Here is a 72,089-nt window from a genome sequence, read left to right on the forward strand (position 1 = left end):
TTGCCATGCATCAGTTAATGGACATTTGGGTTCACTTTTTGGCTCTTATAAATAATGCTTGAACATTCATGTACAAGTTTTGAGTGGACATATATTTTCATTTCTCTTGGGTATATACGTAGAAGTGGGTTTCACCTACTATTACCCTGAGAAACTAACATAAGAGCAATAAGAAAAAAACTACTGAATCTTCCCACCTCAAAAATCAACCAACCTGTTTGCATTCATCTTGTTACCATGGAAGAATTGGTCCCAGACTCATCAAAGGTGGTCCTTTCCAGCACACACCAGGGTTCCAAGCAGTTTCCTACTCAAGGACTTTGTTTCTTCCAGCATCATTGTCTCTCTTATGTCACCACTTTTTCCTTCTCTACTGGACCGTCCCCATCAGCACACAACCATGCTGGAATATCTCACAAATTAAGAACAGTTCTCTAGACCCTACATTCGCTTCTAGACACACCCCTGTTTCTATGCTCCCATTTATACGAAAATCACTCAGGAGTGATCTGCTACTACCTCTGCTTCCTTACCTTTTTCCCACTAGCATTATTTGAGTTGAGCTATCTTGCCCTAAGACTCTCATCTTATTCCTTTCACTCTAGTTACATTGATCTATTTTCTGCTCCTTGAATGCATCAAGCTAATTCTCACCGCAAGGCCTTTGCACCTACTCTCCACTCTGCCTGGAGTGCTCTTCATATGACTTGTGTCATTACTTTGTCTCTGCTCAGAGGTCACCTCCACAGTGATATCTTTCCTGGTCGGTCTCTCCAGAATAGCGCCCTAGAATCACCACTCTCCCTCTAAGTGCTTACATGGCTTTATTTTTTTTTTCTTATAGTGTTCTCTAAATCCTTGACATTATCTGTTTACTTGTTTATTAGTTTATCAGCGCGTCGCTTTCCCTAGAAGTTCACGAAAGCAAAGCCTTTATCTAGTTCATCACGATGTTCCCAGTGCTTAGAAGAGTACCTCACATATAATAGATACTCAGTAAAGTTATTTGTTGAAGAATGAATATGTGGCTGTGTTATTCACAGCAGAGCCTGTTGCTACCCACTATATTTTTGTTCGACTGGGACGACTACAGGACATGGTGAAATCAGAACTCCAGGAAAAACCAACAGTTCTAGGGTCTGTCACTAACTGTGATCACGGGTGAGACACACTCCTGGTACGAGCCTCTGTTTTTCCATTTGTCGAATGAAAATGTCAATTTAGATACTCTCTGCTCCCTTCCAGCTTGGATGTCAATGGACAAAATTGAATTGAGCCACTCTAACGGCATTTCAGAATCAGCAGGAGAGGTTCAAAGGAAGGGATTCAGCAATGCCCTTCAAATGACCCCACATCGTCCTAGCTGTCTTGACACCTGTGGAGGCAGCTCTCATTAATGGGAACAGCGCCTTGGGTGGGCACCCTGAGTCAGGGTGGCATTGAACTCAGTGGTACCAAGGGAGAATTATAATGACTCCAGCCCTTCTAGATGTAAAGAGTCACACATACCCAGCTTTTCCTGCTGGCTTATCCTATTAGTCTTGAAGATCACGAACTGATTCACGTTGCTGCCAAGAAAGCTTTTGCCCTATAAATATGACTCAGGAATGCAGGTCAATCAGCTATGTGTCACATCTTCAGAAAAAAAAAATACAGTGCTTGGTTAGAGTTTAAATTCTGCAACTGCATTCCACATGTCACTTAAATTTATTTGCTATGATATCACCACCAGACTGCTATTAAAATGGGAAGGGATCGTCCGTCAGCCTTATAGGGATCACCTTCAAGAAAAGCCACAGAAAAATGTCCTGGTTCTCCTCATTAAAAACTAAGTCCTGAGCTTTTCCCTGTTCCTGCTGACTTTTCAAGTCCTACTGCTTGTCAAGGGAGTCTTTCAAAAGGATGGACTCCAGAAGGGCTAGCGCTTGCATATGTAGAGAACTCTTCTGTTTGCAATGCACAAGTTCACTCATTATCTTCTGGCCCTAACTTTTGATGTGGGGTATCCCTGAGCCCTGAGGAAATGTCTGACTTTGAGTTTCAGTTTTGTGTCTTCTTTACTGTGCGGCCTTGGGAAAATCACTTCCCTACCCTGGGCTTCAGTTTCCCCATCTATAATATAAAAATAGTCACTGAGTTCCAATTAGGCATCCTCAGACTCCAAGAGATATTTGAAGGTTGAAATAGAGATTCAAGTGCTGTTTCCATATTTCAAGATACCACCTACATTTGCCCATGATCAGGCCACACAAGTTAATAAAAATGTCAAGCTTCTTTGCTTTGGGATGGAACAATATCAACTCAGGTGGTAGTTTAGATTCTCACACATGGTTTAGAAGCTCTTATTGGCTGCAAGTGATATTACAGGATATCCTGGATATGATTTTATTGCCTACATGTGTCTGATTAATAGAATGGAGAGAAAGAATTAACTGCTTTAGACCTGCAGGCTTACAGTAAACATCTGCCAAAGGAAAAGGTGGGTGAAGAAAGAATGTGGTGTTTCATTGTTGGTGCTGAAAATGAGGCGCCCCCCCATCTCCACTCCCTAGGTGATCTCTGAGATTCCCTTTCTAGCTCTAAATTCTATGATTCCAACATTCGTATTCATTTGAGGATGCATTTTTATCCCTTAGGGAAACATACTGGAGAGGATATTGCTGTCTGTTTGCTTTTTAAAATAGCCCCTTTTACAAGAAAGTTACCCCTAGGCACAAGCATAAAGAGAAGGCAGTTCATTACAGTCTGTACCACAGACACAGCAATGTCGAGGTCCTGAAGACAAATCGGTATGCCACCAGTTTAAAGAGATATGTCTCATATCATGCCCACAAGTTCAACAGTCATTGTGCTGAGCAAAGACAAAAGACAGATTCTACCAGAAGCCACACTCTGCCTTCAAGGATGTATGGATGAAACTACGAAACATGTTGACAATAGGGCCCTAACCTCAGAGACTGAGTAATGTGATCTTTGGCCAGTCATTGACTTTCCCTGGACCTCAGTTTCCCCGTCTGCAGTATGTGGGAGGTGTATTACAGCGGATGCTGTGTGTATCCCACCAGATCCCCTCTGCTTCTGCAGAGTCTCCATTTCCCCCCTGAGTGCTGGCTGCTAACAGCTCATAGTTGCCCCCTCTCTGGAGAACTGCCTTCAGCCGAAAGAAGCCACTTCTTTTGGAAGGTTGTATCACAAGCCCCTCACTCCCTGGAGTGGGGCAGCCAATAACACACTGACACTACGGCGTAAAAGTCCAGCCTTTGCTTCAAGCTGGGACCAGCTCTGTGGTACAATTCGCATCCCTGAGCTCCCCGTGGACCAGATGGAAGTTAGACGTCAGTGGAGGACACATCCTTGCCTTGCTCCCTCCCTTGACCTGTTCCTCTTCCCTCAATCCCTTTCTCCTAAGACATCTACTTCATTATACTGTGTGTCCCGGAAGCCCTGTCTCAGGCTCTGCTTCCAGGAGACCAGAAGTAAGGCACTAATGCTTAAAAAAAATCCTTACACGTGGCTGATTCTTCAAATATTCTAGACGAGGGCTTTCTGGAGCTGGCTGGACTTCCCCAGAAGCATTTTGTCACCATCCTTTCTCAACAGGAGATTTTATTCCTTGGCCATAATTCTCTCCTCTTGAAATCCTGCAGTTCAGTCTAACCAGCCAGTTAAAATCACTATGGCCTCTACCCCCTCAGGCTCCTCTGTATTTGCTTCCTGTGTTTATCCCATTAATCTTCCGGGTCAACACTCCAGCAGGTACAACTTGCTCCCTGACTCTCCAAAACCTGTTTCTCTAGGGATGCGCTCATCCCTGGTGAAGTGGAGAGAATGTCGCCCCTGTCAGCACACGGCCAGGCCGGGTCTGTGTGTCCTGCTCCTGCTTCAACCTCGGTTTCATCCTCTTTATAAAACAAAGGGCGTGTGTCAAATCAATATTTGTGAAAGTGTGCTACAAGGATCACATGCCTGCAAATCCTCTGAAAGGCTGTGGTGTAAGATGACTTTTGCCTAATTTCAGTTCGCTTATTCCGGAGGGAGGCTTTTATGGCTACAGAAAACCCATTTTGAGACAATTCACTTGATTCTCCGTGACCTTAGGGCCCAATCACAGAAGATCCTGAATGTGAGGCTAAGGAATTTGGACTTCATTCTTTTTTTTTTTTTTAATGTTTAATTTCATCACTTTTTAAATTATTTTATTTATTTATTTATTTATTTATTTATGGCTGTGTTGGGTCTTCGTTTCCGTGCGAGGGCTTTCTCTAGTTGCGGCGAGCGGGGGCCACTCTTCATCGCGGTGCGCGGGCCTCTCACTATCGCGGCCTCTCTTGTTGCGGAGCACAGGCTCCAGACGCGCAGGCTCAGCAGCTGTGGCTCACGGGCCCAGCTGCTCCGCGGCACGTGGGATCTTCCCAGACCAGGGCTCGAACCCGTGTCCCCTGCATCGGCAGGCAGACTCTCAACCACTGCGCCACCAGGGAAGCCCTGGACTTCGTTCTTTAGGTCACCTTTCCCCACACTGTATTCCCTGGAACACCTTTTCCACAAAAGAAAGAGGAAGAAGGTTTCCAAACGAGCTTGGAAACAGGGAGTCACTGTCCCTTTCTGGGAGTTTCACAGGAACATTTGTACTGGAAGGGCTCTGAGAGGTCCAGATGCGTGGACACTCGCTTTGTGTTGCTCTGCCCAGAATTCCCAATATAATTTGGGCACAGAACCTTTGTTCCAAGAAACACCATCCTGCGGGAACTATGGGGCCCTGGAACACCGTTTTGGAAACTGCTCTGTGGGGAGACACATTCGAAGGTTTCCAGCCTGGTAGGACACACTGAGATGTGTGTTTTAAAATGATCCACTGAAAGCTGTTGCAAAGAAGCTGGAGAAGCTGAGGCTGCAGGCTGGGAGACCAGTGATGGAGTTGTAATGGTCCATGCGACGGATACTGGGACCTGAGCCAGGACGGGGTGGCAGAGGAAGCCGGGAGGAAGAGGCAGATGCAGAGACGCAGAGAGGTAGCAGGATCAAACCCTGGGAGCCCGGTGCTTTGCCCCTCACTGCCTGTGGGGTTTCCAGTTCTCCGTGAGGGGCTTCGTTCTGACTGCCCTTTTTTGGCTCAGCTCTGCTTGCCCCTGCGCTGCCATGCAGCAGCGTCAAGCCTGCCCTGAGGGTCTGTTCTCTGCGGGGACGATGAGAGCCATGAATCCTGACCTCTGGCTCTGCCCTGACACTAGCATCCCGGGGCCACTGTCCTGTGTCATTGGCCTCTGATCCCTCATCTCGTCTCCTCGCCTTAACGCTCTGTCTGCCTGCAGACCTGACCAAGACAGTCTCTGGGCTCAGGATCCAGCCTGATGCCCTGACTCCCCATCAGCCATGCAGACATCCAGCTGCCTGCTGGATTAGCTTCTGAGTGTTCAGCTTCTAGTCTACCAAGTACCACCCTCTCTTAAGGAATCCTGCCAGCAACACTTGAAGGAGATCATCCTTTTTCCATTTTATGGATTAGAAGGGGCAGTTAACACACCTCAAGGTCCCACGGCCAGTGAGTAAGGGGACCAGTACTTACACCCCACTTTAGTTCCAGGTCCTGCGCTCTCTTACAACAATTCCAAGGTGCAATTAAGTCCATCAATCTCTCTGCCTTCCTCTGTCTCTTTATCTGTCTGTCTGTCTCTGTTTCTCTTTTTCATCCCAAAGAGCTGCGCAATCTCCTGGGTCTCCCTTTACATCCTTGATGGAGCCATAGGTATTCGAAGAGACCCACACTCCTCTCAGAGTCTGTCTTGGGGAGGCTTTCAGAATGCTTGACTCTCTTAAGCCAAAGTCCCGAGACTCCTGCCAAGTGAAATTAAGTAAATGCTGAGTGTTTCAAAACATTCAAAAATTGCTCCTCTTCCCAAGATTTTAATAACTCCCCGGGATGGGAAGGAGCTGCTGCACCCCATGTAGATGTATGCAGGGTGATTACTGGGCAGGCCTGGCTCTGTCCCAGGGTCTGGCCTCAGCAGGGATCGCTGCTTTTCAGCCAGGCGACAAATGCTCCCTGGGCCTACTGCAGGCTTGCACAGCACACCCAGGAGAAAGGAGGGGCAGAGAACCAAACTCCCAATACAGGTGCAACTTTCCACTGCTTGAGGTGTGCACATTGGACTCCACCAAGAATGCAAGGCCATTCACCAAAAACATTGACGGAATCTGTTTGAAGAATGCTCTGAGGTTACCAAGAACAGGATGAGGAGGGAGCAGGGGAACCTTGGAGGTCGCAGCAGAAGAAATGGAGAGCCAGTGTGTGAGTAGGGAAGGCTGAGGGGTGCTGTGTGTCTGGTGCAGGGCGTGGGAGGCGGAGAGCCTGAAACTGCCAGAGTGGAGAATGGATGGTGTGTGATGACCGCGTGCTGTATCACCTGCTGACCACTTTTTAAATATCAAAACCCAGGCTAGCTTGACCATCACTTCTGGTCTCATCCACTGCTGCCTGGGTGTAGGAAACCACAGAAAAGCAGTTCTCCCAAGCAAATCTGAGCCACGTATTTGGGGATCCCTTAGCGAGTGCAGGAGAGTGTGCTGGAGTGGGTACCTGGCTATAGATGTGACTGTGACCACATAGGCAGTTCACGGTAGAGCCAGAATCCCTACCTGGGTCTCCTGACTCCCAATTACATGTTCTTTTCAGGGTACCATGCCATCTGCTATTCTTAGGTCTTGGAAGCTGGCTAAGTCTCCCAAGCCCCGCTAGTTCTTCTTCAGTTTTGCAAAATAGCAGAGTTTCTAGGAGGTAAATGAAATCCCCGTGGTTACGGATCGTGCATTCCTACACCAGGACACTGTACCAGCCAGGCCCCCACCTATCGTCATCATCACTTACTCGCTCTCACCTGCAATTGGGGATCGTGATGATGTTGCCTTCCTCTAGCCCCTTTCAAAATACTGCTGCCCCATCGTTTCGGTCATGGAAATGCCTAGTTTAATGGCCAGTGGAAGCGGTAGGTCTGTACCCTTTGGGAGTCAGATGAATTGGAGAAACCCCCTGGTTAGTGGCCTTAACTTTCAGCTGGGTCACCGTATGTCCAGCATTGAAAGCCAACACCAAGTGGTTTCAACAGACACTTACTGAGCATCTATTATGTGCCAGATGTTGCCCTTGAGATAAAGGGATGAGGACCTCCCAGACATGGAAGACTACTAAATGCAATGTGATAAAGTCAAAAATAAACATAAGTTCCAAGTGTTAAGAGAACCCAGAGGAAAGCAAAAATGACTGCGTGGGGCTGACAGGCTGTGACAGGGATCTGGTCGAGAAATGCTGGCGGCCTGAGCTGTCCGTGGTGCTGTAAATGGAGAGAAGCAGAAAATTTGAAAGCCATGAAGGTGGACTGGATAGGCCTTGAAGATGTGCTAACTGTGGAGGTAAAAAGGGTGGCTGGTCGACGGGGGCAGGTCCATTCCCTGGGAGAGGAAACCCAGCGGGGGAAGACTGGGGACAGCAGAGGGCTTTATGCCACTATCCCATCAGGCACATTTTATTAGAATAACGTGTGCACCACTATTTGAAATGACCTACTCCCTTCTCAGTCTGTCAAAGCCCCACCCTTTCGGAGTCCGGCTCAAACCTCACCTTCTCTGGGAAGCTTTCCTTAAGCACAGTGGGACCGTCCTTCCTTGCTTGGGGTCCTCCCGGTGCTCTGCTTCCCCATCAGCAGCAGCATGTGGTCTTGCCTGCCTGGGGACAGGGCAAGCCGCATGCAGGGCTGTCTTCTCCCTGGGGCCTGTTTTTCTCCCCCTCGTGCCCCTCCCAGTGCCCAATGCTGCATGCAGCCCATAATAGAATGAATAAATGAGTGTTACATTAAACCAAATTGCAGGGCTTCTGCTTAGCTAGGGCAAGGAGTAGCAGCAATTTCTAGAGCCCTCACCTGAAGCTTCTAGAAGGAACCAACCTGCAAGATACAACAGACAGGCAGTAACTCCTTTCTCTCATGCACAAACTAAACCAAGCTTGGGGGAGGGAGCCTGGCTCCATGTCCGCCTCTCCACCGTCTGCCTCCAAGGTCTTCACTCTGTGAACAGGGCTGGCCTCTAAGAGGAGGTGACAGGCGGCTGACTCAGGCCACCCATGTGCACAGTCTCAAACCTACTTCTGCGGCAGGCGGGATTTGCAGTCTGGATTCAGGCCTCAGGGAGCAGCCCTGGGGCCGATCTGGAGCAGTGAGGCTCGTCTTCCTGCATCCTCACCTTGGTTTTCCCCGCCCTGTCAATGAGACCGTGCCTCCCTGTCTCTGAACACCCATCCGCCCCCATCAGCTCCCTCTTTCCAGTGTCTGCAGAGCCCACACCCCTTGTTCATCACCCTCATGTCTGCAGCCATCATCAGCTTTGAACTCTGCTTCTCACATAGTGTTACCGGCCATGCCAATCAGCAAGAAAACTCAGAGCATCCGTTATGAAGCCAAGCCCGGGGCCAGGCACCCCACAAGAGTGGGAGGCCATATGGCACCCATCAGGACTGCTGTGCCCATCATGGGGTCTGGCCCGTAGGAGGTGCTCAGCGTATACTTGTTGAATGAATGCTGGGTGCCTGAATGACAGTACCTGTCCTGAGGCAGCCCAGGATCTGGCAGAAGAGGTGCTAGACAGGGGGCGCTAATTTGGGATCTGTGGTGAGACCACATGATCCACAAATTCTGCTACATATGAGCTGGGTGACTCTGGTTTCCCTGTGCCTCGGTTTGCTCATCTGTGAAATCCAGATAGTTATGATACCAGCTTCATAGTGTTGAAAGGATTAAACGAGATGACAGAGGAAAAGTGTATAGCATAGTGGCTGGCACAGAGCAAGTGCTCAAGAGACTCACTGAGAGTCAACGTATAAGGGAATGAATGAATGGAGGAATGAATGATGTCTAATGCGGGACGGAGTGCTACAGGAACACGGAGGATGTGGGGAGCTCAGTGGAGGGGAGGTGTTTGGCGAGTGGGCAGAGCACTCCAGGTTGAGGGCACAGTCCAAGCAGAGGCAGTGAGATGGGACCATGCAGGACCACGTGGGGAACAGGTGGCTTGCGCTGGACCAGGAAGGAGAACAGTGGGAGACGATGCTGGAAGGAAAGTTTGGGGCCTTAACTGCCAGGCTGGGAGCCTGGCAAAGGAGAACTTAGCCATGAGAGAGGGGAAATAATGCCCAGAGCAGGAAGCAGATGTTGCCCAGAGGGCTACAGAGGGAGCCAGACACCAACTCTACCTCCCTTCTGTTTTATCCAGGCCTTGTGCAAGCAAAGGCACTCTGATGAAGATGCACTAGGGACGGGGAGAAAGCCTTCAAGGCCTTTACTGTTGGCACATCAACAAGCATTACTAGATTTACTGGCTCCTAGAACATCTGTAAAACAGAGGATTTCAATGTCCATCTCATCCAACGCTCCTATTCTATAGATGAGGAACAGGAGGCCCAGAGAAGAGAATAGCTCTTGGACCACTGTCCCCTGGGACCTGGATATTTCCCTTCACCTGATCTCAGTATCAGCAATTTAAACCCATTTTATCAGCCATTCCAACACCAATGATAAAGAACAGGTATTTCATCCTTGCTAGGCAAGGTGAAGTTACCTACCCAGGGTGCTGTAACTAATGACTGGTGGAGGCTGTCTTCAAGACAGCATGTCATGAGACATTCATTCACTCATTGAGTCACTCATTCATTCATTCGTTCACCAAGTGTTGATTATGCATCTTCTCTGTGCTGCACACTGTTCTGGGTACCAGCAACTGCAGGTTTGGCATCAGACTGCAGGCTGGTTCTGGCCCAGCCTCTCCCATCTGTGTGTCCTTGGGAAAATCACATCGTTGCTCTGAGCCTCACCTTTCCCATCTGTAAAGTGAGGACCCAGTGCAGAATTCTTGGAACTGCATTCACTATTAAACAAATCACGTGTCTGAGGTGCCCACCCCATGGGAAGAGGCCCTGATGCCAGGTGCCAGCCCAGTACCTGCTACAACACGCCTCACTCATATACATTTTTTTGCTGTCCACCTGAGCTCTGAGGGAGATCCCATGTTCCGGGGACTTAATTGTTTCCATCTGATAAATACCATGGGCCATAAAAGCTGACAGTGGCAACTGGCAGTCTGACATTTTGAGATGTCGCATCGCCTTTTGGAAGCATTTTTCCCTGCTCTGCGAGATGGGAAGCCCAGCCCACGCTGTGGGCAGAGAGGAGTGAGCTGTGACAGCAGAGGGAATGCAGCGACTGCTAAAGTGCTGTCACTTTCCATCCACTGCTGTGTTCAAGTATCAGAGCGTTTGGTTGAAAATGCCAAACAACCTCTTCCACAATTCATCAAAGGCCGTGGTGGTTTGGGGAATAATTAGAAGAGATGCTGAAAGCAATTGCAAATATATTCATGCGATGATGGAACTGGGACTCCTGCAGGTCACGCTTTCTCCTTTCCTTCCACCTCATCATGTGTTGGAGCGCTTAGGGCCCAACTTCAAGGCGCTTAACCCACTGGGGCCACAGTTTCTTTACCTGGGAATAAGAAATCTATCTGGGCTTATTATGATGGTTCAATGATGGGGTAAGTTTTAAGTTTTTGTGTTGGAAGAATCCTTGAAGTCATGGTTAGACCCACCTGGGGAGCTATTTTAAAAATACCTTTGCCTGGTACCTCTGAATAGTTTTATTTAGTTGGTCTGTACTGGGGCCTGAGCGCTGGGCTTTCTGAAAACTTTCCAGGTGATTGAAATCTGCAGCCAGTGTTGAGAATCCTGACATTGAATCTGCCTACTCATACTTTTTAAGCACGGCAGTGACATAATCGTATTTATGCCTTGAAGGGATTTCTCTGGGGTCAGTGTGGAGACTGGGTGGTAGGCAGGTACAAGGCTGGATTCAGGGAGACTGACTGGAACCTTCCTGCTGTACATATGGGCCATGCACCAGCAGCACCGGCCCCTCTCAGGATATGTCCTGCACTACTGGTGAGTGAGCGCCTGCATTTTAACAAGACCCCAAGTGATGTCTGCATGCGTTACATCGTGCGCAGGGCTGGATCAGAGGAATATGCGCTGCGAGGGTCCAGGCTGCGGACGATGATGATCGCACCCCGGGCAGGAGAGTGGGTGTCATAATAGGAGGAACCACATAGGAGTGGAATTGAGAGGGTATGATTGTGGAGCTTCCTGCGGGGATTTAGAGAGACGAGTTGAGAACAAGCATACATTTCTTATTTGGACCCTAGCGGGGAGGATGGGATCTCTGTCTGCAGGTCTGTGGGGAAAGGCTGACGAGTTTTGTTCTTTAATTCAACTGTTTTTGCACAGCACCTTACACCGATAATTGTCTTGTATCTTTCAGGCATTATGTCGTAAGTAGCATCTACTAAATGTCCTCACTCTGGTATAGTCAGACAATGAGCTTTTCGTTACAAGTTTTCACATTTGGAAACAGGCTTGGGGGAGTTAAGTGCTGGCCTCTGGTCACACACCTTGGAATTGGCAGAATGAAGCCTGAGCGTGGATCTTCTGACTTCAAATCCTGTGTTCTTTTCCAAGCCTGCTCCAAGCATGTTGTTTGTTTTGTTCTGTTGTGCCCCTTGGTCTTTGTTGTGATTGTTCGTATACTGCATACGTGTCCACCTACGTCAACATGATTGGGTCTCATTAATCATGCGTCCTTTCAAAGACAACAAGCCATATTGACTCCTGGTGTTGAATTTCAGCTGAAAGAAACATTGCTATCCAAGAGCCCTGTCATTGGTTCTGAAAAGATACATAATTTTTTTTTTTACTTTATTTATTTTTATTTTTATTTTTTTTAACATCTTTATTGGAGTATCATTGCTTTACATTCCTGTGTTAGTTTCTGCTATATAACAAAGTGAATAAGCTATATGTATACATATATCCACATAGCCCCTCCCTCTTGCATCTCCCTCCCTATCCCACCCCTCTAGGTGGTCACAAAGCACCGAGCTGATCTCCCTGTGCTATGCGGCTGCTTCCCACTAGCTAGCTATGTTACATAATTTTTAAATGCTGTTAATAATAATAAAATTATAATTAAAATAGTACAAACAGTTAAGCTAAGGCATCAATTCTGTGTTCTGCAAGCCTGGTGAAAGGGGACAGTAGGATCCTGGAGAAAGGACCCCTGGGTCCTAATCCTATCTCTGCCACCCACCACTGTGCTACTTGGGAGAACCATTTCTCTTCTGGTGAAGTGGTAGTACCCCAGCTCTAAATCCATGTGTGTTTCTGTTAGAAGTTGGTTGTAAATTACTTTCTTATTTTTTACACACATTTATTAAATAAAACATAGTATAAAAAATCATGTATTGGAGATAAAACCTGTACCTAAAGTAAGTGGGTATGCCATGAGCCAAAATACAATACTAAGTGCTCACGAAGAGGCCAATTTATTTGGAGATACTGAAGAAGCCATGAAGAATGCATTGGGCTCCAATGGGCAAAAGTAGGGCTGGGCCAGGGGAAGAGGTAACTTCACTTACTCATTCATTGATCAGTACTAAGTACCATCCTGTGCTGGGGACACAAAGGTAAATAAAACATCAACTTTGGCCTTCAAAGAGTTCCTATTCTGTTGCAAGAGATAGAACTGTTAGAAGATAAGCGCTATCATGGAAATATGATCAAGTCTGATGAAGGTGGCAGATGAAAGAAGAGCCACATCTCTTTGAGGGGTGGAGAAAATGAACACAGAAAAGGTCAAATTTGAATTGACATTTGAGAATGAGTTGGAGGTTGCCAAATGAAGGAGGGAAAGTATTATAAGCAGAGGGAACAGCATGAACAAAGGCATAGAGGTATTAAAGGGTCAGATCTGGGAAACAAATGATGAGAGGTTCAATGAGATTAGGACACAGAGGACATGATGGGAATTAAGGAGAGATGCTGATGGACAGGCAGGAAGCTACTCTATTTTGAAGAGTCTTGTATGCTCTGGAAGGGGTTTGCCAAGGGCATGAGATGACTAGATCCATGACCTTAAGAGGTCACTCCAGCAAAAGGATAGAGGGAGGATTATACCAAGGTGAGAAAACTATAAGAAAACCTGGCTGAGAGGCTGAAGAAAGAGTCCATGAGAGAAATTAAGACAGCTGAACCAGTGCCCCTGGCATGAAGAGGCAAAAATGGGGTGATTGACCTTTCGGAACCATAGACAGCTTCTTTTATTCCAGTCTCCTTTTGCCAGAATATTTTATATTTTATTCAATTGTTTTAAAAATAGCTACCATTTATGGAGTGCCAGGAAACTTGCATATATTATTCCTTTTGATCCCAAATAACAATTCTAAAAGGCAGCAGTTATTGGCCCTTTTATTGCTGGTGAAAAAAAAAAAAAAAGCATCTCACTGAGGAATCATGCAGTATCACACAACTGACAAGCAACACAGCCAGAATTTTATCCTGCTATTGACCATCACATTAGGCTACTACCACCAAATATCCTCCAATTCTGAAGTGTTAATCAGTTTTCCCACTTTCATTAATTAAAAGTATATAGGAAGGTAGAGTGTTGGTTCCCCCAAGCTGGGGGTGGGGTAAATGGGGAGATTTTGTTCAAGGATATAAACTTCCAGTTACAAGATGAATAAGTTCTGGGGATCTAATATACAGCATGGTGATTATAATTAACAGTACTGTATTATATACTTGAAAGTTGCTAAGAGAGTAGATTTTAAATGTTATCACCACAAAAAGAAATGATAGTTATGTGACATGATGGTAATTATATGATGTTAACTGATGATATGTTGGTAATCATATAAATGTATCAAACCAACATGTTTTATACAATGTTATATGCCAATTCTACCTCAATAAAGCTGGACAAAGAATATGGCATATAGGGCTTCCCTGGTGGCGGAGTGGTTGAGAGTCTGCCTGCTAATGCAGGGGACACGGGTTCAAGCCCTGGTCTGGGAAGATCCCACATGCTGCGGAGCAACTGGGCCCGTGAGCCACAACTGCTGAGCCTGCGCGTCTGGAGCCTGTGCCCCGCAACGGGAGGGGCCGCGATAGTGAGAGGCCCGTGCACCGCGATGAAGGGTGGCCCCCGCTTGCCGCAACTAGAGAAAGCCCTCGCACGAAACGAAGACCCAACACAGCTAAAAATAAATAAATAAATAAATAAATAAATAAATAAAGTAGCTATTAATTTAAAAAAAAAGAATATGGTATATAATATCTACAATGGGATTTAAGATTGTTTGTTAATAAATGGATTATTTCTGAGGAAAAAAATTAAGTTATTACCAAAAAAAGTATATAGGAATTCTAATTGGCCACGCAGAACTGCCACGCTGCACTGTTTATATTTATAGCCTCAACCAAAGTGAGTTGGCATTCCTTCTTAGCTGGGTTGCTTTATTGTGAGTAACTACCGGGATATCTATGTGTTTTTTGAAATATTGGGATAGATTTGAACACCATTAAATCCTCCTTCAAGGGCCCCTAGGCATCTAGGGTCCTTGGATTGAGAACCAGGACATTGGAAGGCAAAGAAGACGTAGCATGGAACTCTGGCACTCTTATTAAGGTTTATAAATTGGTCTTCTCTGGAAAGCTGAAAAATAGTCAGCCCTATCACCCCCTTTTCCCATCTTGGGTACATTTCCTTCCATTTCCCCAAAGTCAAGCCTGTGATTATTTTCAATTCCAATATGAGCTTGCCCCTGCGTGTGGAATGAAAATGGGTTGGATGTCAAATAAATGCCTGATAAAGTTCCTGCCTCATAAACCAGGGGAATGTTCAGAGAACTTTCAACACAAATGAGAATTCTATTATGGTATGTTTGGGGACATCATTTGTTTCTTTGGTCAGAGTTCAGGCCCTTACCACTTCTCCCCGGGATTTTGCAGCCATTTCCAAGTTGTCTCCCTTCAGTCTGTCCTGTACACAGCATCAGATTAATATTCAGCAGAGCAACTCTATTAGAGTTACTTCCCTGCTTCAAGACCCTCAATGGCTCCCCATCTAGTTTACAGTCCTTTGCTGAGTATTGAGGGCCCTTCACAATTTAGCTATAGCCTGTCATTCTAACCTCATACCCTGCTGTGTCTCTCCACAAGCATTATGGTCCAGCCACATGAGTCTGATTGCTATTCCACAAATCTATTGCCCAGGAAGTGCAAATTGCCTTAGCCTCACCTTCTCATCAAGACAATCCCATAAGGCAAGTGATGGACAAGGCAATAGCTTCCTGGACCATTGCTCAGGGTATTTCATTGCTGTAATGTCCTTTGCCCATATAGGCACTTATAATAGTTACCTGTTGCATCACAAATTAACACGAAGTTAGCAGCTTAATACATCACACATTTACTATCTCAGTTTCTGTGGATCAGGAATCAGCACAGCCTAGCTGGGACCTTTGTTTAGGATCTCTCACAAGACTGTCATTGAGGTGTTAGACCTGACTGGGGTCTAATCTGAAGGCTCAGCTGAGGAAGGGTCCACTTCCAAGCTCATCTATATGCTTGCTGACAGGATTCAGTTCCTTTAGGGTTGTTGGGCTCAGGGCCTCAGTTACTAGGTGCCGATTGGCCAGAGGTTGCCTCCAGTTCTTTGCCACATGGATCTCCCCAAAATGGCAACATGTTTCATCAAAATCATCAGTAAAGGGAGTCAGCAAAACAGAAGTCAGAAACTTTTGTAATCTGATCATGGAAGTGACTTCCCCTCCACACTGTGGTTTTCTATTCATTAGAAGCAAATTACTTAAGGGAAGGCGATTACACAAGGCTGTGGTTGTCAGAAGGTGGGGTCATTGGGAGTTATCTTAAGAAGCTGCCTAGGGCTTCCCTGGTGGCTCAGTGGTTGAGAATCTGCCTGCCAATGCAGAGGACACGGGTTCGAGCCCTGGTCCAGGAAGATACCACATGCCGTGGAGCGACTAGGCCCGTGAGCCACAATTGCTGAGCCTGCACGTCTGGAGCCTGTGCTCCGCAACAAGAGAGGCCGCGATAGTGAGAGGCCCGTGCACTGCGATGAAGAGTGGCCCCCACTTGCCGCAACTAGAGAAAGCCCTCGTACAGAAACGAAGACCCAACACAGCCATAAATAAATAAATAAATAAATAAATAAATAAATAAATAAATAAATAAATAAATAAATAAAATTTAAAAAATAAAAAAAAAAGAAGCTGCCTACCTGTTGAAGTTCTACCAACTCTTTAAAACTTGAGCCAAATCCTACCTCTCAGAGATCTTTCCATATGTCTTATTAGAATAATTCTCTCTCGCTCTGTAAGATCAGCTCCCACTTTGCTTTATTTTTCCTTCTAGAGGAACACTTGCCTTAACACCTGCATCAGAGACATTTAGAGATGTCTGTCTTTTCCACAGTCTTAGGGCCCCTGGAGCCCAGGAACCATGTCTTTTCTCTGTCTTTGCATTTTACACAGCTTAACAGAACAGAGGAGATGCTCAGGAAATGTTTGTTGAAGGGAATTGGCCAACTCTTCTGCTCCTTTAGAATTAGCTTTTAGCCTTCTATAGCAAACATAGAAAGTAATCCACCAAGAGGACATTGATCTTGGGTGGCAAGGGAATATATGCTTTTCTCAGATTTTACAAAATCCAGCATTTGACATGTTAAGAAGTAGGAACCTATCATGACCTGGAGCAGAGAGAAGCAAGTTTCTCTGCAAACATTCATGTTGACAATACATAAAACTCAACAAGTTAATAATAATAACAGTCATAAATACCATTTGCCATGACAAGAATTCTATGTTTACCTGCCTTGTACTACTTAAACACCACAATAGTCCTACCTTGTTGGTGCATTTATTATCTTCATTCTATAGGTGAGAAAGGTGAGAAGTAAAGAGATAAGTAACCTGCCCAAGATTACAGAGTCTGTTTACAAAGGCTATGCTCTTAACCACTCTCCTATGTGCCTCCTATAAATAAAGAATTTCCTTTTTCCGATTACTACTTGAGAGTTGCCTTGGGTGTGTTCTAAAGCATAGTTTCAGGGACAGCTCATTGGTCCACATGCCAAGAGAGCTGGACTTTTGTTTCAGTTATGCCCCAAACTTGCAGCACAATCTTGGAAAAGCCACTTACCTTCTCAGGGTCCCAATTTTCTCTTCTGAAAACGGAGGCAACCTAGGTAATACCTAAGGTACAATACAACTCTAAAGTATATAAGATTTCATATAAACCATCATTGATATTTTAAATTGTATTGCTAAAATACGTATTAAAATTAGACCATTGCTACTTTTGTCAAAAATCCTCTTTTTAAGAAATTTTTTACAAAGGGAGAACCATTTAAAGTTACATTTCAAAACATCACCATGGCATAGAGAATAAGCTTCAGTTATGTCATTTGGGACACTTTTTTTAATGAAACCTGTTCTAAAAAATCTTATCAATAAGTTATAATAGACAGTGTTCCCTATGCCAGATGCGGAGCTTCCATTACAGACCATTTAGAAAGATTAAACAACATTCTCTCCAGGGGGACTTGGTTCCCAGAGCATCTAGGATATCACATTAAGCATCTGAAATACTCATTTTCAGTTCCTAACAGTGGATTAATGAATCTACGAAGAACACACATTAACAACGACATATGCTGAGGGATAATGACCTAATCCATATTCTCATCTGTCTCTTTCTGCCTGTAAATAAAGAGAAAAGGAAGGTGAGAGTGAAGTAGCTTCCCACCCCAGCAGTCTTATCTTCTTAATTGTGTGTGTGGGGGGGGTGCGGGGGGGGGAGTGTGATGGATTGAACACTGTCTTGGGGGCAAGTACATGGATCTAAGTCCTGACTGCCACTCACCTTGTACAAATCACCCGACCCTCTCTAGCACTCCGTTTCTTTGTTTTCAAAATAAGCCAGACCATCGATTTTCAAAATGTATTTCACAGAGCTCTAGGCATGTCTTACTCAGTGCCTGTGGGAATGCTATTGGGTGATAACTTGATGAAAGCATTTCTCAGCATTAAATGTTTTTGTTAAAAAACCACTGGGCTGGTTGATCTCTCGAGTCTTTTCCAGTTACTTAGGTCTTGGAGGTGCTAGAAAAAAATCTATTAATTTTTTAAAATTCTTAAATTTAAAACTTTGCAAAATTCTGAAATATGTATATCCTTTTCTAGCTAAAATAATGTAGGAATTGGTACCATCTTGTCAGATTGAGCCTCACTGGGGCCTCCTAAGTGTCAATGTCAGAATTTTCTGGTATAAATATCATCAGATTCCCAGAGCCGGAAGAAACTAGGAGAGATTCATTTAAAAAGGAAACTGAGGCTCAGAGCTCATGCAACCAGGAGTGGTACAGGCGTCAAGTTTTCAGGCTCCCAGCCCACGATGCTTTCTGCTATGCCAGGCTTCTTGCCCTGCTCTTCATCCTATGACGTCTCTGCTTTGTAGTATAATTACTTGTGGGCATCATAACATCCTTCCTAAACTGTTAGATCCTGAAGGGTCAGGACTCTTCTGCCACAACAACCCACAGTTTATGTTTCATCTGCCATCTTCTGACAGAGCTGCAGACATTCATCATCAGGAAAAGAAAAAGAAGACCTTGTGAAGATAAATCAGTTCCTATCATGAGAAATGCAATAAACTGGAACCCATCTCCACAAATTATGGAACACAGGTACCGAGGTGTCATCTTCTGCAGGAAACAATGATTCGCCCAAGCTTTCCTGACTAGAGATTTAAATTGGGCTGTCCATCAATTTGATGTCAACCAGCTTCTCCTATTCTGAGCCCCACATGCAGAAATAGAATCAAAACGTCTTCCCTCCAAGGGTGAGCAGGGCTAGGTTTTGTCACTTGGGTGTTGCCTTGTAATTCAGCCAGTTGACAAACATGTAGCAAGTACCTACTGTGTGTCAGGCACCATGTTAGGGTGCAGGGTGTATGGCAATGAGGAAGGCATGGACCTCCCCTGCATTCATTATCCATTGTCCTCATAACAAATTACCACGAACTTAGCAGCTTAAAACAGCATACATTTATTATCTCACAATTTCTTTAGGTCAGAAGTCCAGCACTGGGCTAAAATCAAATGTCAGCAGGACCACATTCTTATGGAGGCTCTGGGGAAGAATTCGCTTTTGCACTTATTCAGGTCATTGGCAAAATTTCATTCCTTGTGTTTGTAGGACTGAGGTCCCCATTTCCTTGTTGACCATAAACAGGGGGCCTTCTTTGCTCCTAGAGGCTTCTCTGGGCTTTGCATGTGGCCTCCTATATCTCAGAATCAGCAATAGCCTATCAAATCCTTCTCATACTTGGACTCTCTCTGACTTCCCCTTCTGCTGCATCTCTCTGACTCCAGCCAAAGAAAATTCTCTGCTTTTAAGGGCTCATATGAATAGGTTGAGACCACACAGATAATTCAGGATAATCTATTTTGAAATCCCTAACCTCAATTATATCTGCAGAATCCCTTCACAGCAATACCTAGATGTGTGTTTGATTAAACAATCAGGAGAAGGGGATCTTGAAGAATGTGATGGTTAATTTTATGTGTTGATTTGACTGGGCCACAGGGTGTCCAGATATTTGGTCACACATGATTCGGGGTTTGTGTGTGAGAGTGTTTCTGGATGAGACTATCATTTGAATTAGTAGACTGAGTCAAGCAGATTGCTCTCCCCAGTGTGGGTGGGCCTCATCTAATCAGTTGAAGCCCTGAGTAGAACAAAATGGCTGTCCCTGCCATGAATAAGAGGAGTCCTCCTGCCTGCCTGCCTTTGAGATGGGACTTTTTTTTTTTTTCCTGCTTTCAGACTTGAATTGAAATATTGGCTCTTCCTGGATCTCAAGCCTGTTGACATTCTGACTGGAATACACCATTGCTTCTCCTGGATTTCTGGTTTGCAGACTGTTGGCCTTGGGACTTGTCATTTCCCATAATCATGTGAGCCAATTCCTTATAATAAATTTCTTTCTCTATATATACATTGTGCTGATTCTGTTTCTCTGGAGAACCCCGACAAATACAGGGAAACATCTCTGAACACACCCCTTCAAAGAGCTCACTGTGGCAGAACTCCAGCAGGGGTTGCAACTCAAATGCCTTCAGGGTCAGCGCAAGGAATTATGGGACAGGAAGTAATGCAATAGGGCAGTGGTGGGGTCTGTGGCAAAAGAACCTCAGAGAAAGGAAGGTTGGAGAATGCTTTCACCGGAAAGAGACTTGCATTGAGCCTTGATGGTTAAATATAAGTTGTCCAGGCCAAGCAGGAAGAAAGGCACTATCGACAGAGAGAACAGCGTAAGCAAAGACACAGAGTCCTGATCGTGGCCAAGACTGCTGTGTGGTGGGCAGGCGCCTAGGGGGCCAGGCGTGTAGCTCGAGGGGTAGGTGGGAGTCAGCCTCGGGAGGACTGCTGTCAGGATAATATCTGTGCTGCCCTCATACTCCCTGAGGCACAAGGCAGGCCTGGGCTCAGAGCTTCAAACCAGTCAGAGATTCATTTCACTTTCTATAAAGGGATTTCACTGTGAGGGATTGGAGGAACGAGGCCAGCATAGCCATGAAGACCTTGCCTCCTCTTGTTCCCAGCAGGCAGGGCTGACCTGCACACAGGGGCCTGGGCTGGAGGGGCTGGGCCCCTGGGGGCCTCGGCACTTCCTTCTCCCACCTTATTCATTCTCACCGCCAGCACCCCTCATCATTAATGATTTAATTCTCTTGATTGAATACCCGACCCCTAGGCAGGTCATTCCCCAGCTTAAGCCTAGGAAAGCCTGCAGCCCACCCAGGTGCTAGGAGGCAGCTCCTATGGGGGAAAGGACCCAGGCAGCGTCTGTGAGTCGGGTCCATCTCCATCCTTGACCAGCTATCTTCCTGGGATCCCAGCCCCGCCCTAGTCCCAATTCCCATCTCCTGAGGAGTCATGGCCTTGGGCTGGTTACCTCCCAGGACCTGTCCAGGCTCCTGAGTTCTGGGGTGACTCTAAGTGCAAGTCCAGGCTTCCACAGGTCTTTAGGCAGAAAGAGAAGAAATCCTATAGAGGCAGCAAAAGCAGAGTGAGAAATTGCAGGAAAAGGACTGGATTTCACTTTTGCCTAAGGTCGGGGTTTGGAGGAGTTGGTAAATAGGAGTCTTTTTTTTTTTTCCACACCAAGTTCAGAACACATTACAGAGAAAAGACACAGGAGCCAGACAGGGGAGCCTCAAACCTCGGCTAAGAAAAGTGAGGCTGAGGCAAGGGGCTCAGTTGTGAGACGTCGGGATCATTGTACCTCTGAGTTAGACTACTTTGCCGTCTCAGCAACTGGCTCTCAGAGAGGCCCCGGAAAGCGCTGGGCCCAGCATGCGCGGTTCCCTCTCCCAGGCACCGACTCAGGCAAAGGCTGCCCCCCTTCCCTGAGGAGGTGTGAATGAGTGAGGGGGAGAGACCAAGAGTCTCACCTTCGTGGAAGTCCCTTCACAGGGAAACACAAGGAGTGGGGAAAAAATGTTCCCCCCAAGAGCTGGTGAGAATAATGATGGTAACAATTAATACCATACATTGACTGCTTAATGTGCCAGGCTCTGAAAGTGTTATTATCTTGACTCCTCAAGACAATCTCATAAGATAGATGATGGAGAAACTGAGAAAATGTTATGGGGCCAAAGGTCACATGCCTGGTCACCCACGGCAGGTGGTCTGACTGCAAAGTTCTCCTTCCAAACCACCTTGTCTAGGGCGGCTCCCTCTTTACAGCTGTGGGACCCGAGGCAAAGCTCAGGACCATTCGGGTCTTGGGTCCCTTGTCTGTAGAAAGAGAGTCACAGGAATACTGGTCACACCGGGTTGTGGTGCAAAGTGTGCACCAGAAACTCCTGTATTTTATAGTTAATCAGGGTGGAGAGAGGGACGATGCAGTGGAAACAGCAGGGCTGCAGGGTCAACCAAGAGGCTCCGAGTCCTCACACTTCAAAAGAAATAACGATATCGACATCACGTAGCTCCACATCTGAGCACAGGACTACTGTGATTGTAATCTTATAATATTATAATGGTTACAGCTATCGTGCAAAATGTCTAATAGCTGTTATTTTGTTCTCATTGCTGTTATCATAGCTTTGAAGTCTCCTGCCCTCCTTCCCCTTTTAGGCTCTGAACTGCTTGAGAGAAGATGCTCTGTCTCTTCCCTCTGTATCCCCAGAACTATGACAACGCCTGGCGTAAAATAGTCAATTGGTGAATATTAGGTGAACTGAAATCGGCTTCATTTCCTTCCTGACCACGCAGCACGGGTGAGGTCTTTGCACTCTTGTTCTCCTAGCATCCTGAGTTTCCACTTAGAAGAGCACTCACCACCCTTGTAATAGGTTGTTGAAGTGCTTTCCCTATCACACTGGTGGAGGTCTATGTCTTTCTTATTCACCATTTACCTCCACTCTTGGCAGAGTGCGGGGAATCAGAAAATGAATGTGACCCTATGCAATTCCAGAAATGACCGACAGAGGGCGCGCTGCTCTATAGCTCGTAAAGATAATGAGATTTCTGTCTTGTAAAGATTTACACGTACTGAGTGGCTTATGTTATCAGACATGTGGCTTTAAGTAATGCCCTATTTAACTGTATCATTTGAAGCTGCCCACGCCCCACCTCTGAGCTCCCAGCATGGCTGGGGCAGTAAGACAGCCTTGTGAGGACTAAAAAGCCATTTATGCATTTTGAAGATATTGGAGCAACCCCAGTCTGGCATATGCAGTGGCCTAACTTTATCAGTGGAGTCTTCACATTTTTTTTTTTTAAATATTTATTTGGTTGCACCAGGTCTTATTTATTTATTTATTTTTATATTTATTTTTGGCTGTGTTGGGTCTTCGTTTCTGTGCGAGGGCTTTCTCCAGTCGTGGCAAGCGGGGGCCACTCATCATCGCGGTGCGCGGGCCTCTTCACTATCGCGGCCTCTCTTGTTGCGGAGCACAGGCTCCAGACGCGCAGGCTCAGTAGCTGTGGCTCACGGGCCCAGTTGCTCCGCGGCATGTGGGATCTTCCCAGACCAGGGCTCGAACCCGTGTCCCCTGCATTAGCAGGCAGATTCTCAACCACTGCGCCACCAGGGAAGCCCCGGAGTCTTCACATTTTTGAATCAGGCGTTCGAGGTGGTGGGATTCACACTGGCATGGAAATCCTGCTATTGTGCTCCCTTATACAAGACCTTGGGTAAGAGGCTTTATTAATTCATTCTTTCATTCATCCGTTCATTCATTCCACTTATGGAACAAACTTTTTCTGAGTGTTAATTATGCCCCAAGCACAAGGATATTAGAGTTGAAAAACCAAACCCTTGACCTTAGGGAGCTCAGAGTTGAAAGGGGAAGATAGACATGAAACAGACATGTCAAATCCCAGCACCACCTAGGGACCGTGTGGGATGCTACAGGAACGCGGAGAACGAGCATCTGCTTCCTCCAGGGTGTTGGCCAGGGGCGGGGCGGGGGGGTGGGCAGGGGTCAGAAAACCCTTCCAGGAAGAGGTGTCCTTCAAGCTTAGCCGAGAAGGCGAGTGGACAGGCGCAGTGATGGAGTTGCTGGCGGGAGGACCAGCAAGAGCAAACACGAGGAGGCTTGGAGGCACCTATCCTGCTTGGAAAAGTTTAGTAAGTACACTTATAGTGAAGAAGCCCCCTGCAGGGCCCAGGTAACGCAGGGCCTTTGGTACCAACAGGGGAGGTGTCACTATATCCCAATGGCAAGGGGGAACTTCTGAAGGACTTTAAGCAGGTGTGTCATGAATTCAGCTTAGAATTGTTTTTTTTTAAACTTTGTTCTCATAGAATTTTTTTTTTAATTAATTAATTTATTTATTTATGGCTGCATTGGGTCTTCGTTTCTGTGCGAGGGCTTTCTCCAGTTGCGGCGAGCGGGGGCCACTCTTCGTCGCAGTGCGCGGGCCTCTCATTGTCGCGGCCTCTCGTTGCGGAGCACAGGCTCCAGACACGCAGACTCAGTAGTCGTGGCTCATGGGCCCAGCTGCTCCGCAGCATGTGGGATCTTCCCAGACCAGGGCTCGAACCCGTGTCCCCTGCATTGGCAGGCAGACTCTCAACCACTGCGCCACCAGGGAAGCCCCTCAACTTAGAATTTGAGAGATCATTCTTGACTACGTGGAAAGGAGACTGGGGGGAGGGGAAGGGCAAGGGTGGCATCGGGGGACCTCTCTCACCTGAAATGTCGGAGTCTGGAAGAAGATGGTCTTGAAGGTAACTTTGGACGCTGAAATCCTCTTTTTCTACAGAGATAGACATAGTTGAGTCCTTTAGAGTGAACAGAGGTTATCGGAAACATATCACAACCGGGGGAAAGAAAAGCTTCCACAAGCCAGCGTCTAAAAATACCATTATTTCACCGGGCCTACCTGTCCCACACTTACTCAGCGAGTCTGACAGGGTGTCAAGGAGCTGGTGTCAGTTCCTGTCTGCAGCTCCAGTTAAGAAGAGGCTGGAGGAGGTAAGTAAGAAAGGAAGATGTCACTCACCTTGCTTGATGGGCATCCTGCTGGGACGACTCTATCCCAGCAAAGTGTCCGAAGGCAGGAGGAATTAGAGTCAGATGCCTGACTGGAGTCAGCCCAGATTTTCCTGAGAGGGAGTGGCTTTGACTGCCTCCAGAAAACAGTCCCAGTATGGCCTTTTTGGAACCTGCCTGCCATTTTTTTTTTTTTTTGGCCACGCCGCACGGCTTGCAGGATCTTAGTTCCCCTACCAGGGATCAAACCAGGGCCCCCCTGGCAGTGAAAGCCTGGAATCTTAACCACTGGACCACCAGTGAATTCCCCCTGCCTGCCCTTAGAATGCCAAGGGCTCAGGAAGCAACATTCTCTATCATTCATCCCAGGTGCCCCATATTCGGGAGGGCTCAGTTCTGCTCACGAGACAGGGTGGCAGTGAAGGGGACATCTGTGAGAAGGGGGCATGGTCCTTAATTTGCAAGGTCACCAGATGCAGACGGCAGGAAGGCTGTTCCAGGGAGAGGAAATAGCATCAGTAGTACCCCCAAGCTGGGAACCATAGTGACCTAATGCATTCGTTCTGGAACAGGGTTCGAGTGTTGCGTTTTCAGTCACTGGGGCTCCTCTAATGTCGGAGGAGACGGAGTGTGCAAGAGGTCTTGATGGCACAGTGATGAGGCTGGTAGGACCCTATACACCAGGGATCTCCTAGTCCTTGCATACATTAAATATTGGAAACATTCACCTCGAAAACCACCTGGTTCGGCAATTGTAACAAATGTACGTGCCTCTGGTTTTAACTAACAATTGAATGCCTTCTGGGGTGGCCACTGGACCGACCACATAGCTGAGGACGGATGAGTCCAAGCGCATGTCCAGCTCTTGGAGTCTGGGCTAGTCCTAGGACTGGTGCTGCTGTCCATAGTGGGAGAGGTCATGGGTTGCAGGGCGCAGCAGGAAGCTTAGGGAAACTCTCTACTTTCTGCTCAATTTTCCTGTGAACCTAAAACTGCTCTAAAAAATAAAGTCTATGTTTTCAATGAAAAAAACCCCAAAAAGCAAAAAACCACCTGGGCCTGGCAGAGGTGTGTGTGTGTGTTTGTGTGTATTTTAAAAACTTACCACAGAGTATATGCAATATGATTCTATGATTCTATGTGTGTACATTTGAAAAACATACAAGATAAATTGTTTTGATATTTATCTTGAAATTGTGAAAGTGTAAAAATATGGGCAGGAGGGCTCTAGGCTAACTTCAATACAGAGATAACTTCTGGGAGGAGGGAGGTGAAAGTTTGGTACTATCTGCAGTATTTTTCTTCAAAGAAAATACGCTGTGACATTGTCTTTACTTTTTTATAGGTGTTTTAAGTATTTCATAATTTAGTATTAAAATATGAAAACAGAAATCATTGTCAGCAGGAATGAAATGAGAGCTCTCTGCTGGAGTTCATTCAGCCTCTGGCCCAGCAGGGCTCCGCCCCCTGCCCCACCCCCTAGCTGGGGCATCCAGCCCCACCCCTACTCCCAGGGGCCCCAGTGGAGACAGCCTTTCTCCCACTCTCTTTCTCCCAGAGTAGGCGGCATCTTAGAATTGAGCCACTTTCTGCAGACCCCTGACCTATCACCACCATGGGCCTTTCTGAGTCTGATCGGTGATGCAGAGATGGGGTCTGATGCCTGCATTGGCACTGGGTTCAATCCCTCTGCCACCTCCTGCTCCATCCTGGCACAGGCCCTAAAAGTGACCTTCTGCTTTGGATACTGTTCTGAGAGTAGATGGGCTAGAAGTTGCCCCTCATGGGGTGTTTCTGATGCATGGGTACAGGATCAACCCCCTTGGGTGTAGGTAAGCCCTCCAAACCTCTCCCTTCCCTCCCTTCTTGGCCACCATCCCACCTGTAAACCCCTCCACCTCCCTATATTGCTCCCTGACCCAAATTTCCTCTGCTCTCCTTACCTCCCCATTCCTCTCCCCCATGCTCTCTGGAACCCCCTCCTGTGGAACAGAATTTCCATCTACCCTGAACCTCTCAGCCCACCCTCTGCATCCCACCCTGAGGCCAGGCTCTCCCCCAGGTACCACTTCCCTGACAGGCCCCTCCAATGAACGCTGCTTGTTCTCACGTCACGATAAGAGACGGGCTGAGCATCCTTCTCAGTCCCCGCAGCCCTCTCTAGACCAACTTCACATACAAACCTTTTTAAGAATCACATCCTCAGGCTCCATGGTTCCATGGCCTTTCCCTCCTGCTAACCATCTCCCAAGCTCCTGGATATTCTTTTATTAATGGAGAACTTGGGCACCTGAATTCCACCACAAATGACTTTGACTAACAGATTTCAAACTAGAGGGGCCACAGGCTGAATCAGCCTGTACACATTTATATGTTTGTTTTAAAGAAGGAATGTGTGATACTCAATTTTGCATCCACAACAAATACCATAAACTGGGTGGTTTAAAGAACAGGTATTTATCTTCTCACAGTTCTGGAGGCTGGAAGTCCCAGACCAAGGTACCAACATGGTCAGCTCCTGGTGAGGGCTCTCTTCCTGGTTTGCAGATGGCTGCCTTCTTGCTGTGTGCTCACATGGCCTTTTCTCTGTGTGCACATGGAGAAAAGTGAGGGAAGGGGGAAAATGGGGAGAGAAAGAACTCTCTGGTGTCTCTTCTTACCAGGACACTACTCCTATCGGATTAGAGCCCCACTCATGTGATTTTAATTACTTCCTCAGTGCCCCATCTCAAATACAACCACACTGGAGGTTAGGGCTTGGACATATGAATTTGGGGGGACACAAACATTCAGCTCCTAACAGAAGGTGAAGGCCTTGAAGCTTGCATGCACTCTCATTTGCTACAGTCTCCACCTCTCCCTATGTCTTCTCCCTTCCTGCTGCAATCATCTGTCTATGCATCATGCATGCCGATCTGCACGGTCTTCACTCCTGTCCATCTCGGCATCCCAGTTCAGCTACATCCTGAACTATGTTGTCACCCAGAACCCTCGAACCCCTGAATCCCCTAGGACCCAGCAATTCCACATCCCTCTGGTCCCAGCCTCCCAACTTTCTATCCTGCTGAACTGCATCCATTGGATAAAGCCCAGAACCCTGCTTCTAAGTCCCAGGTCTTGGGATGGCTTCCTAACCAGGAGCCTCAACCTGGCTCTGTTCTCCACACCTGAGTAAGGCCAACAAACCTGGCCAAACCCCAAAGGAGACGAGCCCTGGAACTGGAGTCAGGAAACTGGGGGTCAGGAGCAAATCACAGCCTTTGGGGGGCCTCAACTTTCCCATTTGTAAATGGGAAAATACCAGTTCCTCCTTCCCAAGGTTTTTGTGGAAATTAAACTGGAGATCTGTGGAAGCACTTTATAAGCAGCAAGCACTGGGCACAGGGAGGCAGCTGTCACTTGGGAAGCATATGTCCCCCTAGTGGATGCTGGAGAGTCACCGTCTCCTTATACCGATGTGTTAGTCAGGGTTTTGCAGAGTAGAACCAATTCGATGTGTAGTTCAGTCTGAAAGCCGGCAGGCTCCTGGCTCAAGAAGAGCCAACTATTTAGTTCTAGTCTGAAGGCAGGAGAAGACAGAGTCCCAGCTCAAGCAGTCAGGAAGGAGGAGTTTCCTCTTACTCAGCCTTTTTATTCTTCTCAGGTCCTCAGCGGATTAGCTGACCCCCACCCACATTGGAGAGGGAAATCTGCTTTACTCAGTCTACAGATACAAATGCTAATCTCATCCAGAAACACCCTCACAGACACACCCAGAATCATGTGTGACCAAATATCTGGGCATTCTGTGGCCTAGTCAAGTTGACATGTAAAATTAACCATCACAACAGAGGACATAGAATTCCCAAGGTCAGTAATTTCTTCTCCTTTTGTACACATAGATGAGAATCCTGGTCATTTAAACAGTCCCACAGGTGCTTTGTCATCAATTGCCTTAGACTTTATTACGTTCAAGGATGATGAACTAACGGGGCCAAGACAGTAAAGTAAGGGTGCTTTGTAAAAGCGGAAAGTTGCCATAGGCATGTCTAGTGGTGTTGTACCAAACTGTATAACGAGTTCAGATTGGCTCAGACAAACGTTTACTTTCTGAGAACCAATCGCTAGCAAGACCTGCCCACTAGAAGCCCAGCTGGAGAGAGATAAAGGTCTTGGCATCCCTAAAGCATCCTGGTTCCATGCGCAACATGAGTCTGCCTGAGAGCAGGTTGACGGTATGACCTTGGGGCTCTCCCTGGGTCTCAGTGTCCTCATCTGAAAAAGAAGGCTCAAAACAAGGTAAGGACATGTCGTATCATCATAAACTGAAGGTCCAAGAAACTGCAGTCAAGTCCCTGACATCTCTGAGCCTCAGTTTCTTCGTGGGTGAATGACATGAGTCCTCATTGCCGTCATGGTTTGTTGTATTCATATGGTAGTGTCACGAAGACACTGGGCACGTGTGGCAGGTGCCCAAAGGAACTTTACAAGTGCCACTTATTCGTGAGTTTGAACACTCATTAAACATGGATTGCCTGAGGGTTTTCTATGAGCAGGGGCCGTGCTAGGGGCTGGAGAAGCAACAGCAAATAGAGAAGCTAAGTAAAATTTCTACACATGGCATGTGGGCAAGGAGGGGGAAAAGCAAGTAAGAAAAATATTTGCAGCAAAGAGTTACTGTCTTTATTCTGTAAAGAACTGATACCCATTAGTAAGAAAACCATTGAGCTTTCTGTAGTAAAACGAGTAAAAGACACAATTTCCAAAAGAAAAAAGGACACAGTCAGTAGGGAGGCCTATGAGAAGATGCTCTTCTTTGTAGTAACAAAGAAAATGGAAGCTGAGATGAGGATGAGCTCCTGTCTGCATCCAGCAATGCGGCTAGTGTAGGACAATTCCAAGCTGACAAGCAATAGAGCCAAAAGCTTTCTGCTCCTTTGTCTGTAACTTGGCGGGGGTGGGGTGGGGCATCATCTGGTGAGACAACTTGTCTTCTTAAAAAGACTTCTGATAAACACATAATATACAGAGGGCTTTGTGTTATAGGCAAGAGAGCAACTTAATATTTCCCTAGAGCTCCAGGGCTAAACTAAGAGAGATGCAAGGACTTGTCAAGGTCATTCATGTATTCCCTTACCCATTCTACAACTATTTATTGAGTATCTGCTATGTACAAGGCACAGAACTACAGGATCTGCTGGTACAGCTGTGAAAACATGGACACGGTCTCCCAGCCAGCTCGCCCCCCGCTACCCCCTCAATCCATCTATGATGTTGTACTGAGAAGAACTTCAAGCAGCTTTTCGGGGCGTTAGGGTCTCCCCTCCAACATGTGAAAGAGGCAGAGTGCATCTGACCCTGCAGAGAGCCTGGAGCCTCTGGTAATTAGAGTCTCTCAATAATTTAGGGTGACACGACACCTTGGGGATACTCACTAAGGAGGAGGTAGTTGCCATGGCAGGATCTGGAGGCCAATGACCTGGATTCGGGACTTGACTTGGCTCTTTTCTGGCTGTGAGCTCCTGAGTGAGTCACTAACCCCGTGGCTGTGACCACCAGCCCTACCCATGGAGCGAGTGGCAGAGGGTTCAAGGTACCCCTGGTGTGAAAGCATTTGGCAAACTGTGATGTGTCCAATAAATAGGAGGGATGTTCCTTACTCAGGACACCAAGCGGCTGTTTATTTCGATTAATGCCGCAGAATCTGACCCCTCCTGCCAGGGCTGCAGCATCCCAGGTGAGGGATGGGTTTCCCTTCTCAGTCTCGTGTTTGCTTACAGGAAGGCTGTTCCACGTGGTCATGACTCCACGTTCCGTTCAGCAGTTATAGAACTCTAATGATTTGATGGCTAATCCTGTTCTGATTCACATATCGGTTAATTAGGATTTTTACCCCGTAACAGATGGCTGTCTTCATTAAATCATGATCCATTTGCTCTGACTGGAAGCAGCTGGTTTGGGGTGGGGGTGATGGCAATTTATTTCCTGCGTGTCAAAACTGAGCCATGAGGAAGGGAATTCAGATGGAAATAATGCAATTTGTTTCATTTCGTGTTATCTGTAAAATGAGGGATTTCCGCTCCCCGCCCCCCCCCCCCCCGCCCCCTTGAGCCTTTTAGAGGTCCCCGCTATGATCTTTACAAACCTTAAGCAGTCAGGGAGGCTGGAGGCAGGGTCATCTCCTGGGAAACTGATGGAGGGAGCAGGCACTGTTGATGCTGTCTGGGCCTCCAGGGCCTGGGGGTACAGCGGCAGCAGCCAGATAGCACCAAGGTAGACCAGTTTTGTCACATTGAGAGGCAAACCCATTGCTCTTGAAAAGGAAGTCGTTTTGTTTTTATTTTTTCATTTCTTTTATTTTACAGACAGGAGAGTAACCCTCAGCGAGGAAGGTCACTTGCCCCAACACAAGTGGTCTTGGTCAGGGTCAGGTCCACAGACTGGATCCTCACTAGACATCATGGGGTCCCTGGACCAGTATCATTGGCATCACCTCGGAGCTTGTGAGAGATGCGGAGTCTACACCCCACTGACCTGCTGAACCAGAACTGGCACTTTATTAAGACCCTCAAGTGATGTGCGTGCTCGTGAAGGGGACGGCAGTGACTTGGGCGTGACTACCTTGGTAGTTTTCATTTGTGGAGCACATACCGGGGACCAGGAGCTTTACAGCTGTTGCAAGACGCTTCATGTGTTTTATCTCATTTAATATTCACAAGTGTTGAATGCAAAGGAGGTACTTTATTCCCATTTTGCTGATGGAGAAATCAAGGCCCTGAGAGGTGAGTTTATTTGCCCAAAGCCACACAGATAGTAGATAAGATTTCAAGCTAGCTTTGTCTAATGGCTAAGTCTGGGCTTACGACTGTTATAGCCAACTTTATCTCGAATGCCAGTGACTTTTTTTTTAATTAATTTTTATTGGAGTATAGTTGATTTACAATCTTGTGTTAGTTTCTGCTGTACAGCAAAGTGAATCAGTTATATATATACATATTTCCATTCTTTTTTAGATTCTATTCCCATATAGATCATTACAGAGTACTGAGTAGAGTTTCCTGTGCTATACAGTAGGTTTTTATTAGTTATCTATTTTATATACAGTAGTGTGTATAGGTTAATCCCAATCTCCCAATTTATCCCTTTCGCTCCCCCTCTTCCCCCTTGGTAACCATAAGTTTGTTTTCTACACCTGTGACTTTATTTCTGTTCTGTAAGTAGGTTCATTTGTACCATTTTTTTAGATTCCACATATAAGCGATATCATGTGATATTTGTCTTTCTCTGTCTGACTTACTTCACTCAGTATGACAAGCTCCAGGTCCATCCATGTCACTGCAAATGGCATGATTTCATTCTTTTTTATGGCTGAGTAATATTCCATTGTATATATGTACCACATCTTCTTTATCCATTCCTCTGTCAATGGACATTTAGGTTGCTTCCATGTCCTGGATATTGTAAATGCCAATGACTTTTTAACCACAGGCAGAACCAAAGATGTCTTCAGTATCTTTCAAAACGTATTACATTCATCCCTGCCCTCTGAAATTAAGTAGCTGAAAATTAATGTTACCTTTCAAAATTATAAACTTCATAATGAATATCTATTATTTTAGAATACAAGGAGATCCTAAGAAAGTGTGCAGAACTGTTTGTCCCTTTACTGAATGAACATAGTCTGCTCAATTTTTAAATAAACTTTTAATTTTACAATAGTTTTAAATTTATAGGAAAATTGCAATGATAGTACAGGAGTTCCCATATACCGTGTATGCAGTTTCCCCTATTATTATCTTACATTAGTGTGGTATATTTGTCACAATTAATGAACCAAACTTTGTTCAGATGTCTTTAGCTTTTAACGATCTTCTTTTTCTGTCCCAAGATCTCATCCAGGACACCACAACACATTTAGCTGTCATGTCTCCTTAGACTCCTGTTGGCTGTGATGGTTTCTCGGATTCTCCTTGTTTTTGATGACTTTGCCAGTTTTGAGGAGTCAGGTATTTTGTAAAATGTCCCTCAGCTGGAATTTGTCTGATGTTTTCCTCATGATTAGGCTGGGCTTATGGGTTTTAGGGAGAAGATCCCAGAGATCATGACATCATAACCGGGGCGGGTACACACTACCAACATGACTTATCACTGTTGATGTTGACCTTGATCACCTGGCCAAGGGGTCATGTTTGTTAGATTTCTCCACTGCAAAATTATTCATTCCCCATCTGCACATTTCCATACTGTACCCTTTAGAAGGAAGTTTAGGGGAGGAAAATCTCTACCCATCTTAGCTTCATTGGCTGAGGCCCTGCAAATTAGACTTACAAAAGACAGATTAACAAGAGAAAAACAAAGAAGTTTATTAACATGTGCATCGTGCATACAAGTGGGAGTACTCAGCGATGAATAACTCAAAGGGGTGATTAGAACATGGGCTTTAAAGCATTTTAACAAAACAATGAATTTTGTAGAGAAGTGACAGGACAGAGGAAAAGGATTTTGAGTTTCTAGGGAGGGCAAATGGTGGCAACGCAAATATATGGGGGAACTAATGGAAGATAAGGGCTAGTTAATATAGTTTGTTAATGTAGATTTCCCTGGTGCTATCTTGGGGCTGAGACTAGAGTTGTCTCCTACGATTAACTCTGTCCTTCCTGGTAGAGAGGGGAATGGAGACATCTTTACAAATTTATGCACTGCTTTTCTACAAATAGAGAGAGGTCAGAGAGCTTTTCCTGTATCTGCTTATTCTCAATTGCCTTCAGCTCAGAATAATCCTTATGCCAAAATGGTACATTTTGGGGTGGCATATTCTGCCATCCTTCAGAAGTCATTGTGAGCTGTCCACTCTTGAGGAGTGGGGAGTGGTGCTCTACCTTCTTGAGGATGGAAGATCTATTGATACATAAAATATTCAAATTCTTCTGTAGGCAAGATTTACCTTTTCTCCCTCATTTATTTAGTCAATCATGTGTTTATATCACCATGGACTCACGGATATTTATTTCATGCTTTGGGTGATAAATCCACTACTACTTTATTTATCTTGATGCTCCAGCTGTGGTCATCGGGAGCTTTTTCAGTTGGCTGCTGTATCCCTTTGGCATACTCCCATCACTGTGGATTTTCTTTTTTAGCACTTCCTTACTTTCTGACACTCCAAGATGCTCCAGGTTCACACCTTGTCTATTCCCTTCCCCAGAATCAGCCATTTCCCCAAGGACCACATTATGTTTGCGTTTGTGTTTACACATGCCATCTAGTCTGATCTTCCCAACAGCTCTGTGACATGGGGAGCGTTATCCTTCTTCACAGATATGGATCAGAAAGGAGAAGCTGTTTGCCACGAGAATGAAGTTTGGGGCCAGTATCTGAGTTAACATCTGCCTGCTCCAAAGCCTTCGCCACCTATACTGACCTGTTATATTACAAAATGGAGCAATCATCTCTCTCAATTTGGGGGATCCATGAGGTTCCAAGGAAAGGAAGAATGGAGAAAGAGAGCTGAGCGGAGTCACTGAGAGGTAAGAAGGAGCTGGGGGTCCTGCTTTAATGAGATGTCTACGTCTACAGAATAGACACACAGCCCCCCTCTTCTTCAGCCCACCACTCAGCCCACCTTGTAGCTACTTTTAGATACCCTTACCCCTGGGGCTTCCCTGGTGGCGCGGTGGTTGAGAATCCGCCTGCCGACGCAGGGGACACGGGTTCGAGCCCTGGTCTGGGAAGATCCCACATGCCGCGGAGCAACTGGGCCCGTGAGCCACGACTGCTGAGCCTGCGCGTCTGGAGCCTGTACTCCGCAACAAGAGAGGCCGCGATAGTGAGAGGCCCGCGCACCGCGATGAAGGGTGGCCCCCGCTTGCTGCAACTAGAGAAAGCCCTCGCGCAGAAACGAAGACCCAACATAGCAATCAATCAATCAATCAATAAATCTTAAAAAAAAAAAAAGATATCCCCACCCCTTAGGTCTCCTTCCACGGAATCCTAGAATTCCGGTTCTAGAAGACACTCAGCAATCACATCATCAACTCTTCTCCTTTTACAGATGATACAATTGAAGGTCAGAGAAGGCAAGAGGCTTGTTCAAGGGTGAATAGCAGCTACTTGCCAGAATTGGCGCTGGGATCCAGGTTCCCTGATTCCTAAATCACTGCCCCCAAGGGGCCTTCATCGTAGTAAGCTGGTTTCACCTGGGAGCCAGGAACCTGGGCGTTGCCATGAGGAATGGCATCACTCAGCCTTAGGTCCGTCTCTTTTTGTGTCCTGGGCCTGCAGAGTATACCCTTGAAGATGGGGAGGGGTATTAACTTCCACCCTTTACCCACCTAAGGACTCTCCCTCAGCCCTACAGTTAGGCTTTAGCAAAAGACTCTTTTCTCGAAACTCACTCTGGGTCCTTCTCCTGCATTGCTCTTTTACACATCCTCAAAACCCAGCCAGAGCAGCAGGGACTTAGCTATGGAGACTGGAGTTCTCAATTATTGTTGGATCAGAATCCCTAGTTCATCAGGCCTGACACCCAGTGTTCGCTGGAGACAGAACCCACAGAATGATGGATAGTAACTGATTAATCTCCAGCCTGATGGCAGTAGAGCCGTCCACCTTGCCGTTAAGAGAGCCATGTTTGGCAAGGGACATGCAGGCAAACAGAGATGAATATTTTTATGATCCAACTCTGAGTGAATTCATCTGAGGGCCTGTTTAGCTTCAGGGCAAGCAGGAAGAGATTAAATAAGTTAATGGATGCGATAGCACTTTCTAAACTGTAAACTGGTTGTGAAAGCACTTTCTAACTGTAAAGTGTTACGTAAATCCTGAGAGAATGTTGGTGGAGAGTGGGTAGCAGCATTCCAGAGCTGAATACAGCAATGTCTGCTCCAGTATCTCCAGCTACTTCATGAATTTCGGTTTATAAATTTTGTAATCAAGTGAATCTTTTTTCTCCCCTTTCAAATAACTTTCCTTTGCAGCAGACTGTGCCTCCCTTCCTTTATGGCTTCAGCTTAAAAGTGCATGCAGACTGCAAGGGAAATTTTCAATGGCTCCCTCCCTTAATAAAACATCTAATTCTATATGAAATCAGTGAAACGTAGTAAATCCTACAGAACAACAAACGATTCCTTGAAGATTTATAAAAGGCAAAAATGGCTCTATAAAGAATTTGATAGTTTTCTAACTAATAATTATTACTAGTGATTACATGGCTATTTACCTTGGTTAAAACCCATAAAATTATACACTTAAAACTGGTAAATTTTGTAGTATGTAAATTACACCTCAATAAAGCTGATTTTTTAAAGGCATAAACACCCAGGAACAGTTTGGTATTTTTCAAATAGTATTAGTTAAATTTCACCTAATATATTCCTAGGCATAGAATGTTTCTTTCCACATTATTTTAAAATTTGTCTTCAGGACAAACTTCTCAAGCTGAGATAGAGTTCTGAAACTTTGGACAAGCTTCCCATCAAAAACTCCTCTCTAGGCTTCCCTGGTGGCGCAGTGGTTGAGAATCTGCCTGCCAATGCAGGGGACACGGGTTCGAGCCCTGGTCTGGGAAGATCCCACATGCCGCGGAGCAACTCGGCCCGTGAGCCACAACTACTGAGCCTGCGCGTCTGGAGCCTGTGCTCTGCAACAAGAGAGGCCGCGACAGTGAGAGGCCCGCGCACCGCGATGAAGAGTGGCCCCCGCCTGCCGCAACTAGAGAAAGCCCTTGCACAGAAACGAAGACCCTACACAGCCAGATAAATAAACAAATAAATAATAATTTTTAAAAAAAAACAAAAAACTCCTCTGTAAGAATTTTCTCATATTTTGTAGCTTTGTATTTCAAATTAAAAAGCCATTGTTTTCTATAATTACTTCCTCCTAATTACAGGAAAGCTCTTGTTTAACTTCCTAACACATTTAATCAGGTAGAAATTTTTACCTGACTCTCTGCCGCATTCTTTACTAGGTAGATGCTCAGAGAGGAAATTTAAAGATTGTTTTCAACGGCACTGAGGGAAAGTGTGTCCCCTTCACCAGCTGTATTCTAGCCTAAGATCCTAAGGATTCATAACTTTTTAGTCAGGCATGATAAACTTTTTCTTTGCAACAATCTAGCACTGACAGTGTGTCTAGCATTTTCAGTGATTCGTACTGTTATGTGGGAACACTTGTTTCTCTTACTCTTGGTATTTCCACTGTTAAGGAAGGAACATGATTAATGTACCTCCCAATGTTTCCTGGTTCCTTCCATGTGGAGGAACTTTGTAAGTGGTCTCTTTCTGCCCCTTTCCTCAATCCTGCTGGGAGGCTGAAATGACTTATCCAAACGGCAACTATGAAGAAATCAACCAGGCAAACTCAAGTTAATTCCTCCAGCCTTCACCTTGAGAGCGAGCCTCCCTGCTGAAGCATGCACTCTCTGCTCCTCCATGTCCTAAGACTAACCTGGGCAAAACCCCCCCCAACAGATGGACCCAGTGCCCTGTCCCACCCCAGCTGCTAGGACAGGGTTGTTAAGTCAGTCTAATACTAAGGTTTAATTTTAGTAAGCTCACTTACCCAAGGATAAAAGCCATGCCCCCCAATCTTGATGTTCCATCCACTTTCTTATCTGAACAGGGAAGGGGGTGTCATTAACGAACTACCCTCAAAGACCCCAGCACTTATAAGAGAAAGCAATGGACATGCACTGAATTCTCAGTCCAACCACCTAACTAGATTGTGACTATGGACCTGCTGCTTGAACTTTCTGAGCTCCATCTGTAAAACACAGAGGAAAACAGTACCAGCATCACCGCATCATCACAGTGTCAAATGAGATAATGAAAAGGAAAGAGGTTGGTAAACTGTGATGACCTCTGTAATTATGAGCTATGCCTAAAACTGTTTGCTCTAGACTAAATATTTGTGTCCCTCACAAAGTTCATATGTTTGTGAGGTTCATATGTTCAAAGTTCATACCTAATCCCTAATGTGATGGTATTAGGAGGTGGGGCCTCTGGGAGATGATTATGTCATGCAGGTGGAGCCCTCATGAATGGGATTAGTGCCCTTATAAAAGAGCATCCAGGGAGCTCCCTTGTCCCTTCTGCCACATGAGGATACAGCAAGAAGACAGTGAGTGGGTCCTCACCAGACACCGAATCTGCCAGCATCTTGATCTCAGGTGTCCCAGTCTCCAGACCTGTGAGAAGTAAATTTCTGTTGTTTAGAAGTCACTCAGTCTATGGTATTCTGTTATAGCAGCCCAGATGGGGTAAAACAACATTGTAACCAATCTTTAGTAAACGGATCCAAATGTACACATGCATGCAGAGATCTAAGCTATTTACATGACACCTGTTCTCTTAGCATCTCATAGATCATCAACCAGTTTGTAGTCTTGGCTCTGGAACTAGCCCTGACAAGACTGTGTAGCAGGTGAAATCACCGTTTATTGGATGTCACATGAATATAGTGAGGTGGCTGAGAGCATAGACTCTGGTGCCAAGCAGAACTAGTTGGACTCCTAGCTCCACTACCCACTAGCTGGGTGTCTGTGGGTTAATTTTTTTTACCCCTTTGTCTGCAAAATGAGAATGATAATAAATGAGGGTAATATTGGACCTGCTTTGTAGGGCTATCATGAGGAATAAATGAAGTAAGGCATGGGATAAATTCAATTTGAGTTCTGGTACATCATAAGCATTCATTACGTGTTAACAGACATTAGGATGTCTACCCACCATCTCCACATGGCACCCATGATATTCACAACCCCCAGGCTAGTCAGGATTCTCGCTAAAACTCCTCGTCTGAGCCTAGCCTCCTTCTCAGCCCTGTAGCCCACTCATCTCAGCACCACTCATGCTCTCAATTCCCCCACTCAAGCAGCCAGCTCATGCCCTGTTTGCCCCAAGCTCCTTGCAGGTGATCAGGAACTATGCTCGTTTGTTCATGCATTCATTCATTCAACAAGTGCGTACCTAGCACCTCCTCCATGCCAAACCCTGGGCTGGCAGTTGGGGCCATGAAGACACATCAGTCTCCTTCTCCCACCCTTGCTGAGCTCCTCTGAATGGGTAACAGACACAAATGGCTCCACTCCACAGCTGGCTGTGAAGGAGCAACCTGGAGGGAGAGGCGGTGCTTTGGGAGCACAGGATACGATTCCTTCCAAGCAGGTCATGTTCAACTAGAACTTTGAAGGCAGGAGATGCGGAGGAAGAGCCTCCTGAGCTAAAGAAAGGGTGAGGAAAGGAACCAAGGTGGTCAAAGGCATGGAGGCAGGAAGCTACAAGGACTGTGAGAGGAAAGGTTCTGTGATCCAGAACCCAGGCCCACCAGGAAGAACTCTGTAATCAGAGATGAGGCTGCTAATTCCAGGCTAAGGGCTGCTAGATGCTTGAGCAAAGGCTTGACGTAATCAGGGCTGCTCCGCAGGATGATGAATAGAGCACGTTGGGAGGATGGGTTGTGACTGGGTGGGAAGGCCCAGATGCCGTCTGAAGACCACTGGACAGTGATGGTCTTCAGTCACTTGTTCACTCATTCGTCCGAGAAACGGTCATTGTGTTCCCGATGACAGGCAACAGCTGTGCGTCTTTGAACGGGACGGGACCCCTGAGCCTTCCTGGGCCTCCAGGAACCTTCTTTCGTCCATGAAGGAAAGATGTCAACATTCAGGGACTGGGGTTGTGCTGTCTGAAGCCAGGTCTTGGGCACAGGTTGCTTTCTGGAGTCTCCTGCAGCCTCAGGACTCTGCTCTACCCAACCAGCAGTATTGGACTTGAGGACTTAAAAATATTTCATCAGCCTTTCCCAAGCTCCACTAGAGTCTCATCTCTCTGACTGCAAAGGAAGATATTTCCATATCATCGGGGCACACATGGTGGGTGCTTGCTCAGAAACTGGTGTCCCATGAATGTCAATATCCTCTGAAAGGAAATCCTCTCCAGACAGATGAGGAATCACGGATGCAAAGAGGGGATTTTAATCCATTGAGCCTTGACATCATGCACAGATACGATGACTGGGAACTTTAATGGCCTTCACTTAACCCTCCAAAAACCCTAGGAAGAAGGTATTTGTATTCTCAAGTTCCCAAGGACCAATCTGAGGACCAGGGAGACAAAACAAGACATTTGCCTCAAATCACAAAACAAAGACACAGCAGAGCTGGGACCTAACTCAGCTGGGGCTGGCTCCACATCCCACGTTCTTTCTGCTGTAGCACTGTTTGGAATCACACTGGCCGAGAATCTCCCCTGTCCTGCACATCTCATCCTCTGGGACTTGGGGTGGCCCCTGCATATCTCAGGATCCCTGGTATGATGGCTCACCCCAGCTCAAGGAGAACAGTACGGCTGTGGCAACATGATCCAGGGAGGAAATACCACTTTAATGCAACTCGTCCATCATCCACTCCAACAGGAAAAACAAGTTATTAAACATGCCCCGTGCGGCCTTTCAAATCCTGGCAGAGAGCAACAATGAAAACTTCTCATTGCAGGAGTCACCCTGGAGACAAATGAAAGGAAACTGAATGTAAAATGGGGGGGAGAGAGGATTTCTGTGGGGATCTGGGTAACTTCAGGGTTGTTCAGAGAGATGAGCATTTTACAGATGGTTTGCCAGCAGTCTTTGGATAGAAACTCTCAAAAACAAGCCCAGAAGACTTCTCTGGTGGTGCAGTGGTTAAGAATCCGCCTGCCAATGCAGGGACACGGGTTCGAGCCCTGGTCCGGGAAGATCCCACATGCCGCGGAGCAACTAACCCCGTGCGCCATAACGACTGAGCCTGTGTCTGGAGCCCGTGTGCCACAACCACTGAGCCTTCATGCCACAACTACTGAAGCCCACGCGCCTAGAGCCTGTGCTCCGCAACAAGAGGAGCCACCACACCGAGAAGCACGTGCACCGCAACGAAGAGTAGCCCCCGTTCGCCGCAACTAGAGAAATCCCATGCGCAGCAACGAAGACCCAACGCAGCCAAAAAAATAAAATAAATAAATTTATTTACAAAAAGCCTAGAAAATGTGTGGTCAGTGAAAAACAGCATTTATCAATATGAATATAAGTTGTGCACACACATTCATTTATAACAATGCTTTCTAACTTAAACAATAAAAGATGTTCATTAAAGAAAAAAATGAAAGTAACAGAAGCAGGAAGGGAGGATAAATCGTCTTTGGTTCTACTCTTTTGCTTCCTTCCCTCGCCCAGTAAACAGGTTCTCTCAGAAACAGAGTCACGGGTAACATCTGATTCACTTCATTCTACTTCTCTTTTCACCTGTTCAAAGCTATGATTTGGAGAGAAGAGGAAGTATTTATCTAACATCTACAATGTGCCAGGCAAGTGCTTACTGCATTGCTCTTGTTGCCTTATTTAATCCTTATAATGATACTGTGAGGTCAGTATCATTATCCCTGTTTTATGGAGGAGGAAACAGAAACTCAGAGAGGTTCAAAAATTTACCCAAGTCATACAGCTTCTAAGTGGTGTAGACAGATTCCCACTGGGCTCCAACAAGACTCCAAAGTCCCTTTTACGCCTGGTACCTTGGTGGAAACACATGGAATAAGATTAAGACTTGGCCCTTATTCTCCAATTGCTCACAGTTGAACAGGAATGGTTAGATACACGTGGGAATGATCTGAAGCCCAGACAAAATACAAATGGTAACAAAATGCAAATGGTAAGAAGAGGTTTAATTTAAGTCCTTTGAGAATTCACAGAAGGAGCGTGGTATTTTCAGTTGGAGGAAGGCAACGGGGGATCAGATTAATGGAAGGGGTGACATTTGACCTGATTCTTGAGAACAGGGTGGGATTTTAAAAGCCATACCGGTCGGGGGGAAGGAATGAAGGGCATTCTAGGCAGAGGTAACAGCCTGAAGAAAGAAAAGAGGTAGAACACTCAACAGCCACGAACAGGGGTTAGATTCATTTGGCTGGAACTTAAGGATATATGAGTGGAAAACACAGAAAATGAAGCTGGAAATGAGTTTAGAGACAGATATTGAAGGGCCTTGAATGCTTGACTAAGAATCCGAATTTCTGTTATTGAACAGGGGAGTGACATGCTCTGACTAATAGTTTAAGAAAATCTCTCTAGCAGTAGAAGGCTGCAATCATCACAGAGAAAAGGGTGTTGATAACGGTGATGGGGAGAATAAGAGGAGGAAAGTACTGGAATATGAGATGCGTTAGAGATGAGATTTCTGACCTGAGTTACAGATGGTGGAGCCATCAGCTGGGAGAGGGAACTCGGGGAGAGAAGCCTACTTGGAGGAAAAATACGACATCAACCTTTGTCCATTTGAGTTTGAGGTGCCTGTGAGGCATTTAAGTGGAATGTCGAGTAGATGATGGCTGTGTGTGTCCAGCAGTAGAGACACTGGTCTAGCCGGTCTTAGCATATCCCATCGTAGACCCAGTGGGGGCTTTGGAGATGACCCAGTCTCTTCATCCCTACAGCAAGCTGCATTGATTAGGTCTGCTAAAAATTCATGGTCTTTCCTAGATCAGGCCACCCATGTCATTGTCAAAACCTTTTACTTGTCCTTTTTCAGCTTCCTCTCCCACTTCATTTCCTCTCTCCTTGCTCCATAAATTCTCCCCTCTTTTATCCTGCTTCTTTAACCTCCTCTTCTCAACTGCCTTCATGCTCAGATCTCTTTCACTTCAGCTGTCCTCCGATCTCTCATCTGTTGTTCTCTTCCCAACCTGTCAAGAGTTATCTTTAATGCCATTCACTGTCTTCCCTTCACTTCTTAGCCCATTAAAACTGGCTTTTACCTCCACCATCCTCCCGGAACTGCTCTTAGCAAGGTCAACAGTGAGCTTCTGAGAACCAATGGGACGTGTTCCTTCCATGCCTCGTCTCACTATGCTTGTCTCTGAGATTTGACTCTGCTGATCCCTGGATTTGTTTGACTCTCCTTATTCCCAAGGCTTCCACAGCATTGCAGCTTCTGGTTTATCGCATCCCACTTTCATTCTTTCCTGGGATTCATCACAGGCTCCTTCTCTTTCCTTCCTTTACATGTTATTTCTTAACATTCTATTCTCAGCCTGTGACTCTTTTAATTTTATACACACCCTTGCTTGGGGGCTCTTGTTCAGTGCCATTGTTCAAATGACCAACTAAATATTAACAACTCCAAAGACTGTATCATCATGCAAAACTCCTCAACGAAATACTAGCAAACAATCCAACAACACATTAAAAGGATCATACACCATGATCAAGGGGATTTATCCCAGGGATGCAAGGATTCTTCAATAGACACAAATCAATCAATGTGATAAACCATATTAACAAGTTGAAGAATAAAATGATCATCTCAATAGATGCAGAAAAAGCTTTTGACAAAATTCAACACCCATGTATGACAAAAACTCTCCAGAAAGTGGGCATAGAGCGAACCTACCTCAACATAATAAAGGCCATATATGACAAACCCTCAGCAAACATCATTCTCAATGGTGAAAAACTGAAAGCATTTCCTCTAAGATCAGGAACAAGACAAGGATGTCCACTCTCACCACTCTTATTCAACATAGTTTTGGAAGTCTTAGCCATGGCAATCAGAGAAGAAAAAGAAATAAAAGGAATACAAATTGGAAAAGAAGAAGTAAAACTGTCACTGTTTGCAGATGACATGATACTATACATAGAGAATCCTAAAGATGCCACAAGAAAACTACTAGAGCTAATCAATGAATTTGGTAAAGTTGCAGGATACAAAATTAATGCACAGAAATCTTTTGCATTCCTATACACTAATGATGAAAAATTTGCAAGAGAAATTAAGCAAACAGTCCCATTTACCACTGCAACAAAAAGAATAAAATACCTAGGCATAAACCTACCTAGGGAGACAAAAGACCTGTATGCAGAAAACGATAAGACACTGATGAAAGAAATTAAAGATGATACAAACAGATGGAGAGATATACCATGTTCGTGGATTGGAAGAATAAATATTGTGAAAATAACTATACTACCCAAAGCAATCTACAGATTCAATGCAATCCCTATCAAATTACCAATGGCATTTTTTATAGAACTAGAACAAAAAATCTTAAAATGTGTATGGAGACACAAAAGATCCCAAATAGCCAAAGCAGTCTTGAGGGAAAAAAATGGAGCTGGAGGAATCAGGCTCCCCAACTTCAGACTATACTACAAAGCTACAGTAATCAAGACACTATGGTACTGGCACAGAAACAGAAATATAGATCAATGGAACAGGATAGAAAGCCCAGAGATAAACCCACACACTTATGGTCAACTAATCTATGACAATGGAGGCAAGGATATACAACGGAGAAAAAAACTGTCTCTTCAATAAGTGGTGCTGGGAAAACTGGACAGCTACATGTAAAAGGATGAAATTAGAACACTCCCTAATACCATACACAAAAATTAACTCAAAATGGATTAGAGACCTAAATGTAAGACCGGACACTATAAAACTATTAGAGGAAAACATAGGAAGAACACTCTATGACATAAATCACAGCAAGAATTTTTTGATCCGCCTCCTAGAGTAATGGAAATAAAAACAAAAATAAACAAATGGGACCTAATGAAACTTAAAAGCTTTTGCAAAGCAAAGTAAACTATAAACAAGACGAAAAGACAACCCTCAGAATGGGAGAAAATATTTGCAAACGAATCAACGGACAAAGGATTAATCTCCAAATTATATGAACAACTCATGCAGCTCAATATTAAAAGAACAAACAACCCAATCCAAAAATGGGCAGAAGACCTAAATAGACATTTCTCCAAAGAAGACATACAGATGGCCAAGAAGTACATGAAAAGCTGCTCAACATCACTAATTATTGAGAAATGCAAATCAAAACTACAGTGAGGTATCACCTCACACCAGTTAGAAGGGGCATCATCAGAAAATCTACAAACAACAAATGCTGGAGAGGGTGTGGAGAAAAGGGAACCCTCTTGCACTGTTGGTGGTGATGTAAATTGATACAGCCACTATGGAGAACAGTACGGAGGTTCCTTAAAAAACTAAAAATAGAATTACCATATGACCCAGCAATCCCACTACTGGGCATATACCCAGAGAAAACCATAATTCAAAAAGACACATGCACTGCAATGTTCATTGAAGCAGTATTTACAATAGCCAGGTCATGGAAGCAACCTAAATGCCCATCGACAGATGAACAGATAAAGAAGATATGGTACATATATACAATGGAGTATTACTCAGCCATGAAAAGGAACGAAACTGGGTCATTTGTAGAGATGTGGATGGATCTAGAGACTGTCACACAGAGTGAAGTAAGCCAGAAAGAGAAAAACAAATACCGTATATTAACGCATATATGTGGAACCTAGAAAAATGGTACAGATGAACCGGCCTGCAGGGCAGAGATAGAGACACAGATGTAGAGAACAAACGTATGGACACCAAGGGGGGAAAGCGGCGGGGGGGTGGTGGTGTGATGAATTGGGAGATTGGGATTGACATATATACACTAATATGTATAAAATGGATAACTAATAAGAACCTGCTGTATAAAAAAATAAATTTTAAAAAGTCTAAAAAAAAAAAGATTGTATCATCAGCCAGAACTTCTTCCAATGAGCCAGACTCATACATATCTGCATTCCAGATCCTTCCACCTTGACACATCATTGGCTCCTCAAACTCAATGTGTCCAAAAGTGCCCTCTCTCTCTCTCTTAGTCAGTGGCATGACTATCTACTTGGTTAAACCTTGAAGTCATCCTTGACTCTTCCTCCCCTTACCCTTCACATCCAATAGATCTCCCAGTTCTGATTATTCTACCTCCCAAACATCTCTGAACCCGTTTCCTTCCTCAATATCTCCCAATGGTTCATATATTCTTAACGTCTCTCCCCGAATTCCTATAACCCTCTCCTCACTAATCTCCTCAATACAGCTTTGTTTTCTTCAAAACTATCCTCTATACTCTTAAAGATAAATCCTGCAGAATCACTCTCCTTTGGAAAACATTTCCAAGACCCTTGATTACCCATAAACAGTGTTTGCCAAAGAGATTTTTAAAATACTGGCTTTTCAGAGTGTTACAAATTATTACCAAATCAATAAATTGAACAGTTTTCTTCACTGAAGGATTCTCAGTTCCCTAATGTGCTACTGTTTATTAGGAATCTCTAAAGCATTGCCCATGCATACTTGGCCTTGGGACTTTTTCCCAAGGACCATGTCACAAGGCCAGTTTTCTAAGAAACATGCTTCAGAACTCAATTAGTCTACACAATAAACAGGGTTCCATACTGTTCTCCATAAAGAGAAAGACAAATATCATATGATATCACTTATATGTGGAATCTAAAAAATATCGTACAAATGAACCTATTTACAAAACAGAAATAGAGTCACAAATGTAGAAAACAGACCTACGGTTACCAGGGGGGAAAGGTGGGGAGGGATAAATTGAGAGATTGGGATTGACATATACACACTACTACATATAAAATAGATAACGAATAAGGACCTAATGTATAGCACAGGGAACTCTACTCAATACTCTGTAATGACCTATATGGGAAAAGAATCTAAAAAAGAGTGGACAAATGTATATGTATAACAGATTCACTTTGCTGTACAGCAGAAACTAACACAACATTGTTAAACAACTGTAGTCCAATAAAAATTTTTTAAAAAAGAGAGAGTTCCAGAGCTGGACATGGAAGGTCCTGTGATGTTCCTCCTGTGACTGCTCTAGCCTAACTCCTACCATGCCCTGCCTCACCTCCTGTGCCGTGGGACTAGCATACACACGTCCCACCCTACCTTTGTCATCCTGTCTCTCACCTCTATGAACTAAGAATGTCGCCTGCCATATCAGTAAACAAAGGATGTCGCAGCCATCAAGCCATCACATTACAGCCACCTGGATGGTGAGCCCTGAGGAAACTCGGGGTGAGAAAGCACAGGATACTGGCCCCAGATATCCGAAGTGCACATCAGAGGAATGATTTCAGTAAGCCCAGACTTTGCATCTTCCCATACATAGAACAGCGCTAATTTCATTAACTTGAGATATCTGGTTTTCTTTAATTAACAGTAATCTTTTGATGTTCCGACTACCTGGTCTTTTGTTGCAAAAACTCCTATATATCCTGGCTCCCCCCTTGCCTCTTTGGACCAGTCCCTCGGAATTATCTGAGATGCTGTGTCCTGGGCTTAAGTCCTCAGATTCGTCCACCAAATAAAACATAACTCTCAACTTCTAGGCTGTGCCTTTTTTTTCAGTTGACACCTCCTTGCTGTGTCCTCTGTTTGGATTGTTCCTCCAATCTGTCTCCACATGACTAATTTCTAAGAGTTCTTCACATCTCAGCATAATTGTCACCTGCTCCGGGAAGCCCAGATCATGGAATTACACAATGGGGGAGTCAAGTAGCTAGAGGAGAATTGGGGCCAACTCATACCCTGCCAATCAGAGAGGGGCCAGGAAAGCGTCTAGCGAGTTACCAGGACTGGCCCGGGCCCCATCCAGGGCTGCTTACCCCATGGAGGAGAGGAGTGGGAGGGAAGCTCTACCCTCTAGAGTCTGCATAGGCCAATAGAAAGAGCCCAGAAGGGTCCAAGACACTCATGTACAGTCGCTTTACCCATCCCTCCAGCCAATTAAGTCATTCTTCCTGCTTCCAGAAGTAGTCAATTGATAGGAGTGGACTAAAGGGTAGAAGCCACTTTCCAACATTTCCAAAAGAAAAAAAAGTTTCTATTTTACAGACCAAGGTAGAAAACTTGATTAAGAGAGAAAATAGTTTCTCCTTCACATAAAACATTCTTAAGAATAGTCTTAACAGTAACAGGGAAATTGGCCATTTAAGTGCATCAAAAGAGCCACATAGAAGCCATGGCCTGCTGGCTTAACACAGGTGATGCCTTCTGAAATTCTCCTTGTGGCTCTGAGAAGGGGGACACAACAGAGCCTAGAAACAGAAAGTAAACAGGGATCAAATTGTTCCCTTTCCTGGCTGTTTGGAGAACTGAATTTTAAGTCTTTGATGAGCATTACCACGGTCTGAGTTACAGAAGTCACTCTCACTCCCCGTTTCTCATTTTCTCTGCAATCCCTCTGGTTATTCTAATTAGGAAGGTGCTTGGACTACATATTCAGCTTCTGTTTCTCCTTCTCCAAATGTATTCTGGATGCCCACTGTTTTACTCAGTTGTCCATGCCCTGAGGATCACTCCTTCCTTCCAAACGTTGGCTTCTTTTCCATTTTGCCTCCACTCAGCCCCTCTGGTTCCCATCAATCTAATTCGTCTCTGTCTCCCAAACCTTGGCCTGCCCACAACGGGAGGAATGCAAAATGCTAAGTGCTACATGCTGTGAAGCTGTTTCTCCATTGAATGCATCAGCAACTCTCTCCCCAGGAAGATGCCATTGTCTTTCCTTTGGTCCAGACCCACCTCGTTTCTGGCTGTCCCACCTTATTCTGATAGAGATTGAGACACAGCTTGGTGCCGCGTAAGGGGCAGGCCTTGGTGTCCACAAAGCTCTGCTGCTTTAAGCAGTAAACAGCTGCTTCAGTTTAAGACACTTAACTAGTCTGGGCCTCAATATCCCCATCTGTCAATGGAGATAATAATATACAAGGCACAAAGTTTGTGATAACAAATTAAAGGACCTCAGCACTGAAAAGCCCATAAATCCATCAGTTCACTGGAGACAGGCTGGGGTTTTCAGACCTTCCTGAAGAGTCATTACTCATCATTAGGTGGCTGTGAGGCTCAGATGTGAATGAGTGCAACGCCTGCAGTTCAATTCCAGGCTGATAGGAGCTCCCTTCCAGCCCTCGATCATCCACGTGTCCCAGTGTCCTGTTCCTCCTGAACCCCCCAAGACCCTCTGAAAGATGCAGTTAACCCCCCGGCCTCCCTTTGAGCTGGACTCCCACCCTCCATGCCCTCTACTTACTTTACGTTGCCAGCTTACTGAGCCCTAATCACCTGTTTCATTAAAAATGGCTAAATTTATAAATGCTAATTGCTCAGAGAGAGAGAGAGAGAGAATACTTTAAAGAATGGTCTATGCAATAGACTCAGGGGACAAGCCACATAAAGAGGGCTTATCTTCTGTCTGGAATTTAGTGAACTCTTTCCAGATTTTAATTACATTTCTCAAAAACAAAAACAATACCCATTCTGCTATGAGGGGTTCACCCCGTTTCATGGAGAGCAGAGCCAGCTGTGTTAACTGGCAGAAAAACAGTCAAGAGACAATCACAGGGGCTTCCCTGGTGGCGCAGTGGTTGAGAATCTGCCTGCCAATGCAGGTGACACGGGTTCGTGTCCCGGTCTGGGAAGATCCCACATGCCGCGGAGCAACTGGGCCCGTGAGCCGCAACTACTTAGCCTGCGCGTCTGGAGCCTGTGCTCCGCAACAAGAGAGGCCGCAACAGTGAGAGGCCCGCGCACCGCCATGAAGAGTGGCCCCCGCTCGCCGCAACTGGAGAAAGCCCTCGCACAGAAACGAAGACCCAACACAGCCAAAAATAAATAAATAAATAAATAAATAAATAAATAAATTTTTAAAAAAAGAGATAATCACAGCTCACGGGGAGTGGGCAGGACAGCTGCCGAGCGCTGTGCTGACAGCTCCGCGTGGCATCTTCACAACAAGCAGGGGAGGTAGTGACTATTATTATCCTCGTTTTGCAGGTGGGGAAACTAAGGGTCAGGCACATTAAGCCATTTGCTCAAGGTGAGAAGGTATGGGCCCAGCGGAGCTAAAACATGAACAAGGCCAGCCGTCAGATCCCAGAGATCATGTTCCCACCCCCAGGGCATCCTGCCTAAGGGAGGGAGAGAGACATACACGCCCCCCAGAGTTCACCATGGCAAATGACTGCAGGGATTGAACAGCCCCAAGTCCCACCTAACTCTGTAAACAGCAGCTCTGCAAGTGTAGAAACAGCCCTTGGACCTGGACTCAAAGGACCATCATTTGAGATCTGAATGATTTGAGGTTTGAGTTCTTGTTGGAAAAGTCACTCAACCTCCCTTCATCTCAGTCTACTCATCTATAAAACGGAGCTAATGATCTTCACTCTATGAACCTTCCAAGGTCGTTGAGGTGAAACAAGGAAGACACCAGACGTGAAGAGTCATGACCCAGAAACCCCTCGACAAGCTTTGTTACTGAAGGTAGAGGAGTCACACTCAGCAAGGCTCTCTGCTCTCTGAGCTCAGGCAGTGGGTGCAGAGAAGAAGGGTGATGCCCCGCTGGTAGCTGCGGTGATTGAGGAATGTGGTGGCTTTAATGCCTCCTGGTTCTGGGAGGTTCTCTCCATGAGTAGCTGGAACTGACCAAGTCCCCTGAACCTGACCGGAGAGATGCCCTTTCAGGTTCCATCAGGATGGACTCTGTGGATACTGCCTGGTGAAGCATGTCAGCATGGAACAGTCTTGCTGGAACGGACCCTTCAAGGCAGCCTGGATGGCTCACCCCCATCCCTCCAACCCGACCTTTTGCTCAGGAGGTGGGGGATGCTGACAGCTCAGGTAGAGTTCTCGGCCACATTTTCCTTAAACAGGTACAATAGTGCCTGGGGATTCGTGTGCTGCGCCTTAAAGAGAGCTGGAGCGAGAACGAGGAAATGCGGCCCTCACATCTGCACTTCTCATGAGGAATTCCCTCGATCAGGGGCTCTCTGCTCCAGTGATTCTGGTCCCCAAGGGCATTTGGCCGTGTCTGGAGACATTTTAAGTCATCACAACTCAGATGTGTGTGTGAGGGTGCCACTGGCATCTAGTGGATGGAGGTCAGGGATGCAGCTGAAAACCCTACAGGGCACAGGACAGACCCCACCACAAAGAGTGGTCCAGGCCGGAATGTCAGTAGTGCTGAAGTTAGGAAACTTTGGTCTAGAAAATATTTCAAGGTCTCCTTAACAGCAGCTGCTGTTACCCCCACTATCCTTTCCTTGTCTTTACTTAATGGCAAACGGCCCTTGGAGGGGGAGGTCTTGACCTACCATGCTTACCACCGTGAGCCCCCAAATGAGAGTTATTACCAAAGAAAAACTCATCTTTTTTGCATAGAATGATGATATTTGCCACCCTATTTTAGATAAGGGTTTTAGACTCATGCTACAATAGCATACAGGCTAGCTTAACTCATCCGGCTCACTCCGTCTACCATCTCCCTAGTCTGCCATCCCATGAATGATGGTGTTAAGACTTGATCTGATGGTCAGGACAGGTAGGCTTGCAAGGGATAAAGGTCCTTTACATTCAGAGAATTTTCCTTTGCCAGTTAGAACTCTTCTCGTACACAATGAAGCATCACCTTTGCAAATCACAGTGTTAGTTCAAAATTATATTAAATTCAAATAAGATCCAGCTCAAGCATTCATGCACTCATCAACCTGCCAACAGAAACATACAGAGCACCTTTTATGCCCAAAACCTTCTGCTCCAGCCTGGAATTCTAAATAAGAAGCGGCGCTGCAACCCACACCGCCGACCACCACCCCCCACAAGAGTGCACACTCATATGGGAACACATACCTGCAGGGGAACAAGATGGATTTGGTGTGGAGGCTCGTGGTGGAGGCTGACAGCTCCAAACCTACTTCCTTTCGTCTTGTGCATGCAGCTAGACGCCATTTCTCATCTTCCTCTGCAGCTGGATGCACCTGGGTCTCTGAGTTCTGGACGGTGAGCTGGAAGTGAGGAGAGTCGCTCACAACTTAGCCCATGAGAACCTCTCGGGCTTGGTCTCTCTTCTTTCCCATCTCCAAGCCAGAGACAGAGGATCCAGCAGCACACTCCAAGACCCCAGGGGATGGCACAGCCATAGGATGGAAGGGTCCCAGGATGGCCGGGGGAAAGACCACCCCTAAGCAAGAATGCCCACGTTGGAGTGAGACGTCAATTTGTATTGCATTAAGCTACTGAAATTTGGGGCATTATTTTCACAGCAGCTAGGGTTACTTGTCCTAACTAATAGCAGATGTGCACCCAACCGTCCACCCAAGAGGAGCTGATTCTCCTTTGTGTCCCCATTATGATTTATAAAGACCTTTATCACAATACCTGGAAGGCCTTGCTGCACTAACTTGTTTATCTCTTTGTGTCCCTCCAGTGGTTGCCACAGACTATTTTCATGGTAGGGGCTTAGGAGTGGCCATCTTACCGCCAGGGGAGATAGGAAACTTGTCTTGAAGCTATAACTGCCTAGAAAATGCACCATTTCACTCTCAACCTAAAAAATAAGAAGATACATTTTGTTGGCATTTTTTCCAGCAAGGATTCTCCCCTAGATTCAACTAGGAAGGCAAAGTCAACATTCTACCAGGGCACTTCTCCATTTTTATTCTCCTCTTAAAAAAAATATAATAAAAGACTGTAAGGCTATTTTTGTTTGGCGCAGTCGAAGGTATTAGCCTACGTCCTCCCTGTAGCAATGCATGTTGTATTGAAGAATCACCCAGCTGTGCTACCTGCTTTTGAAAAGAGACCAGAGACGGCCCTAAGGATCCAGGAGCCACCGGAGGATCCGGGCGGAAGACAATGGTCAGACTCGGGGGCTCTTAAAACCAGAAGAGGGAGGCGGGGCGGAGGCGCCGCGGTGGCTGTTATCGTTCAACCGGGCGCCGCTGGGCTCTGCCTCCCTTGGCTCCGACTGTGTCGATTTCTCCCGCTTCCTCTCGGCCCTTCACTCCGGGCGGCTGAAGGCGGCGGCGCTGCGGCGGGCGGAGTCCGGCGTTTCGAGGCCGAGCGGCGCCGTGGGGAGGGGCGCGGAGGAGGAGGAACCATGTGCCCTGGCGCCGGGCGGCCGCGGCCGTGGCGTACGCCTGTCTCTTCAAGTACATTATCATCGGCGACACAGGTGTTGGTAAATCATGCTTATTGCTACAGTTTACAGACAAGAGGTTTCAGCCAGTGCATGACGTTACTGTTGGTGTCGAGTTCGGTGCTCGAATGATAACTATGGATGGGAAACAGATAAAACTTTAGATTTGGGATACAGCAGGTCAGGAGTCCTTTCGTTCCATCACGAGGTCGTTATTACAGAGGTGCAGCAGGGGCTTTACTAGTGTGTGATATTACAAGGAGAGACACATTCAACCACTTGACAACCTGGTTAGAATATGCCCGCCAGCATTCCAATTCCAACATGGTCATTATGCTTATTGGAAATAAAACTGATTTAGAATTTAGAAGAGAAGTAAAAAAAGACGAAGGTGACGCTTTTGCACGAGAATATGGACTTATCTTCATGGAAGCCTCTGCTAAGACTGCTTCTAATGTAGAAGAGGCATTTATTAATACAGCAAAAGAAATTTATGAAAAAATCCAAGAAGGAGTCTTTGACATTAATAATGAGGCAAATGGCATTAAAATTGGCCCTCAGCATGCTGCTACTAATGCCACGCACGCAGGCAGTCGGGGAGGACAGCAGGCCGGGGAAAGCTGCTGTTGAGTTTGTTTTCACTGTCTCGCTGCCCAGAAGGGACTACTCACCTGTCCTTTCACCCTCTCCTCCTGCTCAGCTGAGACATGAAACTCTTCCAAATGGCTTTATGTCACAGAAGAAGACTTTAATCCTTCGAATTCTTGTGTAGCTTTGAATAAATGATGAATGTTCACTTAAAAAGACAGATTTTGGAGATTGTATTCATATCTATTTGCATCTGATTTCTAGGTCAATTGATGTGATTATTTTTGTTAAATGTTGTCTTGTGCCCTTACCTACGAACTGAATCGTATTGAACACTACAAAGTCATCTTGAGTATTTTAAATCGGTTTGTGTAGTTAGGTTTCCCCACACCTGTGGTTACCTAATGTTTAATATTATGGAATTGTCCTCAAAAGTTTGTCAGTTTTCAAGGCTATAAGGAAAACAGAAGGACTCTTTTAATTCTGTATTTATCATTTACTTTCTGTAGATATAGTTTAATAACCTGCTTGGGTGTAATTTGCCAAGCTTGGATTCTTTAATGCATTTGCATAAATTCTATACCGTTTAGAGCTTAAAGCTACAGAAGCATCGTTAGGAATTGCTTGGACACTGAATTTTAAACTTTTTGACATTGTTAACAAGCATGTTCATCTTTTTCTTGTCACTAGTCCAAGAAAAATATGCTTAATGTACATTCTAAAGGCTATGTATGTGTTATCCTGTTTTAATGCCAAAAGTTTGCTATTTGTCCACAGTTTCTTTAAGACCTCTTCAGAAAAGGATTTATTTGCCTTAATGCATACTGTTGGGTAAAAACACAGTATAATGAGTGAGGTGGGCGGAAGAAAGAACTCCCTCTGCCTGAGCGGCTCCAGGAGGAATAAGTGTCCACATTTAGATGGCACATTATGAGGACTTTAATCTTCCCTTGAACACAATCATGTTTTCTTTTCTTTTATTCACATGATTTCTAAGTATATTTTTCACGCAGGACAGTTTTTCAACCTTGATGTACAGTGACTGTAAAATTTTTCTTTCAGTGGCAACCTATAATCTTTAAAATATGGTGAGCATATTGTCTGTTTTGAAGGGGATATGACAATAAATCTACCAGATGGAAAATCCTGTTAAAAGTAGAAAAGCTTTAGTAATTTGCTCAGTGTGGTGGTTTTATCCTTCTTTTTCTTTTTCTCCCTTGGATTATAATAAAATTGTTATAGCAGTGCAAAATAAAATCCTATGTATAAAAAAAAATTTAAAAATTAAAATAAAACAAGAAGAACCTTAGGAATCATCTCAGGTTGTAGATGGGAAAGCTGAGGCCCCAGGAGGGGTCAGATCACCCAAGGTCATCAGCTGGGAAGCAACAGGTGTCCGAAAGTCTTCACTCTTAAGCATCCCCCACTAAGGTCCAGGTGAAAGCACCTGGGTTCTTCCTAAGGCATCCTTCCACCCTCTGTCCCCAGGATCTAGTGCAAGCAGAGTCATTCATGCTTGCTCCTCCAGAGGCAGGTGTGGGTGTCTGGGGACCTTGGCCCCAGCCTGAAGCCCTGATGTCACACTAGAAGACGACTGGGTCAAGGAGCTGAGTAAGGCTCATGGCAAACATTTCCAGGGAAAATAACCTCTGAGTCACAAGAAGGGTAGCCAGATGGGTCATCTCCAGCAGCAAAGAGGGGGTCAAAGCCATGGGTCCCAGTACCCCTTGGGGTCATATTGCCTGCAGAATAACTTAGGGGATGGGATGGATGGGGAGGAGGGGTGAGCGCAACAGAAATTTTCCTCAATGAGCTGCATCTGGGCAACCTGTCCAACTCAGTCCATCTCCAATCCAATGTCCAGTCCGATGTTCATTTGTCTAAACAGGTCACACTTGCTAGAGGTTAAAAGTACAACTCTGGGGCCAGACTGCCTGGGCTTGAATCCCTGTTCTCCTGCTTACCTGTGAGACTTTGGATAATCACTTACCTCTGCTTGACTCAGTTTCCTCCTCTGTAAAATGGGGACATTAATTGTACCTGCTTCATAGGGCTGCTGAGAGGATTACAAGGAGGCTGGCACCTGATGAGCACTATATAGATACTATGTATATACTATACATACATATATATATGAGTATAAATATATGTAAATGTGTATATACGAGATTACTTTATAATATACCTCGTGCTTGTCCATTTCATGGTTTTACGCCAGGACGAGCCCACCTACCCTGGGGACAATGACTGTCCAGGCTGCTCTATGCGTCACGAAAACTCTCTTTTTTGACTTAAACCAAAGGGAACACAAATGTCTTCTTTTTTTTTTTAACATCTTTATTGGAGTATAATTGCTTTACAATGGTGTGTCAGTTTCTGCTTTATAACAAAGTGAATCAGCTATGCATATACATACATCCCCATATCTCCTCCCTCTTGCGTCTCCCTCCCACCCTCCCTATCCCACCCCTCTAGGTGGTCACAAAGCACAGAGCTGATCTCCCTGTGCTATGCGACTGCTTCCCACTAGCTATCTATTTTACATTTGGTAGTGTATATATGTCCATGCCACCCTCTCACTTTGTCCCAGCTTACCCTTCCCCCTCCCCATATCCTCAAGTCCATTCTCTAGTAGGTCTGTGTCTTTATCCCATCTTGCCACTAGGTTCTTCATGACCTTTTTTTTTTTTTCCTTAGATTCCATATATATGTGTTAGCATACTGTATTTGTTTTTCTCTTTCTGACTTACTTCACTCTGTATGAGAGACTCTAGCTCCATCCACCTCACTACAAATACCTCCATTTCGTTTCTTTTTATGGCTGAGTAATATTCCATTTTATATATGTGCCACATCTTCTTTATCCATTCATCCGATGATGGACACTTAGGTTGCTTCCATGTCCTGGCTATTGTAAATAGAGCTGCAATGAACATTTTGGTACATGACTCTTTTTGAATTATGGTTTTCTCAGGGCATATGCCCAGTAGTGGGATTGCTGGGTCGTATCACAAATGTCTTCTGCTATCTGGAGTGTGACTGCTGCCGTAAGCTTGGTGGCCCACTGCCCCAAAACTGGCTTTCGGGGAAAAAGACCCAGGAGATGTGATTTAAAGGAGGATAAATATTTCCCCCTGTGTCTGGAATCAAGGGGCATTTGCTTTCAGCTTTGAGGAATGCATTCTTTTCTGTAGCCCCAAATAAATCTTTATGGAGGGAGGAAATTACCAGAGGTAAAACTGAGTATGTTTAGTAGTGCCTGACTCACTTGGGGACAGCACTGGAATGCCAGTGGGCCCAGGCCCTGCTGGTCATCCCTCTCCCAGAGCAGGCTGCCCACTTAGAGGGCGGAGGTGGGGAAGGGGGCTACACTTCTGTCCTCTGGCTGACATCCTGCAGTGACCTCACCGCTGATGCTCTGGGTGGCCAGGAGAAAGATGCTTCACCTCTTTCTGGGCTTCTCTTTCCTCTTCAGTAAATTTAAGATAATAATGATGAGTCCTGCCTTGTATTATTAGCGTTGATTAAATCACAGATGCAAACACCTTTGCAAAAACACAAAGAGGTATTATTCCAATTAACTCGTGGCTGATCTGCCCCCTCCCACCCACCAAACTCAGCGTCTCCTTCCTTTGATAACTCCAAAGGGGTTAAAAGATTTGCATCTTGGCTCTGCCATTTACTAGATTATACCTTCAGACAATGCATCACTTCTCTGTGAAATGGGGATAATAATAGTACCTCCCTGAAGAATTGTGGTGAGAATTAAATGAACAAATCCATGGTAAAGCACTTAACTCACATCAGTACCTGCCACAAAGCAAATAGACATTGACAGAGATTAGCAGTAAGGGCACACTTAACACCTTGTGTGTAATTTGTCTCTTTTTGTGTCATTCCTATGCGATTGTGGGCTCCTCAAGCACAGGGGCATGACCTTTCTATTTTAATATATTCTCCTTTGCAGTGGGTATGGGATGCCTCCTGCATACCTCTCTCTCTAACGGAGTACAAGGCTCTCACTCGCCTCACCTCTTTTCCAGCCACTGCTGCCCTGGCCATTTCTGCTGAGCTTTGATCAGCTTTGTACAGAGGTCGCTTGGTCTCAGCTTTTGGCCATGTGTCTCTTATGCCCTGTCCCAGGGCTTCTTTCATGGGTGTCACAATCCTGGCACTCATCCTTGCCCAACCGGAAGTGTGGGAAGTTAACACCGACGGGCAGGTCTTGACCAATGGGATAGGAGCCGACGCCTCCACTGCCTTCTCCCAGGAGCATAGTCCTGAGAAGCATTTCATAAAGTGACTCAGAGTGTCCATGGGATGGAGCAGTCACTCAGAGTGGTGGCCAGTTTAATAAGGCCTCCTTGCATTGGGTTCTCCCTTCCTGTTTCACTTCCCCAGGCCCTCCCTCCTGCTCTCTGGTACTATGTTCTCCAATAAACAGCCCCACTACAGGCCTTTCTCTCAGGTTCTGTCTGCAGGGAGCCCAGGCTAAGACATCCTCTTGCTGTGTTTCCCATCACAGGGAATGGCAACCCCATCCACACTGGTTCCAGGAAAGAATCTGGGGAGAGATTCCCTACTCTTCCTTTCCCTTCTTTACTCCTCCCCCCGCACAAAACACCCATCCAAATGATTTTCTTTCTGTTGATTCTATTTTATTTTCTGTTGGTTTGATTTGACTTCCTGTTGATTTTATCCTCCTACTTATTGATTTTATCCTCCTACTTATTGATTTTACTTTATTTCCTGCTGCTTCTTTTTTATCTCCCGTTGATTCTACTTCCTGCGAGCTTTTTCAACAGCTAGTCTCTCAGCATCTCAGCTGCCTCTGCCTTTGCACGGGCCACCACCATCCCTCTCCCAGCACACAGCGGCAACCTCAACAGTCTCCCTGCTTCCAGCACTCAACAAGGCCAGATCTCAAAGACTCTTGTATAGCTTGCTCTGTAGTTTGAGCTTTACCCTTACTCTGGTGGGAGGGGTATGGCGGGAGTGGAGGGTGGTGATAAGGAGAGTCTAGAGGCAGGGAGGTAGTTCAGGAGGCTCCCACAAGAACCCCAGGCAAGAGGTGGTAAAATCCCAAGAAGCGGGAGATTTGGCAATAGATGTTTTGAGTTCGCCCTCCACCTCTTGTTTCCTGGGAGTCCTGCAACTCATAACATTCACCTCCCAGATTTCAGTGGGTGGGAGCAGTCTCAGAATCTGAAGAATCCTGCACATTTGGCCTCAGGGGACTCAAGAACCCGCTGTGAGCAGGCTTCCTGTCCTCAAATAAAAGTGCTGCTTCATCTCCAGGCAGGGAATGGAGCCGCCAAAGGGAATTAAATTAATAAACTGCATAAGGAGCCTAGACCCACTCCAGCCCTCTCTGTGAATTATCCCAGCACCAATGCCCTCAGCCTCTGTGCTGATTAACAGCAGCTCCAATCTGAGGGGGCAGGGAGTCTGAAGTCTGCTATTTATACATCTATCATTGTTACCCACAGGTGCTTGGTGGGGAGGAGGTCCAGAAAAAGCTTGTCTATGCTTAAACTGAAACTATAATACACTGTTTATTTAGGGACCAAGGAAGGCTGTCTAGGGCCCATCTTTTATTTTCTGTTAACCAACATTTTTATGTCAACCATCATATGTAACTCCCCTAATCTTCTGAAGGGACACTTTTCCCCTCCATTTTACAGATGAAGAAACTGAGTCTCAGAGAAGCAAAGTAACTTGACTAAGATCATGCAGTTGTGTCTCCATCCCCACTATATGCTGAAAGTTCCTTTTAATCTTTTCCTTTAAAGGGCTGGTCAGAAAGACTTCTCTGGGTGGAAAGAATAGGCTATAATCGTTGGCCCACTTTTCAAAGGTTATTTTTTATCTGGAGCCAAAGGACCTATTCCCTTTCATCCAGAGGCTGCCTGTCTTTTGAGGCCATTCCAGTACCCCTCCCCCACGAAGACCACTGGCAGCTCTCCAGGCCACACCAGCCACTCTTACCTTCAAGTTCCTATAGCACCTAAGCCTGTGCTGATCTTTTGGCTTTTAATTATCAGAATTCCATATAACTTCTCTTTCTTTATTATTTAACACTTGATGGTCATTTCATTTTAACAATAGAAACCTTCTAACTGAATATAGTATACTACAGCAAATTGTAAATATTGTGAGTGTATAGCATGTTAAATGATCACAGACTGAATCCAGCTGTGCCACAGGACCCAGCCCATAAGGGAGAACATGGCCAGACCCCTAGGAGCTTCCCTGTATCCCCTTCCAGCCACTATCTCCCCAACCCAGAATAACCACTCTCTCGATTTATGACTCTACAGATTAGCTTTGCTTCTCTTGGTGCTTTCCATAAATGCAAATGTAAAAGTCACGCAGTACATACCCCTTTGAGCCTGGCTTCTTCTGCCCACACAATGTCTGCGAGTTCACCCATGCTGTTTAACTTTCCTCACCCTTCTGTTTGTGGGATCCATCCATTTTGTTGTGCATAGCTGTAATTTGTTAATTCTCATTGCCAAGTTGTATTCCACTGTATGGAAATACCATGATGGAACGAATACCATTTGACCATTGATGGGCTTTTGAGTGGTTTCCAGTCTGAACAGTTTTGCAATGAACATTCTAGTCCACGACTTCTGGTGGACATAGGTTCACATTTCTGTGGGGTGTGTACCTAGGAATGGAATTGTTGGGTCATCAGGTATATGTGTTTTCAGCACTAGTAGAAATCGTCAGATGATTTTCCAAATTGCATGAATTTACACTTCTACCAACAGGGCATAAAGATCCAGTTGTTCACAAGCTTACCAGAAGTTGATATTTTCTTTTTCCTTTTATCAATTCTGGTTAGTACACAGTGGTCTCTAATACTGGGTTTAACTTGCATTAAACCTGATGCCTAATGAACTTGAGTTTATTTTCATATGTCTATTGGCCATTTGGATAACCTCTTTCGTGAAGTCCCTATTCAAGTATTTTGCCAATTTATCTACTGATTGCCTTTTTTTATATTGATTTGTAGAAGTTCTTTACATATGTTGTATAAGAGTCCTTTGTCAGATACATGTACTGAAAATATCTTCTCCCACTTGGTGAGTTGACTTTTTATTCTTTTATAGTGTACTATGTGAGTAGGCTTCCTCAATTTTAATATAATCCAAATTTATTTATTTTTTCTTTATGATTAGTGATTTTACGTTCTACTTAAGAAGCCTGTCTACTTCAGGGTCACAAAGATATTCTGTTATGTTTTCCTTTTAAAGTTTTATTATTTAACCTATCTCATTTAAATCTGCAATCCATCTGGAAATATTTTTTGCACATGGTATAAGATAAGGATTCATTTTGGTTCATGTATATATCCACTTCCCCCCATACCATTGGTTGAGAAGACCATCCTTTCCCCACTGCTTGTCAATTTAAAAAAAGACTTCTAGGATTTTGATTGGGCCTGCATTGAATCAACAGATCAATTTAGGGGGAATTACCATCTTAACAATAATGACTCTTCCAACCCATAAATATTCTATTTCTCTCCATTTATTTAGGTCTTCTTTAATTTCTCTCAGCTATGCTTTGTAGTAGTCAGTGTACAGCTCTTGCACATCTTTTGTCAGATTTCTCCCTAAGCATCTCATAGTTGTATGCTATTCTAAATGATATTTTTAAAATTTCTGATTGTTTGTTGGTAATATTGAGAAATACAATTGATTTTTATATACTGATCTTCTAAAATTATTACTTCTAGTAGCTTTTTTAAAAATAGATTTCATCAGATTTCCTACGTAGGCAATCATGTCAACTGTGAATAAAGACAGTTTTCCTTCTCCCTTTCCAATCTGATGCCTTTTATACCAGGGGTCCCCAAGCCCCGGTTAGGAACTGGGCCGCACAGCAGGAGGTGAGGGTGGGCGAGCCAGCGAAGCTTCATCTGCCACTCCCCATCATTGGCATTATCGCCTGAACCATCCCCATTCCCCCCCCACCCCACCCAGGGTTTCATCTTCCACGAAACCGGTCTCTGGTGCCAAAAAGGTTGGGGACTGCTGTTTTATGTATTTTTCTTAATTTATTGCCCTGACTAGAAACTTCAGCACAATTTTGAATAGAATTTGTGGGAAGAGACATTCTTGCCTTGTTCCTAAACTTAAAAAGCATTAACTATTTTACCATTAAGTATGTTAGCTATAGATTTTCATAGATTACCCTTTATCAGATTGGGCAAATTCCCTTTTATTCCTAGTTTCCAGAGACATTTTATCAGGGATGGATGATAGATTTTGTCAAATGCTTTCTCTGCATTTACTGAGATGATCATATGTTTTTTTTCTTTTTTTTTAGTCTGTGAATATGGTAAGTTACATTAATTCATTTCTGAGTGTTAAACTAACCTGGCATTCCTGGGATTTGGTGGGGTTTTTTTGTTTGTTTGTTGGTTAGTTTAGTTTATTATGCTTTCTTTTAGTTACTCTTGACTTATGAAATCTTTTACCTTTGCTTAATTTTCCCTAATCTCTGCTAAAGGTTATTAATACCTATGTCTTCTCTCCACCACTTCCTTTCAACCAAGATAAGAACTTCAGCATTGATGGACTTAGAAGGTTCCTAACCTCCTGCCCAAAATTATGTTGTTATGTTATGTTTAATACTGGATTTTGAGGAGGATGTTTCTTTAAAAATCATTCCTTATTCATAGAACAATAAGCCTTACATATTCAGTGCCCATTCCTTACTTCCCATTCCATGTCTTTGCCTGCATGATACATTTTGACCACTTACGTAGATATTGCTATGGTTGGAACAAAGAGCATAGGGTGTGGGGTAGTGGGGGAGAGGGTAGTGGAGGTTAAAGGCCAGATTATGATGAGCCTTGGCTGCTAAACTAAAGAATTTTTTTCCCAGAAGGCAATAGGAAGGTATAAATCAGGTATAAAGGAAATGTAATTTTGATATCAAAAGTTATCATAAATGTAAAGTAAATAAAAGTATGGTATTGATGCAGCAATAGATACATAGGAAAATGAAACATGATAGCTCAGATGTATGTCCACACCTATGATCCTATGATAACCTGGCATATGGAAGAAGTATCTCATAGGGCACTAGGTAACAAATGCACTATTTGCTTAATGGAATGAGGAAATTTTGTGTGGAAAAAATTGAACTTTTACTTTACGTAACCCCCCAAAATGGCTTCCAGGCATACTGAAACCTAAATGTTAAAAAAATAAACAAACTTTAATATTTCTGAATCAAATATAACTAAATATGTTTATGACATCAGGGTAGTGAAGAAACTACCCTGGAGGATTGGCATGTATTTTCCATTTTAGCCATTGTGGTGGGTAGGATTTCACTGTGGTCTAATTGACATTTCCCTGGTGAGTAAGGCGGTTCAGCCCTTTTTATATGTTTATCGGTCATTTGGATCTCCTCTTCTGTGAAGTGTCTGTTCAAGTCCTTTGCCCACGCTTCTATTAATTTGTTAGAATTCTTCATGTATTCTGGATGCGAGCAGTTTGCCAGTTCTAGAGGTTGCAAAGGTAACACCCTGGGTTTTTATTCTCTTTGATGAAGAGAAATCCTTAATTTCATGAAATCCAATTTACCAATGTTATTAAAGGTGAATTTAGGGTTGAGTTTCGTGACTCCCTGTGTCGCTCCACTCCCCACTCTGGGTGACCCAACAGTTGATGGGAGAATGTGCTTCTGCCACTTCCCAATATAAGACTTTTCTGGACAGTAGTTTTCTCATTCCAGTATTTCTTAAGTGTCTTCTGTGTGTCAGGTTCTCGTAGGTGCTCAGGATACAAGGAAACAAGTCCAAGTCTCTGCCCTTATGGAGCTTACATTCCCGTGAGGAATTAGAAAAAGAGTTAACTTGGAAATCTTCACTATGAGTAAGGTAATAAATCAGCAAGACTGCTGAGTGGGCTGCGTGGGATCAGACATGATGAATGTGTCAAATCAGAAAAAAGCTATGACCTTCCCCAGCAGTCCTCAGAAACCCGGGAAGAGATCAAACCAACAGCAGACGGTTGTAAATTAGAATGAGGGGAAAAAACGGCAAATGTTCCAGAAATATATTCCAGTCTCCCAAGGTTATTGCCACAACTGGTTTGTTTAGTTTTAACAAAATGTAGCAATGCCCAGATGAATCCAGTGGTCAGATTTTTGGCACAGATACAAACCAGGAAATGAACAAGATCATAGTGAGGACACAAAGCTTTAAGAAAAATGGCCGTTACGCAGCCTTTGCCATCCTTAGCCCCTCATCCAGATAAGGTCATGTAAATTTAGACAACAGATTAGAAGAACGGAGATACACAGGCCCTCATTAAGGAGTGGTGAACAGGAAGAGAAGAGAAAGTAACTAAATGCCTTCGGAAGTCAATAGAACTAAAAAGGCACAGGAGTAGGGGGCGTTCAAGCTATTAGGGAGATGGCCTGGGTATTAAAACTTCTTATGAATATTTCCAAAGCATAATATGGTTAATCACTTTACCTGATAAGTCAATAAGAGAAAGCTTATTTATATTTAGTCTACTGTCTTTATGAACTCCAGGACAGATGTCATACTCTGGAGGAGAGATATTTTCCCCTAAAAATGATTTAAGTTGTCCTAAAGGAGAGGGAAAACTTCAGTTATCAAGAATCACAAATCACATGATGGATAATTCTTAATTTTTAGAGTCTTGGACCCTCTTCCTAGAAAAAAGTCGTATATTTCCACACAAATAAAATTGTACATGCAATTCCAGGATCCTGGTGCCTAGCTTTGAATTTCAGATTGCAATCTCTGACTCATTTCCCAGCAATGTGAATAAACAGTGTTGCTATTTTTGTTCCACTTTGCCAAAGTTAATGAACCTTCCAGGAAGCCCTCTCTGCAGTTTTACTCTTTAATAATAATGTGCTTAAAATCCATGTTTATAAATGTAGTGTAATCTTAGCTAATCTTCCCCAGCTCTATTTCATTGCTGAGTAATTTACATAGGACTTGAATTTATTCACTGATTCATTGCACCACCAGATGCCCCACCCACTGGAGACATCTGGCCTGATCTCCGCTTCCTTCCATCCTTTCAGGTCTGTTTCCAGATCCCAGCATGCCTCCTGCCCAGGTGCACCTGAGTGTTGAAGCCCTGTGTCCCGCCTCCACCCTCCAATATTGCATCTGTATCAGTCAGGGTTCTCCAAAGAAATAGAACCAATACGAGCTATCTATCTATCTATCTACCTATTTACTGATTGATCAATCCTTTTTGCTTGTTGACAAGGATTTTAGAAAAATTTATCCTTGATAATTTTTTTACAATGTATTTACATATCTTTTCCCTTATTTATTCTATTCTGATGACATCAATTGTCTTTAGTTCTGGAAATTTCTCAGTTATTTATCAGATACTGCCTCCCTTTTATTCTCTTTTCTCTGCTTCCGGAATTCTTATTAAATAGATACTGGAATTTGTGCATTTATCCTCCAGTTCTCTTAATTTCACACTTTCCAACTTTCAGTCTGTGATGCATTTAGGGAGCCAATCTTCCAGGCTTCGATCTTATCTATTCTGCTATTCCACGTACCTAGTGAGTCTTTAATTTCAACAATTGCATATTTTGTTTCCAAGATAATAAGAACAAATGTTAATTGAGTACTTACTATATGTTAGGAGCTACTCTAAACACTTTACAAATATTAACTATTTAATCTTCATAAAAACCCCATGAAGTAGATGTAATTTTATTATTCCCATCTTCCAAACAACAAACTCAAAGCACAGAGAAGGTAAGGGACTTGCCCAAGGTTACAGACCCAGTAAGTGACTGATGGAATGTAGATCCAGGCAACCGATTCCAGAGCCTGTGCTTGTACCTCTACAGTACTGCATCTCCAGAATATGATTTTTAAAAAAAAATAACCACTTATACTTGTGTCATTGCCATAAAACACAACCTTACTTTCTGTAGGCATATCAATTATGCTTGTTTTAAATACTGCTTCTGGCTGTTTGGGTTGCTCTGTTCCCTTAGGTGTAAGTTCTTCTGTTTTTTGCCTCTTTTTCATGGTGTGTGTGTTCTTGCACCCTCCTGTGATTCCTTTCCGTGAGTTCATCTCAGAAGTTGTGCTCCCCTATAAGAGTTTCAGCCGTCCTGGCTTTGGAAAAATATCTGGGGGATGGGCAGAACTTCTATTGGGCTTGTTTCTCTTCTTCTCCAGGGCTAAGGAGTTTGACTGGGTCTCCAGTGGGCGGGGGTGGGGGTCTTCTGCTTATTTATGGACTTCCTGCCCCCTTCCAGGGCACTGCCCAGCTCCTATCCTGAGTACCATTCCTCCAGAGAACAGATGTAATTTTTCCCTTAACCAGGGTGGTGGGTGTGGAGGTGGCAGTGAAATCTTCACAACAGCTGGACCAAACACCCTGCTGTAAAATTCTAGTTAATCCTTTGGTTGCCACTTCCATTCCCTCCTCGCATTAATTGTGACCATTTCTGTGCATGGAGCTCCCATCTCGTGACTCACACCTCATTTGGATGGTACTTCCTTGTAGGCAGGCTTGCACTGCTTTCTCCTTTGATTGAATTTCTTTTTTCCCCCCACCATTACTCTTCATAAACCCTGAGTCAGTTTTAAAATATCTTTGTAAAGTATCTGGAGTTTGAGGAGAGAGACAAAGAGACAGGGAGAAGTGAAGAAAGGGAGTGTGCTGCTTATCTTTTAAGCCACTTTTTGTGTTTTGCTAAACAATTTTCAATTTATCATTCTTTTCCATTTTTGTTTGTGGGTCTTGTTTCTTCATGAAAAAAAAATACATTTCTCCTAAGGTCACAGAAGTAGTCTTATGTTTTTCTTGCAATAGTTTTTAAGTTGTATTCTTCACTTGCCTATCCCCCACCAAAAAAAAAAAAAAAGAAAAATTGTGGAAATAAAAATAAAACTCCTGAAATGAAAAACTCAATAGATATAGGCTAAACTGCATAATGGATACCAGTAAAGAGTAAATTACTGAACCAAAAAATCAGTCTTAGGAAGTCTCCTGGGATGTATTAGCTAAAAGAGAAGGAAAGAATAAAAATGAGCTAAGACATGGAGGATGAATGCAGAAATATAAACACCTATTTAATAATGCTTCCAAAAGAAGAAAGTAAAAAGAATGTGAGACAAACAATAATTGAAGAAGTAATAGCTGAGAACCTTCTAGATCTAAATAAAAAACAACTTAGGTCTCATGGCCCAGAACTAAGGCATATGGTCACCCCAAACTAAGAACTACCTTAGAGAAATCAGGATTTACCGATGAGCTGGGTCATCACTACTCCCAGTTACCGGAAGAACTTAGAGGTAGAGGCCCCCAAAAATCAGGGTTCTGCAGCATGAAGAAGAAGGGAAATGCGGGCTGGGTAGCTAACCTACGGCATTACAGTAACCGCTACACCACTAATGTAGATCATTTCAATAGATGCAAAATAGGCATCCAATAAAATTCAATATATATGTTTTTAAAAAAAAAGCTGAAGAACTAGGAATGGTAGGACATTCTTTTTTTTTTTTTTTTTTTAACATCTCCATTGAAGTACAATTGCCTCACAATGGTGTGCTAGCCTCCGCTCTACAACAAAGTGAATCAGCCACACATATACAATATGTTCCCATCTCTCTTCCCCCCCGCATCTCCCCCCCTCCCACCCTCCCCATCCCACCCCTCCAGGCGGTCACAAAGCACCGAGCTGATCTCCCTGCGCCATGCGGCTGCCCCCCACCAGTTATCTATTTTACATTTGGTAGTGTATATATGTCCATGACACTCTCTTACCCTGTCACATCTCACCCCACCCCCTCCCCATATCCTCAAGTCCATTCTCTAGTAGGTCTGTGTCTTTATTCCCGTCTTGCCACTAGGTTCTTCATGGCCTTTTTTTTTTTTTTCCCTTAGATTCCGTATATATGTGTTAGCATACTGTATTTGTTTTTCTCTTTCTGACTTACTTCACTCTGTATGACAGACTCTAACTCCATCCACCTCATTACAAATACCTCCATTTCATTTCTTTTTATGGCTGAGTAATATTCCATTGTATATATGTGCCACATCTTCTTTATCCATTCATCTGTCGATGGACATTTAGGTTGCTTCCATGTCCTGGCTATTGTAAATAGAGCTGCAATGAACATTTTGGTACATGACTCTTTTTGACCTATGGCTTTCTCAGGGTATATGCCCAGTAGTGGGATTGCTGGGTCGTATGGTAGTTCTATTTGTAGTTTTTTAAGGAACCTCCATACTGTTCTCCATAGTGGCTGTATCAATTTACATTCCCACCAACAGTGCAAGAGTGTTCCCTTTCCTCCACACCCTCTCCAGCATTTATTGTTTCTAGATTTTTTGATGATGGCCATTCTGACCGGCGTGAGATGATATCTCATTGTAGTTTTGATATGCATTTCTCTAATGATTAATGATGTTGAGCATTCTTTCATGTGTCTGTAGGCCATCTGTATATCTTCTTTGGAGAAATGTCTATTTAGGTCTTCTGTCCATTTTTGGATTGGGTTGTTGGTTTTTTTGTTATTGAGCTGCATGAGCTGCTTGTAAATCTTGGAGATTAATCCTTTGTCAGTTGCTTCATTTGCAAATATTTTCTCCCATTCTGATGGTTGTCTTTTGGTCTTGTTTATGGTTTCCTTTGCTGTGCAAAAGCTTTTAAGTTTCATTAGGTCCCATTTGTTTATTTGTGTTCTTATTTCCATTTCTCTGGGAGCTGGGTCAAAAAGAATCTTGCTGTGATGTATGTCATAGAGTGTTCTGCCTATGTTTTCCTCTAAGAGTTTGATAGTGTCTGCCCTTACACTTAGGTCTTTAATCCATTTTGAGTTTATTTTTGTGCATGGTGTCAGGGAGTGTTCTAATTTCATACTTTTACATGTACCTGTCCAATTTTCCCAGCACCACTTATTGAAGAGGCTGTCTTTTCTCCACTGTATATGCTTGCCTCCTTTATCAAAGATAAGGTGACCATATGTGTGTGGGTTTATCTCTGGGCTTTCTATCCTGTTCCATTGGTCTATATTTCTGTTTTTGTGCCAGTACCAAACTGTCTTGATTACTGAAGCTTTGTAATATAGTCTGAAGTCAGGGAGCCTGATTCCCCCAGCTCCATTTTTCGTTCTCAAGATTGCTTTGGCTATTCGGGGTCTTTTGTGTTTCCATACAAATTGTGAAATTTTTTGTTCTAGTTCTGTGAAAAATGCCAGTGGTAGTTTGATAGGGATTGCATTGAATCTGTAGATTGCTTTGGGTAGTAGAGTCATTTTCACAATGTTGATTCTTCCAATCCAGGAACATGGTATATCTCTCCATCTATTTGTATCATCTTTAATTTCTTTCATCAGTGTCTTATAATTTTCTGCATACAGGTCTTTTGTCTCCTTAGGCAGGTTTATTCCTAGATATTTTATTCTTTTTGTTGCAATGGTAAACGGGAGTGTTTTCTTAATTTCACTTTCAGATTTTTCGTCATTAGTGTATAGCAATGCAAGAGATTTCTGTGCATTTATTTTGTATCCTGCTACTTTACCAAATTCATTGATTAGCTCTAGGAGTTTTCTGGTAGCATCTTTAGGATTCTCTATGTATAGTATCATGTCATCTGCAAATAGTGACAGCTTTACTTCTTCTTTTCCGATTTGGATTCCTTTTATTTCTTTGTCTTCTCTGATTGCTGTGGCTAACACTTCCAAAACTATGTTGAATAATAGTGGTGAGAGTGGGCAACCTTGTCTTGTTCCTGATCTTAGTGGAAATGGTTTCAGTTTTTCACCATTGAGGACAATGTTGGCTGTGGGTTTGTCATATATGGCCTTTATTATGTTGAGGAAAGTTCCCTCTATGCCTACTTTCTGCAGGGCTTTTATCATAAATGGGTGTTGAATTTTGTCGAAAGCTTTCTCTGCATCTATTGAGATGATCATATGGTTTTTCTCCTTCAATTTGTTAATATGGTGTATCACATTGATTGATTTGCATATATTGAAGAATCCTTGCATTCCTGGGATAAACCCCACTTGATCATGGTGTATGATCCTTTTAATGTGCTGTTGGATTCTGTTTGCTAGTATTTTGTTGAGGATTTTTGCATCTATGTTCATCAGTGATATTGGCCTGTAGTTTTCTTTCTTTGTGACATCTTTGTCTGGTTTTGGTATCAGGGTGATGGTGGCCTCGTAGAATGAGTTTGGGAGTGTTCCTCCCTCTGCAATATTTTGGAAGAGTTTGAGAAGGATAGGTGTTAGCTCGTCTCTAAATGTTTGATAGAATTCACCTGTGAAACCATCTGGTCCTGGGCTTTTGTTTGTTGGAAGGTTTTTAATCACAGTTTCAATTTCAGTGCTTGTGATTGGTCTGTTCATATTTTCTATTTCTTCCTGGTTCAGTCTCGGCAGTTTGTGCATTTCTAAGAATCTGTCCATTTCTTCCAGGTTGTCCATTTTATTGGCATAGAGTTGCTTGTAGTAATCTCTCGTGATCTTTTGTATTTCTGCAGTGTCAGTGGTTACTTCTCCTTTTTCATTTCTAATTCTATTGATCTGAGTCTTCTCCCTTTTTCTCTTGATGAGTCTGGCTAATGGTTTATCAATTTTGTTTATCTTCTCAAAGAACCAGCTTTTAGTTTCATTGATTTTTGCTATTGTTTCCTTCATTTCTTTTTCATTTATTTCTGACCTGATCTTTATCATTTCTTTCCTTCTGCTGGCTTTGGGGTTTTTTTGTTCTTCTTTCTCTAATTGCTTCAGGTGCAAGGTTAGGTTGTTTATTTGAGATGTTTCCTGTTTCTTGAGGTAGGCTTGTATTGCTATAAACTTCCCTCTTAGCACTGCTTTTGCTGCATCCCATAGGTTTTGGGTCGTCGTATCTCCACTGTCATTTGTTTCTAGGTATTTTTTGATTTCCCCTTTGATTTCTTCAGTAATCACTTCGTTATTAAGTAATGTATTGTGTAGCCTCCATGTGTTTGTATTTTTTACAGATCTTTTCCTGTAATTGATATCTAGTCTCATAGCGTTGTGGTCGGAAAAGATACTTGATACGATTTCAATTTTCTTAAATTTACCAAGGCTTGATTTGTGACCCAAGATATGATCTATCCTGGAGAATGTTCCACGAGCACTTGAGAAAAATGTGTATTCTGTTGTTTTTGGGTGGAATGTCCTATAAATATCAATTAAGTCCATCTTGTTTAATGTATCATTTAAAGCTTGTGTTTCCTTATTTATTTTCATTTTGGATGATCTGTCCATTGGTGAAAGTGGGGTGTTAAAGTCCCCTACTATGATTGTGTTGCTGTCGATTTCGCCTTTTATGGCTGTTAGTATTTGCCTTATGTATTGAGGTGCTCCTATGTTGGGTGCATAAATATTTACAATTGTTATAGCTTCCTCTTGGATCGATCCCTTGATCATTATATAGTGTGCTTCTTTGTCTCTTGTAATAGTCTTTATTTTAAAGTCGATTTTGTCTGATATGAGAATCGCTACTCCAGCTTTCTTTTGATTTCCATTTGCATGGAATATCTTTTTCCATCCCCTCACTTTCAGTCTGTATGTGTCTCTAGGTCTGAAGTGGGTCTCTTGTAGACAGCATATATATGGGTCTTGTTTTTGTATCCATTCAGCCAGCCTGTGTCTTTTGGTGGGAGCATTTAATCCATTTACATTCAAGGTAATTATCGATATGTATGTTCCTATTCCCATTTTCTTAAATGTTTTGGGTTTGTTATTGTAGGTGTTTTCCTTCTCTTGTGTTTCTTGCCTAGAGAAGTTCCTTTAGCATTTGTTGTAAAGCTGGTTTGGTGGTGCTGAACTCTCTCAGCTTTTGCTTGTCTGTAAAGGTTTTAATTTCTCCATCGAATCTGAATGAGATCCTTGCTGGGTAGAGTAATCTTGGTTGTAGGTTTTTCTCCTTCATCACTTTAAGTATATCCTGCCACTCCCTTCTGGCTTGCAGAGTTTCTGCTGAAAGATCAGATGTTAACCTTATGGGGATTCCCTTGTGTGTTATTTGTTTTTTTTTCCCTTGCTGCCTTTAATATGTTTTCCTTATATTTAATTTTTGACAGTTTGATTAATACGTGTCTTGGCGTGTTTCTCCTTGGGTTTATCCTGTATGGGACTCTCTGTGCTTCCAGGACTTGATTAACTATTTCCTTTCCCATATTAGGGAAGTTTTCAACTATAATCTCTTCAAATATTTTCTCAGTCCCTTTCTTTTTCTCTTCTTCTTCTGGGACCCCTATAATTCGAATGTTGGTGCGTTTAATGTTGTCCCAGAGGTCTCTGAGACTGTCCTCAGTTCTTTTCATTCTTTTTTCTTTATCCTGCTCTGTAGTAGTTATTTCCACCATTTTATCTTCCAGGTCACTTATCCTTTCTTCTGCCTCAGTTATTCTGCTATTGATCCCATCTAGAGTATTTTTAATTTCATTTATTGTGTTTTTCATCGTTGCTTGGTTCCTCTTTAGTTCTTCTACGTCCTTGTTAAATGTTTCTTGCATTTTGTCTATTCTATTTCCAAGATTTTGGATCATCCTTACTATCATTATTCTGAATTCTTTTTCAGGTAGACTACCTATTTCCTCTTCGTTTGTTAAGTCTAGTGTGCTTTGACCCTGCTCCTTCATCTGCTGTGTGTTTTTCTGTCGTCTCATTTTGCTTATCTTACTGTGTTTGGGGTCTCCTTTTCACAGACTGCAGGTTTGTAGTTCCCGTTGTTTTTGGTATCTGTCCCCAGTGGCTAAGGTTGGTTCAGTGGGTTGTGTAGGCTTCCTGGTGTAGGGAACTAGTGCCTGAGTTCTGGTGGATGAGGCTGGATCTTGTCTTTCTGGTGGGCACATCCACGTCTGGTGGTGTATTTTGGGGTGTCTGTGGCCTTATTATGATTTTAGGCAGCCTCTCTGCTAATGGATGGGGCTGTGTCCCTGTCTTGCTAGTTGTTTGGCATAGGGTGTTCAGCACTGTAGCTTGCTGGTCATTGAGTGATGCTGGGTCTTGATGTTGAGATGGAGATCTCTGAGAGATTTTTGCCGTTTGGTATTACGTGGAGCTGGGAGGTCTCTTGTGGACCAGTGTCCTGAAGTTGGCTCTCCCACCTCAGAGGCACGGCCCTGATGCCTGGGTAGGACATTCTTTAACTGATAAAGCATATCTATCAAAACTTTCAGCTAAGATCACGCTTACTGG

At 44.3% G+C, this 72,089-nt stretch overlaps 1 pseudogene; it reads left to right on the top strand.

Moving 5' to 3' along the window:
- Window positions 1-10,928: 10,928 nt before the first annotated feature.
- LOC137763491 (ras-related protein Rab-2A pseudogene) lies at window positions 10,929-52,900 on the top strand (annotated as a pseudogene).
- Window positions 52,901-72,089: the final 19,189 nt, after the last annotated feature.

The sequence above is a fragment of the Eschrichtius robustus genome, chromosome 1, assembly GCF_028021215.1.
Source record: "Eschrichtius robustus isolate mEscRob2 chromosome 1, mEscRob2.pri, whole genome shotgun sequence".
Classification (NCBI taxonomy): Eukaryota; Metazoa; Chordata; class Mammalia; order Artiodactyla; family Eschrichtiidae; genus Eschrichtius; species Eschrichtius robustus.